At 46.2% G+C, this 71921-nt stretch overlaps 2 protein-coding genes and 1 non-coding gene across 4 annotated transcripts in view; 1 reads left to right on the top strand and 2 right to left on the bottom strand.

Annotated features, from left to right (window-relative positions):
- LOC144136461 (uncharacterized) overlaps window positions 1–9278 on the bottom strand; it is a 14424-nt gene extending 5146 nt beyond the window's left edge. The window contains exons 1-4 of one of the 2 annotated variants that reach the window (XM_077668806.1): window positions 9184–9278; window positions 4107–4264; window positions 3164–3322; window positions 1326–1373 (exon numbers count right to left, since the gene is read on the bottom strand). In XM_077668806.1, the coding sequence (XP_077524932.1) occupies window positions 1326–1373; window positions 3164–3322; window positions 4107–4163 (264 nt within the window). In that variant the 5' untranslated portion in view covers window positions 4164–4264; window positions 9184–9278. Of the gene's footprint in view, window positions 1–1325; window positions 1374–3163; window positions 3323–4106; window positions 4265–6781; window positions 7025–9183 lie in introns of those variants that run through there. The other variant, XM_077668805.1, reaches the window with a different exon arrangement.
- A 6260-nt stretch (window positions 9279–15538) lies between these two features.
- TRNAS-ACU (transfer RNA serine (anticodon ACU)) lies at window positions 15539–15610 on the top strand. Its single transcript has one exon. It is a non-coding gene; the product is annotated as a tRNA-Ser (tRNA).
- Window positions 15611–27448: 11838 nt separating this feature from the next.
- On the bottom strand, window positions 27449–58656 carry LOC144136464 (nose resistant to fluoxetine protein 6-like). The gene is made up of 15 exons (XM_077668807.1): window positions 57643–58656; window positions 49761–49972; window positions 38104–38215; window positions 37424–37508; window positions 36445–36527; window positions 35907–36086; window positions 35039–35132; window positions 34418–34504; window positions 33533–33698; window positions 32717–32799; window positions 31920–32042; window positions 31220–31340; window positions 30201–30390; window positions 29263–29405; window positions 27449–28479 (listed from the first exon to the last, which is right to left on the bottom strand). The coding sequence occupies exons 1-15, from the start codon at window positions 58034–58036 to the stop codon at window positions 28168–28170; spliced, it is 2385 nt and encodes a 794-aa protein (XP_077524933.1). The 5' UTR covers window positions 58037–58656; the 3' UTR covers window positions 27449–28167.
- Between the last annotated feature and the right edge of the window lie 13265 nt (window positions 58657–71921).

Consider the following 71921-nt stretch of genomic DNA (forward strand, 5'->3'; position numbering starts at 1 on the left):
GTTATGGCGCTCGGCTGCTGGCCCGAAAGACGCGGGTTCGATCCCGGCCGCGGCGGTCGAATTTCGATGGAGGCGAAATTCTAGAGGCCCGTGTGCTGTGCGATGTCAGTGCACGTTAAAGAACCCCAGGTGGTCGAAATTTCCGGAGCCCTCCACTACGGCGTCTCTCATAGCCTCAGTTGCTTTGGGACGCTAAACCCCCAAAAACCTAAACCAATAAAATCCGTCTATCCCATATTTTGAGGTCACGTAATCCATGTGGGCGCAGTGTGTGCGGGTTTCGGATCGAGTGCTGTCACGAGAGAGGAATAGCTTATTAATAATTTTCTTACTACTGTATATACTTATCATTATTACAGGCCCCTCTCGTTGAAACACTGCAGAGAGCAAACTGCCCAATTCTTTCTCCCATGTCCTCATGCCTGTCGTCTTTCTCGCCTCGGTCGTGGCTTCCTTCTCAAATAATACGTGCTGGCATACGCCTCTACCGCTCGCATCATGTGCCCCTGAAACTTGGTGAAGGCAGCCAGTACCTGGAGTGCAGCTCGAACGAACTACACTGAGCATCGACCAGTTTCCCCGTGCTGGACTCACTGCGGCGAGTTTCTTCACATTTCCCATCATTGCCGGCATTGTCCACATTTTGCGGGCCTCCGCACCTCCACCCTCTCCCCGTTCTCTCCTATCTTTTTTGTTTTTACCTGGAGGCGTGGCTGACGCTTCACTGGCACATGTGCCCAACACATTCACTTAGCACACGGGCCTTAGCGCACGGGCCACAGCCTGAAGTCTCTCTAACGAGGTTCCTTCTCCGTAAATTCCCACTTCCTTGCTACGAATTCGAAGCGTCTGGACAAGGAAGTTTTCTTCTGCTACTGCTACTACTACTAGTAGTAGTAATGAAATAAAAAGTGGTTGAACTATAAAGTAGCACTATGATAACACTACTCCTTCTGCTACCGCCGTATATGTAACTGAATAATGAATCTGTAATTGTGGTTTAGGATTTATGCTTTCTTTCTCTAGAGAAAATGTTCTCGGCGCTGAAAGAAACCTTAGCGACAGTCAGCCATGCAATTTCCAAGAAGCGTACAATTGTTTTGCCTGTCACAAAACCACATAATGTACCTACTAAAACTACAGAATGTACCTTCTACGGGCAGCGGTGTTAAACAATTGCGCTGCTGCATGTGAAATATGGGCGAAAAAGTGCAGTTACAATCACTGAAAAACGCAGCAGCGCCAGTGATCTAATTATGGTTACTGTCCCTATGACGCGCTGAGACTATACAAATGCGAAAGAAATTTTTTGCTGTTTTACTCACTTTTTTGTCTTCGGCCGCTTCCACCATGCGGCAAGATTTAGAGTGTTCCTGAAAAAAAAATGCAGCGTTTCATGCTTCTTACAGGACGTCAGATAGAGCAACGAGAGAGTCATATCTAACCAAGCTCGGCTTCCTAGTTTTGGTTAACTGCATTGAATGGACCGATAAAAATCTGCGATGACAAGTAACTCGTATTTTCTTGGTCGCTTTCTTTGTTATACTTTATAATAAGGTTCCTCGTATTGCAAAACTTAAAGCATCATTTCAGAAGTTTTCTGCTCCTTGTGGAACTTCACCCGCGAAGCTGGCCTCGTCGGCACAAATGTAACCTGCACATCCTAAGTCCTTTTACCTTGACCTTTTTTCTACGTAGGCAAGCGTAGCACCTAATTCTGATTAAATATAGTTCACCCCCCTGCCTTCTTTGCTTCCATATCCCATACAAAAACGTCCTATGGGCGTCTGTGGAAAAAGCTATGTCCGTCTATGGCCTTTTATGAATGTCTATAATCACACACAGAGGTGCTTATTGCCAGCTATTGAAAAATCTATGCCACTAAAGCTATAGCTTTGGAACCATACAACTGTCTTAACCTCTCTATAGAAAAATATATCAGCCTGTATCTACAGCTGTAGATAGAAATAGGAAAGGTTCATAGCTATTTGGGCCAAATTTCTATAGCCGGCCATAGGACATTTTTGTATGGGTAACACGAAATCTTTATGGATTTTTCTTTATTTTTGTTCGTTGGGGAACCTTAACATGACATGCGAGACCGCAGCCCTGTTTGTTTTTCCCTACTCTTCTCTTTTGCGCTACTCTTACAATCGGTTGTGGCTTATGCGATAGGTATGATTAATTTTGTTATTCGTTTTTGTACGTCATGGTTAATTTGCTTCTGAGTTCTGCATGTTACGTCAGCTCTTCAGGCGTCGTTTTATTTGCTTCCCGCTTTGTTCTGTTATCTTTGGTACGATTGTTCACCTCACTTGTTTCCCGCTTCTTTCCAACGTACGTGCCGAGGGGCGTGTCAGTCCGCACTTCGAGGCTTTTTTTTCCCTCGGCCCTCTTCACGTCAACATAGGAAAATAAACTGAAGTGAACAAAACTGCATCCCTGTATTTCGTCACCCAAGGCATGAGAACAAGTTTAATTAACGAAAAGCTCGCTTCGTGTAAAGGGGAACAAAAATGAAATGAGGCATGACTTTCTACAAGTGGGAGGTTCTCGCCAACAGGAAGGCGCTGCTAATGATTACAGCTTGTTGCCTTTTACCTTTTTTTGTTTAGGCATGATGGATGGTCGTGTCTAACCGCCTACTGAATACGTTTTTATCTATTAAAAAAAGTAATTTTACAGGTCTTCTTAATGTCTGCATATCGTTTCGTTGTTTTTTCTCGGCGACTAACTTCATAAAAAATTTGTTGTCAAAAACGCAGTAGAATTACTGCATTCCAGCATTACAGCATTGCTGACGACAACAAAGTTTTCAATAATGGCGCGAGCACGGCAAAGCAAGCGGCGACAAAAGAAAATGAACAACTGGCTTAAAGTAATGAGCACGTCGCATTCGTAGAACAGCCTCTTGGTTGCGCGCATAAATGTACAGGCGCGGACTTAAGTGAACGGAGCACTCCATTTCGTTCTTGTTGCAATCTCGCCTTTCCTATAGAAGATGAGGAAGCATTTTTGTTCATGCGAAAGCGAACTATTGTCTACTATATTCACGTGCACATACCACAGTTGCCAGTCTCAATTAGGAAGCGAGTGAAAAAAGTTAGAAGGCAATAGCGTGCTTCGTTTACTTTTGGTCGCACCTGCACATCCGCTACCGTACCTGCGTTTCCTCTGCAAAGAGAACAGCGGAGCAGATCCGGCATATGACGCTTCTCTTGGGACATGCCTTGGCGCAGTGCTCCAGCAGGAGGGACAGGCCGACCTCTGCCTGGCACAGACCGCAGCGAGTTGTTCGGAAGGCGCACCTTTCGAGGTGTTCCTAATATCGAATGACAAGAGAATCGCGAACTGCGGTCACTTTAGCTCCATCCACTCTCCCTTAGAATAATGACGCGTTAGCAATACGCGAACCCTTGTCGAGAAACGCTCTGAGAAGACCAAGATAGAGGACAAACTACGAAAACCTGGCTCCCACTGGTTCAATCATACCATGACCTCAAGTAAATGTTTACATAGGCGCTAAAACCGTTATCCTTTCTCTAGGAAAATGTAGCCACGCCATCTTTGTCTAACATTTATTGACATACATTCTAGCATACGAAATGAAATCAAGAAAGCTGTACAAATTAATATAACGTAGCATGTAACCATGAAACCACAATACAGATCTTCTGTGTGACAGTACTCATACAAATGGTAATTATGGTGTCAGGCTGAACCACTTGTTTCAAAAATTTTAATCAATGGCTTCATACTAGACTCAAACATGTTTTGTTTTTTGTTTTTTTCCTCGCATATTGACAATCAGCCCTGTTGGCGTTGGATGCGCCCCTTTTCACGAGTTGAACTACATAAATGAAAAGATCTCACATATAACAGATTAATATTCTGTCTACGAAACATTCTTCCACCTGCGGCAATATGAAAAATGTCCTCCCATTGCTGTGCGATGCAACTCGCTACTTTAACTTACAGGTTATTCCGCTTTTGCTTTCTCAACAATTCACCTTGTAGCAGCAAGCTACTGAGAGAAAACGGGACGTCCTTGAGCATGCCTTTACGATGCTGTCCGGGGGTTATAAGCTCATAAACGCTCAGAGTACCTGAAGTTCTTCGGAAGAGAGCTCCTTCCCGCAGCCTTCATTTGGACAATGATCCATGCTCGTTTTCTTTGACAGGCTAGCCAGCTTCGAGGTGTCCAGACGGAATGAACAGATGACACACCGTAAAGCGAAATGCCGTCTGCACAAGTATTATTTCGCTGAAAGCGTAAACAAGAACATCAGTGTCAGTGTGCCATCGGCGCCACCTCCCCACCAGCACGGCTAATCGGCCCGATATTGGAAATGTATTGGCAAAGGCCGCTCCTACCAAGGACCAGAGTGAACCCATCCATCTCCATTATTCGGCTGATTACCTGCACTCCTTGGGCCCCTTGTAGGACGGTGCAGGCAAGCATTTCATACACCAAGAACCCTGAGCGAAAATATGTGCCGTGCATTTCCTATTGATTCGAAAGCAAATTCGCCGCGGTGGCTGAGTGGTTATGGCGCTCGGCTGCTGGCCCGAAAGACGCGGGTTCGATCCCGGCCGCGGCGGTCGAATTTCAATGAAGGCGAAATTCTAGAGGCCCGTGTACTGTGCGATGTCAGTGTACGTTAAAGAGCCCCAGGTGGTCGAAATTCCCGGAGCCCTTCACTACGGCGTCTCTCATAGCCCGAGTCGCTTTGGGACGTTGAACCCCCATAAACCAAACCAAACAAAACCAATTCGAAAGCACTCTATAATTTATCGGTAAAGAAACCTGGTGTCGGCGTTGACCAGCTGCAATGGTCCCAAAAACCTGAGATGACGTCAGCATGGTGTCAAGGAAAAATAAAATTTATTCTCAAGGTTCGGAGAATTAAACCCAAAAATTTCAGAGTGCGAAGCGAGCACGCAACCCATAGGCCACAAAAAAGCGTTGGTTCTTGGCGAAAAAAGGTGAACATAGTATGTGCGTTGCCTTACGACTATATGCTAACGAGCAAGTGTGCAGTTGAAATGAAAGAGGAAATTAAAAAACAAATAAAAAGTAAAATAGAAATTTTACTGTAATGCTTTCTCTTTCAAAGCACGTAAGTAGCCTTATGTGTCTTCCGTAATTTCTGTACATATGCGAATAAACCTAAACTTCCGAATAACAGAAAAAAAGAGCATCTTGTTCTGTAAGGCCGACTCATTTCCGGCCGCTGTGAGCCCAATAGCCAATAGCTTTACCCTTCTGAAACTCATCGTGTCTCCATGCAGCGACTGGAAAGCCCGTAATCCTAAGAATCCCATAGATCGGGCAGCATGAAATCTCTCGTTCAGGCATAAAGCAACAGCAGCATTCAGGCTTATCGCAGCATATCAGGGAACTCCGAACCTTGACCGAAACAAAGGCTTCCGATCCACGCCGCACTGGAGTTGGCATATAAGCCACGTAGTCTGATCGCGCATCTGCATCGACTGCATGGAATTGTTTTTCATAGCCTTTTCAGGCTCATTTTGTCTTCACTGCTGCTACTGTTTGTCTTGCTATCGCGTATATTATATACGGATTCCAACAGAAGGCAACTGCAGCAAGTGGTGGCGTAAAGTAAGGTGGGCTGATGAGATTAAGAAGTTTGCGGGAATACAGTGGGCTCAGCTGATCATGATGATGAGACGACTGCCGCATTACTGTAATTGAATTAGATAAACTAAATCATGACGAGGCGGATGAACATGGCAGATAAACTGAACATGAGCCGCCGCGGTGGCTAAGTGGTTATGGCGCTCGGCTGCTGGCCCGAAAGACGCGGGTTCGATCCCGGCCGCGGCGGTAGAATTTCGATGGAGGCGAAATTCTAGAGGCCCGTGTGCTGTGCGATGTCAGTGCACGTTATGGCGCTCGGCTGCTGGCCCGAAAGACGCGGGTTCGATCCCGGCCGCGGCGGTAGAATTTCGATGGAGGCGAAATTCTAGAGGCCCGTGTGCTGTGCGATGTCAGTGCACGTTAAAGAACACCAGGTGGTCGAAATTTCCGGAGACCTTCACTACGGCGTCTCTCATAGCCTTAGTCGCTTTGGGACGTTAAACCCCCGTAAACCATAAACCAATAAACTGAACATGGCGCGGCAGGTAAGCCAAATCGGCCGTGCCATGTTAGCACGGCCATTATAGCTGTCAGCTCCTATGCCGCTGCGTGGTTCAGTTTACGGGCAGACGCTTCATGCTCGGCTGAAGCTCGTTTCATTGAAGCGTCATAGCGTGGAAAAGAGTGTTTGCTTGGCTATGCATGCAAATAAACAACCGGAGTTCTGAGTTTGCCCTGTATCCTTTTGGTTCGTCCCACTTATTTCGTCGTGGAGATCACCTAAACTGACCCCTAACAGCTACCTGCCTTGAGTGTGCTTCTTAAGAAGCAAAAGCAATAGGTAGGCTCTCTGAGGGACAACAAAGCTCTCTCGCCGGAACAGAAAATGGCAATTCTGTTGTTAAGTGCAACCGTATGCTTACAAATTATGCTGTATAACTGCCCTTGTAAAGGAATCACGCGACGGTCCCGCATGCTGCAAGCCAGTCATGAATGCAACAAAACCGAAACTATGTACTAAACGTACTGCTTTTGAAGCCGGCAAAGACTAGAAAATAAGGCTAGCTAAAGGCTTTTGCAGTTTTATTAGAAGAAAAAAGTGCATTAAAGTCGCCGGTAAAACTTTTATACACTCGCAAAACATGAAACAGGAGAAAATCTAGAAAGTAAGAAGCCTACCGTTCTGTCCCCGACGCACCACCACCCGTAAACATGGTCGCCACTCCCCGTCGGGGTCACTCATTGCAAGACCTTTCCTGCAGCACTAAGTGATCAAAAATGCGCCGCTTGAAGCCCCGATACCTGAGAGCCTTGGTTAGGCTGAAGAGTGACTCTTTAGAGTCTCAGTTCAGCGGCAGTCTCTCGTACGGGACGCGACGCTGCCTTGTTGCTCTGAAGGTCACACACGCCAATCTGTCGTTACCGCGTAGCAAAGAGCGGAGAAGGCAAAAACGATAACGAGGAGATAACCGCGCCCACGTCCAGTAAGCATTTCACTCGCTTGTTTCCGGTTCTCTGCTGGCCGCTGCGGCAGTGCGAGACACACTTCCCGCAGAGTAGTTGATACGAATTTCAGAAAACTGAGTAACCTTCCCGCAATGAGCGCCGCGGAAAACGCAACAAAAACTTCGGAGGAGTGAGAGTTTTACCAAACAGCTCCGATTTTAACGCCATGTCATGAATTAATCGCGGAGCATAAATATGAACTACTGCCAGTTTGAATTTGACCGTTGTGCAAAGTGTTGTTGCTTATTGTATGTCTATCTATGACCCAGTAATGCATTTCATCTGTATGCACAAAAAAATTTTCAAAATATTTTGCATCACTCTCAATTCATAACAGCCAAGCTGACAGCTCTCATACTTGAAAGATATTTCCTGCGCAATAGTTAGTCCCGGCTGTTAATCCTTTCCCCGCGAAGCATATAATTAAAGTTGTTGCATATCTGCGTGCGCCTTGATAATAACAGGATTTTTGACTCTGCAAAGCGGTTTTACTCGACTAGGAAGACCTATGTACTATCTCCGCAAACAACCCCAAAAGGACCGATGCGGTAATTTCTTTCTACCGATCATCAGCGCAGTCATGGCTTCTGTTTTTGAAAGTATCCCAAACGGGAGACGCAAATAACTATGTTTGGGTTTTTAGTTATTCAGCTAATGAGACGAGTTGTCGTGCCTAATCTATCGTTCAGAATTAACTCAACAGATGCAGACAAACCGCTTGAAAGAGCTCGGGGTGAACGTTTTTACATCGCGGTAGCTTTTGATTGGTAACGACAGTTGCGCCGCATGGCGGTGCCCCAAGAAACGTCCAACGCAACGTCGCCAAACGCCTGGTCGAGAGATGGCGCAGCACGTCCCGGAGAGGAGAAAAAAATGGCCTCTTAAAGTCGTTATTGGAGTGCCGTTTTCCGGTTTAGTTGGTGCAATAGCTGATCAGCAGGCCCTAAGCGTCGTAACCGTGCTGTACCTACGCTCATGCCAAAGTTACTGTGTTTTAGAGATACCAGAAAACAAGGGAAAAGACGGAAGAGTACGACAACTAGACGTCAAGAGTGACGTGGCGATGGCGTATTAGTATTGCGGACAAGGTTGGACGAAGACAAATTAGCAAATGGTCGCCAGTTGGGCACCTAGCTGAGGCATAGCCATCAACTTTTTTTTTCCTTATTGGTTGCGAGAAGTTTCTTGATCTCCTTTCGTTTCAAGGGAATACAGATGTATCCTAATATGAATGATTAGATAATATCCTGACGCGTTGTGGCTTCAATCACATGGTTGAGGACCGCACCCATCTGGTCGTTAAGTAACTCTCAAATTCTCAATAAAGCCTATCCTCTATCTCTCAGTCCAGCCGTTAGACCCCAGCTATGTAACATCAGAGACAAATGTTCGCTACAGGGCTCTAGGATATGAATTTTATGATGTGCACAATGATAATGGGTCTTCCAAACAAGAGCGAATGATTCTGACAGACAGCTTCTTCTTTCATATTAAACTTCTACAGTGTAATGTAGGTGCAACCAGTTTTTTTCTCTTAGAGCAGGATTCGTACCCGAAAACATGCGAAAAATAATTTCCTGCCTAAACCTTGCTGTAATAAGGGGAGGGGGGCATTTCAAGTGAGCTAATTGTAAAGCTCTTGGCAATAAACGAAGCTATCACAATGAATACTGAGCGCATACCCGAACGCCTTTTTCAATCATTAATCCCTCGTGGATAGCCACCGTCCAGGTGCTCTCGGTGTCTAACTCATTTGGCGAACACGAAGAGAAGTGATTGAAGAACTCATATTCCCTTTACGAAAACAATGCCACCAAAAGTTTTCCTAAAAGGGTGCCTTTGTTGGCATCATTAATCGAAGGCTGATAAATGTTGGACCATGCATCATTTTTGTCACACACATTCAGGGCTAAAACTCACTTTTTTTTTTTCTCTCAAACCCGTTTCGGCGTCTTCTTCCAGTATAGAATACCTAAATGTGTTCCTTTTGCGTTGCATCCGAGGCGAAACGGGAAAAACGCGAAAATTCCAAAAGATGTAGAATGACATGTGAGCAAAGTACTGTGCCCACCTACCTATGAACGTAGCGAGGGAACTCCGACGATCCTTCGTCCTCGTGTTCGGCCAAGCACGTACTGGTCTTTGTTCGCCTCCCCGCAAGCTTCTACCCTCGACCACGGAGCCTCTGCCGCGGCGCAGGCCGACTCAGGTTCCATGAATATGATCTGGCGTTCGCCTAGACGCGGCACTGTTGTTGTTTTAGCCCCCCAAGCCGCATGATGCGCACATCGCCCTCTACCGCTATCGACGGTTCGACGCTGCCAACTCTGTTGCGTATTTGAGCAGAGCTTGCGAGAAACGCGTTTAATTAAGATTAAAAGAACGTTGTCCGCATGCTATGGCCTTACTGGCTGATAATAATTAAATTATAAAAAATATGAATTATTGGTTATTTCATCTAAGACTGTAATTGGAATGGTGATTGTCGAATTTTCGCAAAAAAGCCGTGATTTGAATAGTAATTATTTCTCGTATTTTGAGCGGTCAAGCCCGCGCATGCAAAATTACCATTATCGACATGAGCATTCTCCTGATGAAACGACAAGCCACAAACTTTTCTACTGACATCAAATGTACGTGCAGACTCATTCCCTACAGTGTCTGTACAGGTAGCGCCGTTCGGTCAGAAAACAAAAATCGCTATCTTGTGATGTCCACAAATCTTCGTGGGTCACTTTTTTCTGTGGTGGATGTTAGCAAAAAGTCAGGTGGGCGGATGAGATTAAGAAGTTTGCGTGAATACGGTGGCCGCAGCTGGCAAAGGACACGCTTAATTGGAGAGACATGGGAGGGGCCTTTGCCCTGCAGTGGGTGTAGTCAGGCTGATGATGATGATGATGGTGGTGGTGGTGGTGGTGGCGGTGGTGATGATGATTATGATGATGATGATGATATTCTCCTTCACACAAAAATCGTTGCTTTAGGCTTACGCTTACTGGTATGACTGCAGACAGATACCGTGCTACATGCGTCAGAAATCACAAACTCACAACAACGACGAATGCGAGAACATTCTTTGCAACATTCCCGAATCTGATGACACGACAACGAAATGTTTCGAGTCATACGCACTCCAACAGCAGGAACATTTTCACAAACTGCGCTTAGCGGGCCTCAGTAGACATTCTTGACACGTTGTCCTCCCGTGTCCTCACTTCCCTTGTCTGTGCTTCCTTCAACCCATCTGTTTCTTTATGATCAGACAATGGTCTTTGCTTTGGCTTCTTAAGGCTTTTTACCTTACGGTCGCGCCTTTTTCGAGGAAAAGTTTTCACTTCAGCGTAACATTTAACCCAAGGAACCTTCCGTTTTCCATCGTAGTCCTCTCAGTTTTTTTTTTTTCTTCCTCTTCTGGAGCTGTAAAGCTCTTGATTTCCCCGCTACTTCCTTTTTCCTTTTCCATACACTGCAGAGTGCTGGGTGCAGCCCTGCAGGGCCCTGATTTCTCTCTGTCCTAATTAATCTTATTTTGGGTCCTTTGGAAATGTCTTTTTAATGTTGCCCAAGATGAGGTTCTAATTAGGGTGTTTCATACAGAGTGCAGTCAGTCTTCTGCTGCAGTACTGCTTCTGCGCATGCGCTCTGTCTTCCGGTAACCACTGAATTGAAGCATCGTCCAACCACACAGGGCTCTTCACTAAGATCATCTCGAGCCAAACTTCGGTTTGTAATAACAGCGCTTCTCACTGTGTCCCGCAACAGTGCAACTGATATCTCTCCCATTTTCCATTTCACGCCAGGCATGCTCTGCATTACAATTTCGGATCAGGTGTTCACTATGGCGTTGACCGCTGGAATTTTCTTGCCCCTCTCAAGCTGCACAAAGCCTTTGCTATCTTCGTCTTCAATGCGTTCACTCGAAGAAGCGTGGTGAAGGAGGAAAAACAGTTATTGACCAAAGAAAAGGTGTTAAGCATGATGCCCGGGGAACTGACTTGCCTGGACATGCCACAGTTCGCACCCTTTCTTTACGCGTTATAAATAGGCTGTTTTGCTCGAACCTCCCACAAGATTTCGGCAGCTAGACGTTTGGTTGCCCAGCGTCGCAAAGGTTTCATTTCCTCGGCGGCTTTGTGCTGGGACTGTCATCGCACGTGTAGATTTTTCCTGTGTTCTCAAAATTTGAATTTTTAATTTTGCTTAATTATGTTCCTCCTTGACCTTCCAGAAATTAGTCCGCAACTTCTAACATTTCCGCGTGGGTGTTCGCCCTTTTTTCTTTCTCACACTGTGACAGGCTCAGGTGACAGCTGCTCACGAATTGTTCCTTGACAAGTAGCTCACGAAGCGCACTGTACTCCTGTGTTATCTCTTGCAGCTCCTCCACCCATCAAAATAGGCAGTCATTCGCGCCAAATACAGAGTTGTCGTTTCGCCATCCACTGGCTGCCCTGTCCTGAACTTATCTTGGAAACCCTCGGCGGTGAATCTGAACAGCTTAAGCAGTCAAATATGATCGGTAACCAACAAGCCGAAATCGCAACACTTGTGCAGTTTAGGCAACGCAGCCATTTCCTTAGTGTATCTTGCTGGATCTTCAGGAGCCAGTCGCCCGAATACACGGCTTCACCGCTAATGCACATTCGCCGTCTCACCAAACCCGGTCAGTCTCTTTCCCGATATACAATGAATGATAAGATAATCTTTGGCGTCGAGATATATCTGGGAAAGCCTAATGTGCAAAGTTTATGTGTTGCGCATTCAGGACGAGAGCGAGTGAAAGCAGAACAGAGGTACCCTGTATGAACGGAAGTGTTCCGCGGGTCCCCTCATTGTCCATAGGCTCATCACGTGACGTAGCCGCGGACGAGAGTAAGGAGGCCCTTCCTGAGGCAAAGGTCACCTTGGCGTGGGGTTTGTTTAAGTCAGCCGTGTGTGAGAGAGAGACAAAAACCCTCAGTTCCAGTGGCGCTCGTCGGAAGTGGCAGTCGAGCCCCTGGAGCAGGACACAATTAACGCCGCTCGCATTCCTTTCTCGACTCGCCAGGAATATGACCCCAGAGTCTTGGCTCCCGCCTGAGCGGGAAAAAAAAAACAGGAGAGCTGTTGCCTAGTAGGCACTCAGTACATGTATGTGTGGCTAGAGGCCTGCAATTAATTGACCCGATTGCGCAAGAGGCTTCCTCCTCAGAAAACTGTTGTAGTGTTGGAGCGGCTTACCGTCGTTCTTGTAAGTCGTTGATAGTTGTTGGAATTTAACGCATTAAATCTATTCTATTCTAGGTCCAAAATTATTTTTTTTAAAACTGCTACACATTCGCAAGATTAGAGTGTTCGGTAAACTGGGTTTGTTGTTCGCCACCCAGAGTGCCACAGAAGCTCTCTAAAAGGCCAGACGCAACCATATCATCCGCGGCAACTTCGAGGCTCCGGATTGCGAGCTCTCAAAACTCTGTCACTCGGCTTCTCTCGGCACGCAAACCTGCACGCCGCAGGGCCGCTCAAATGCCAGTGCGAGCCCCGTATGGCCATTTCCCGGGGCAGGTACTTTTCGCAGGCCCCTTAGACCGATGAAATACGCAAAGTTCGCCACACGCGGCGGTCAGAACACACAAATGGGAAGCGCCCACCCTCGCCGGCGGTGTCGCGAAGTGACGACAGGAAACAATATCGACTAGACTTTCTGTCGAAATCGCCACCGAGGAACATCACTTATCGCCTCCTTCTTGCTTTTACTTTCGGATTAACATTCGTATGTTGTTCCAACCCAATCTGTGGCGTTTCTTCGCACTTTTAAGCACTCCTCTCCTGGTTTTTACCTGTGGTTTCCAATTCAACCATTTCTGCAGCTTTAGCTGCCGTTGTTGTTGTGGTTGTTGTTGCCTCAAAAACGATGGCACATACCCAACGTGAGGGATTGGCCATGGTTTGGTGCGGATCCTGTCTTAGCCCCGTTGCCATGGTTTCGCTGTGGCATAGCCCTCGTCGTTGTCGTTCTGTCCGCATAACCCCACCCCCTCTCTCTTCTCTTTGCTTGTCCAGGACGGGGAGGGGGAAGGAGAGGCGGCCAGACATACAAACATGCGACAGGACGCTTCCCGGAAGCGTGCTGCACGATAAGATCCTCAAGTCCGTGCTCACATATTGCGCACACAATATAGCACTTACTGCAACCCTCCCATAAGAAAACACCGACGCCGTGCCGTCGTGCGTGGAGTCATGATTGGATTAATGACTTCACGAACCAGCTGGCACTGGTGAGTCGTCGCACCTTTCGTGTAGTTTTTTTTCTTTTGTTTTTGTTTTTTACATATTTGCTCTCTTTGCGTCCACCAAAAAATAGCAGAGGCAACCTGCGCTGGTCTACACCGCTGGCATGCACGTGCGAGGAACGTGTGAAGAAGCAGAAGAAGAACATGGATCCTACGTCTCAGAGCTGCGGCTCCGATCTACAGGGCCACAATATCAACGGCAACGTTTCCGAAAGTCAAGAACACTCGAAGAGCCGGCTGAAGTCGTCGTCGAAGTCCAAGGGAAAGTCCAAGCGCCGCGCCGGCTCCAAGAGTCGCGGGTCGCGCAGACGCCTTTCCAACGTCTCCGGCGAAGAGAATGCCCGGCCGTCGGAGACCATTGCGCCGTCAGAGCGCCGTTCTTCCATGCAGACCCTGTCGTCCACACAGACCCAGTCGTCGACGCAGTCTGGCGAAGAGCAGACGCAGCTTCCGCAGACTACCAGCGAGCAGCAGCCAACCATTGCGCTGCCCGGCGTTGCTTCAGAAGGCGGCGTTGACAGCATTGCAGGTATTACTTAGACTCGAGGAGCTCTAAATCAAAGCATACCATCTCTATATTAACGCGATAGTGTTGACGGCCTTGTTAGCCGGAAAACTGGGCGGAGGCGTTATCGGCGTTATCGGTGTTGTTGGGCGTTGTGAGCAAAAAATAGGGTGGTGTAAGGTGGCCCAGGTGGTCACCGACCGGAGAAGCAACCTAGGTGCGCCACCTAAGTTTCTTCTCCGGCGGGTGACCACCTGGGCCACCTAGGTCACGTGACCTCGTCGCGTCACCAGAACCTGCTCACCAGATTGAGAGCAAACTCACCGCCGTGGCAGGAGGCTGCTAAATTATTAATTGAGTGCGAGAGGTTGCTCGAGAAGAGCAACTTGGGTCGCACAAGCTCCACTGGTGGCAGCGCCTGCTGTCTCAGGGTAGTGGCGCAACCCTTAACCGCTGCATAATTTCGGAATGACTCCCAGATATCTATGAATTTAAAATTGAGAATTACCTATTCCGCATATATGAGCATTGGCCAATTAAATCTATCACGTAATATCCTCGATTCGGTGCTTAAGTGCCCCTTCGATCTTTTTTTTTTTCGGTGATGCTTAATGCGCGGCCGTTTCCATCGCAACGGCTCGGCACCTGACTATCAAATATCATATTGGCATTGTCTTTAAATCCGAGTGGTGTCGAGTAAATTAAAGTAGGTGTTTTTATTTCTCATTTCTTTGTACCTTCGTTTTTGTAATGCTTCTTTACTATTGTAACACAATTTTTTGTGTTCCAAGCTATACTACTTTGACTTCTTTGATAGTTGCTGCAGGCTTTGCATTCTGATTTTACGCCACAAGTACAATATTCGTTCCTTGCTCGCCTCTATTGCTCATGTAATAAGGCTCACTGCGCAAGCTCTCTGCTGCTTAGAGATTATTTGAGTTCCACGATACTACTTTGAAAAGCAGGGGCGCTATTTGCACACCGTTGTCAGCCCCCGAGGTGGAGAACTGGATGAGATCTAGGCGGTGCTGCCCCTTCTGTGAATATTTGCCCGTTTGGTGAATTGGCGCTTTCAATGGGCTCTGATGAAGGGATGACTAGAGCTGGCGCGTGAAATGCGCAAGCCCTGAGATTGCTGCAGCTAGTAATAGCGCCCCTAGAAGCCTTCACGTTTCAGCGCTCCTGCGGCATCACTGAAAGCATCTAATATCGGGCGGCATTCAAATCATGTCGTTGGAAACGAACCCTCGTAACCGCGGTTCTCGGCTGCCTGCTTGGATGGTACTGAAAGCTATGTCCACCGCTGATAGTATTTATCCGATTTCATGCCGACTCAAGTCCAGGCAATCTGGACAAACGCTTCTAGTTCGTACGGCTGCCACCACGTGCCACGTGGCGCTGAACGTCAGAATCACTTTTCCAGTGACTCTAGATTCACTGCGGGAATGTCGAATGTTCGGTACATCCCGCTGAGTTTCTGTGGCCGTCGGAAATAGATGGTGCGAGCACAGGAAGAATTTTATAGGTCAGACATTGCAGCGAGGAGGAAATGTCTGAGATTACCATCAACATATTCGAGCGGAATCTCTCGGGACTCTCTAGTTATCTAAAAATTACAACTTTAAAATACCCTCTTTGAGTTTTACGGAGTTCGCCGCGGTGGCTCAGTGGTTAGGGCGCTCGACTACTGATCCGGAGTTCCCGGGTTCGAACCCGGCCGCGGCGGCTGCGTTTTTATGGAGGAAAAACGCTAAGGCGCCCGTGTGCTGTGCGATGTCAGTGCACGTTAAAGATCCCCAGGTGGTCGAAAGTATTCCGGAGCCCTCCACTACGGACCTATTTGTTCCTCTCTTCTTTCACTCCCTCCTTTATCCCTTCCCTTACGGCGCGGTTCAGGTGTCCAACGATATATGAGACAGATACTGCGCCATTTCCTTTCCACCAAAAACCTATTATTATTATTATTATTATTATTATTATTATTATTATTATTATTATTATTATTATTATTATTATTATTATTATTATTATTATTATTATTACGGAGTTCGCTACTTGCGTCCAACAGATGGCGCTACTTGTTGAATGTTTAGGAAAGCTGGACATGGTACTCGTACCCATCGCTGTGGCTCAGTGGCTATGGCATGCCGCTGCTTACCCATAAATTGCAGTTTCGATCTCAGCCGCAGGGGCTGCATTCGGATGAAGGTGAAATGCTAGTATTCCAGCGTGTTGAGATTTTTGCGAACTTAAGACCACAATAAGTGGTCAAAATTAGTACTTCCTTCCCATAACCATTAGGGAGATGCTACGATCGTATTCATTTGCATTCAGGCATGATGCACGGCCTCTTTTCTCTCAAAAAATTAGGCCCTCGTCTAACATGCATGGTAATTCTGTTCTTAGTTATCACTCTGAACAAACTTTCTCTTGGGCCAATGGCACTGTTATTCGCACACAAAACACTGAACGATTACGATCCTACATTTCTGCGTTATTAGTGCGCAGCAATTACGATTGGTTACCACAAATTAATCATCTACGTCAATACTAATTGATGACTTCAAGAGATTTTATTCAGATATTGCACAAAACTTCTGCAAATATATTTTATATCTCTTTCAAGATTTTTTCAGAAATGTTTAGTGACGAAGGTTGCCTTGTGGTCTGAAATGAACACTTACACACTATATCTCACCATATTTTTAGTTTTCAACGGGAGGTCTATGCAGCTCGAACTGTCTCGTATTTGCGATTGCATTTTGAGGCAGTTACCTTTTGTAAGGCAGCGGCGAAGGCTATCTTGTTTACCGTTGGTGATGGCGTCAAGATTTCTGAGACAGTCAGAATCTTCAGAGGGTTACTTGATTGATGATGTCCTGATTATGAATGCCAGTGAGCAGTGTTGTGTGAGGCACGTGACTTTTTCACATGCTATGTTGGTGATGACATCAAAAATTCTGAGACCCAATCATAATCTTCGAAGTGGTCTCGTGGGTGTTGTCACGATTCTTGAAACCAGTGAGAAGCGTTGTTTGAATCCCATGACAGGTCCGTGCTCGCTTGATCTGCTACACCGCAGACAGAGCTGCGCTGTAAAAAGAAATTAAGAGATTGTAACCCGAACGATCTAGCAATAGCTGGTTTATAATCGCGAAAAAACGTAGACACGTTACAGTTGTCAGAAAATCGGCCTTGTGTTAAGGAAGAAGTGGACTCTTATATTAGAGCTGCACTCTTAAACGTCGGTTCCCGCCGGTGCGCTTACGGCGGGCTTGAAGAAAGAGCTAGGAAAAGTTAAACGCTGTAAAATAAACACACTTCCTTTCCGCCAGGTGCCTTGGTGCAGCAGACCATTACTTCAGCGGCCAGCCTTGAGCCTCCAAAGATGCCTACTTTGTTGCCGGAAACAGAACTGCCTGGGAGAGACGTTGCCCATGAGCTGGAACAGACCTCGACGCCTTTAACACCTCAGGACGTGCCTGAGTGTCAAGCTCTGTTTGCTCAACACAAAGACAGAACCGACTCCCTTCAGCAGCCGGAGTCAGCTGCAACATTTCACGAATGCATTGTTTCCGTGTCCCTCGGCACCATCACCGAACCCCATGTCCTGGACCACATACAAGCTCATCCCAGCACTGCCGACGTAAGCACGGCGTTCGCGTGCTAATTTTCTCTACTAGTGTCGCGAAAATGATATTATGCGGAAAAGCTCTTATATCCCTGGCCGCCATCTAGAGCGTAAAATCATAAGTTAAGAAAATAATTCTGAAATATAGAGAGACCCACATCTATGGATCACATGTAAAACGCCTTTCAACCTGCGCACTTAATTCCCTTGGCTGCCACAAGGCCTATCCTAAAGCAGAAGACGGTGCATATTAAGCAGACGAAAACCTTCGCAGAATAACAAAATTGGCTTGAAAAATAGAACTGACACAGAATGGTGGAACTAATATAGAATAAGGATACAGCCTTTGTCAAAATTTTGGACCCCAAGGTGTTTGCTTCTGAGCAACACCATGTGGCTTGTAATGCATCCTTAGTGATCAAAATCTCCTAAAAGAAAGATTTCTTTTCCTGCCCCCTCCAATCGGTAGGCCTTCTACTAATACTACACGAGCTTTACTACACGGCTTAGAAGCAAACCTTCTGGGCTCTACACTTATGAAAAAGTCTGTACGTCAGAAGGACTTGCTACTCGGAAAAAGAGACGAGGAGAGTACGTCGTCTTTCCCACCAGAATCTTCTTCCTAGGCATGCATCAAACCTTCCCGGCAGCAATTAAATCCTTGACAGAGGTTACTGCCATAGAGTAGTGGACGTCTACTCCAAGGCCAAAATGACCAAAGTTAAGTCGGATCATGCAACCAGACAGGAGACATTCTCAGGAGCGCCCGCTGCCAAGTTTACCCAGACAGCGTCAATGTCCAGCAAGTGAATGCGGCATCACTCAGTTGCACCCGCCACAGTAACGCCGAGTAGACGCCAAAGCGTTGTTTTCAAGTCTGGGCATCTAAGGCTACGACGACGACACAACGAGACCCGTAGTCCACTTTGTTTTCCTATTCCGCCTGTTGTGTTCAACATAGCATATTTTTCATCTATGGCTCCATGGTGCTTGTTCTCCTTGTTAATGTTGGCGCCGCTATCGCCGTGGTAAATGCAAGGGCAGTTTAGCACGTGTAATGTTCTTCTCATACCTATAGTGATTTCTATGCAAACCGCTTTCAGTCGCAACATACCGCTGTGCAGAAATAGAGAGCTCTAAGAGAGGTGCAATCTGCGCTCTCGTAATCCGGATAGGTCTGAAATTGGAAGTTCTTGTTAGGGAGGGGGGGGGGGGGCGGGAAGAGGAGGATTATGTACAGGTGTCACTATCACCTCTCATTTGGAGGTATAGAAACTATTATGGCTTCTTTTTTCTTCCTCTTATGGCACACGCGTACATACCGACGGCTTATTGCATGTGCTTATGTACCTTCCGAGCATTCTAATGCCGTAGTGTACCCGCAGTGGAAGACCATCTGTCCTGTCTCTCTCTATACATAGAATCATTATTCGCAAGATGATCATCCAAACCTTAGCCAGAAATGGCGATTCTTTTCCTCGGCCTCATGGACAGCCGCTCACATTTCGAGTGGTAACATAGCACTTTCTTATAGTGGCACTGAAAGAACATAGATGATTTTCCCAGCCATAGAAGAAATTTCTTCAACCTTAGCGTTAAAATAGTTCGATCATGCAGTTTCAGTTAAATCTGCCAAAAATATTTTGTCTTCCATCAAGTTAAAAGTTCCGATGAAAGTTAAAAGTTTGTAATGATGCTTTATGTAGTTTCTGCATATTTCCATAGCATATGGTGTCCCGCATACTGAGAATCTTCTCTAACGCAGGTCACCGACATGAAGACTGGATTATTAAGACCTCTGGTCATGGCTTTTTTCGCAACGGTTCCCATCTCTGTTGTCCTTCTATCCCTTATTCTGGCTAAGATCATGTTGCCAGACCCCAGTGGTGTTCCATGCCAGACGCACGAGTGTCGTGAGTACGGCCGCCGCCTGGCGTCCTCACTGAACGCGTCTGTGAATCCGTGCCACAGCTTCACCCACTTTGTCTGCGATGGCTGGCAGCGCGACAATGTTCTCTCGGTGCAACACGACCTTATATGGCAGACACTGGACCGAGTCGGGCGCCTAGTACGTCATATCGACATTCCCAGGACCGAGCAGAACGACGTGCAAAGAGCCGCTGCCGTTTACAAGAGTTGCGACGACGTCCTCCACGGCAGACGGGACGAACTTCCCGCAGTGAAGGGGGCCTTAGCAGAAGCTGGTGTCACGTGGCCGCACCGTCCCGTAAACATCGACGTATTGCACGTGCTGTTGTACTCAAGCCTTAGGCTAGGCTGGGACGTCTTCTTGCGCGTAGTTCTGTCACGGGTCGAAGGTCGCGATATGGTTATTGTCGATGAAGGCGCATCATTCCCGCAGCTATCTGAACGCTACATGATGCAGAAATCGACCCGAGAGAAAGAAGACTACTTCAACGCGTTCAAAAGGGCCTTCGCAAATGCAGACAACGAGAACGCAAGTGAAGCAGCTAGCTTCAAGCAAACTACGTCCCTGGAGGCACACGGCATAAGTAGCTTGTTAAAGAGCTATGGTTTTGAGAAGACACCCACGGACCAATCTCTAAGCTGGCTCGATAAACTAAGGATTTCTAGTCTTTCTAAAAGCTCCTGGCTTCGCGTTTTCGACGAACTCGGATTCAACGTAACCGGCGACTTTTCCTTGCGTGTGCTGACGTCGGCATACTTGAAAGCCTTCGTCGAACTTTGGCGCTTGCTCGGCGAGTTGAACCTCTACTGGCTGGTCTCCTGGGGCATGGTGCAGGTGGCAGCGCTGTACTCGAACCGGGATCTGATCCTCAAGCTATACGGAGGACCTCCAGTTCAGGTATCGGTTCGCCACGGTGCCTTCTGTTTGAGCAGGGCCTACAAGTTCTCGAGGCACGCACTGTTCACCAAGTACGCCAGTGATTTACTGCCCGAATACACGATTTACGGTGCTGAGCAGCTCACTCTGAAGATCCGCGAGAGTGTACGCCAACTTCTATCTTCCTGGATTCATTACAGCAACAGCATCGCCGTCGTCGCGAATTGGAGCTCGCTTGAGAGAAACTTCGGCGCGTTCCGCGGCAGCATTGACCAGAACAGGAACCACAATGCCAACGCTTCAGGTTCGTTGCCTTCTCTCCAAATGGCCGAATCGTTTGTCGAGAATTGGCGTAAGTCCGTGTTGGTGTCCGAGTGGGACGGCTGGGATGCGGACATCATAAGCGCCATGGTGTCGCTACAATTCGCTGCGCTTCGGCTGAGGGACGACTTCCAAGTGGTTCCTTTCTCGATGTCCTTCCTGCACTACGACGCTGACCTCGCCAACATGCTCAACTTCGGCGGCCTCGGTTTCCTTGTTGCACTGGCTCTGGGGCGGCTTTTCCTCGGAGCCTACCAGCAGGACGAGTTCAAGAGCCAGTACGTTAACGCACTGCTTGACTGCATCAAGGCCGGAGCTTTCTCACGCGGCCCAAATCACGAAAATTCCATGGCTGAAATAATCACCGGAAGAGCTGTGGTTGACACTTATGTGAAAGGAGCAAAACAGTATTACGACCAGCTCGAGGAACTGAAAGGATATGAAGGCACACAGCTCCTCTTTATTGCGTCCTGCTACTTGAAATGCGAAGGTAGCTACGTCGGAAACTCAGACGGACTGTGCGACATGAGCTTCCAGTACTTACCCGAGTTCGCAGAAGCATTTCAGTGTTCTCCGGGAACACCGATGAACCCCATGAAACTCTGTTCTTTACCGGAATTCAATTGATGCCGCCTTTCTTTTAAACTGCAATTTTCTTTTTAATTTTTAAATTCTTTACTCATTTTTGTTGAGTAACTTTAATCACCTCGTAGTTACATGGTATAATTCTTACGGATGATTGCATTGAGAGTGTTCATGTTGTGCTTAGAAGATTGCCTAGCGTGCCAAAATCAGGAATGATTCAACTATAGACTAGAACGTGGAATTTCACAGATTGCACTTGGTTAAGTAATGAACGATAATTGGCCGAACAGCACCCCTGCTCGGCAGCTTTAACCTTGAACTTGAGTCGGACGCTGGCTTTTTAAAATAAGAGAGCGCCTTACGCTCTATGTGCCTTAAGCTTTTCTACTTGAACCGCCAATTGGCAGTCGTTCTACGCCAGTTGAACGTTGTGCCTTAGCTTAATTCTTGCTCGGCGCGGATCGCGGCGACATGTATATTTCAACTGCTTCGACTGACTTGCCTTTCTCAACGCACCAACTCCTGTCAACCTCTCATGTCTAACGCTTTGAATGTTGCCAGCTGAGTCTTGCCTGCGACTTTGTTCACCTTTTTTTTCTATGAACGCTCATCGCACATGTGTATGTTGAGTGTACAGCCAATCTCGTCACGAAGTATTTGTGCACCGAACAGACATATACGCTGCGCAAGTTGCGTTTATAATTTGCCCAAATTTACTTGCTCTGTTGTGCAGGGAACTGTAATCATTTTCGTCCCTCAACAGTGCGGCTAATTCTTATAATCCGAAAATATTCTACCTTTTACAGGTTCTAAAGGCTGTGAGAAACGTACAACATATTTCAGGATGTTAGTGGCGAAGCTGGCTGATGTGTGTCTGAAAGTAAAGCAAATAAGTGAAATGGAGAGAGAGTAAACTTTATTGTTCCAATTGAGAGGTTTGGTTGCGTGCCCGGAGACTGCCGATGTCTTCCACGCTGAGCGTGGTTGGCGCCCCTAGTCCAAGGCACCACTGTCCCTGGCCATCCGGCATGCGTGGCGTCACTAAGGTGGTGCTGGGGCGGCGGTCCACACCGGGCGCAGAGTTGAAGGGGGCGCGGCTGCCGCATAGGAGAAGGGTGGGGGGAGGCGCACTGACAGTGATGGTGACTCTGCTCTTGCGGAGTCTTATGAATGAGTTCAATGTTTCGGTGGCGGCACTCATAGCCTTAATAACTAATTGTCTGAGAACGCAGAGGGGTGGGATCTATACATTGAAACCTCTCAAGAACTGCTAAGCTTCAAGGATGGGACTGGGACATCTACGTTATCAGACCTTGCAATGTTTTCTTTGAAAGTGAACTGACAAAATGCATCCACATAGAAGAAACTATCTGTAGATTTGCACCTTTCAGAGCCAAAAAAAAATCAATTTTGATTTCCATTTTTTTTCCTTGTTCAATGCACACTTCGATTCATTGAATGCGTTCACTAAGTGCCTCCACTGCTCGTATATCCGGTAGTTGCTGACCCGGTTAAAACGAGAGGTGCTCAGTTAGTTGTCATCAATACCAATACAAAATTTTCGCAGCAAACTGAACTCGCTACACATCAGTGCAATCCCCTTGGCTTGAAGGAAAGAAGGAAGGAAGGAAGGCCTCAGACTTTGCTGGCACATACCCACTACGGGGGAGTGGCCAAGACACAGGCGGTTAATTGCTGGATACAGGAAAGTTTTGACGGGAAAAGGAGTGGTCATAGTATGTAGTCTGATAGGTTGGAAGACGGAAGGTCCTGTTAACTTGGAGATCGAGGACGGGACAATGGCTTAATGTGCATAATAGTATACAATGCCTGTAATGTTTCAATTTCGTACTGACTGATAGCGGGAAAAAGAAATTAGAATGAGAGTCGCTGCGTTTCTTGGAGAAAATTTTACACAGCAGAGCGCACACTCCTGTCGCTTCGTCCAAGCAAAGAAGCGCCAATGGAAAGAACCACCGTGGAGGACACAGGCAAGCCCAGTTGATGAAATGGAATTTGCAAAAGACGTTTCCTCAGATGAGGAATGAATACACTGATGGCACGAATACACTGATTCCGCTATGCTTTCTTTGTCTCTTTCACAACAGAGGGAGACTTCTTGCTGCTGCAGGAAGTCTGTTGCCGCTGCTTTCAATGAAGTTTCGTCGGGAAATTGTTTCCCATGCAGAAAGTTGTTCAGGTTATGAAATAGAAAGTCATCTCCGGGACCCGCGTCTGAACTGCAGGTTGAATGCTTAAGCTCCATAAAGCCGCATTCTCAGATTGCAGGTCGTGATTTGCGAGACGGGTGAGTTTTCGTGTTCTCCTGAAGCACAAACACGCTTGTCAGCAATTTCCTACGGCACTTCTCTTTGATTGCTTCATTATTGCAAAATAGGTGATCCTGCCATCGCCTTGTGTGGCGCCAATTTTAGTTGTCAAACACCACATGTATACCATCATCATCACTTAGGCTGATGATGATGATGATGGATCTTTGCAGTGGACATTTGCACACGAATTTCTTTTGAGTGAATGATTTTTGTGGTTCCATTGTATGGATTCTTGTTCGTGGTGGTGGATCGTGGTGGTGGACCAATGTTTCATCACTCGCAAAATTTTGAGGAGAGAAATCTCCTGGATTTTTTCTAAGAATATCTAAGTTATCTTTGTTATATTGCTCCCGACATGCTGTTTTCTATCCAGCGTTAATATTCGCGGCAGCTGTAGGGTGCGGACCTTTGGTACCATCAACACATCAAGAATGATACTAGAAACCGTGCCTGCCACAAAGCCTAATTCATGAGCTATAACAACAACGTTCTTCCAAAATCATGGCCTCCACATTACGCCAATCATCATCAATTTATTAACCACCTCTTTTAAATTTCTTGATTTACTGGTGGTAAGAAAACTTATTAAGATCATGTACAGCAATTACCCTTTCTTTCATCTGTGTAGGTTCCTTTTTTTTTCGACAGTTTAATCACGAAGCAATTTTCCAAGCATCTTGCTTTTTCTAGCCCGCACTAAACTGCACTTGCATACCCAGTCTTCCAATTCTTTAATCGGACTGAACTGCTACTGGACTTGCCTTCTTGCCTGCTACTGGAACTGTCCGGACTTGCTGCAATCTTACGCACAAGCTCGGCTCCGTAACTGGCGGAACATTCGGGGGTGGACAACTTACTTAACACCGCACATTTGCGTTAAAGCGACTTTCTGAAAGTGTTTGTTTCGCATAAATAAATATATTGCCTTGTCATTCTTGCAAATTTAGTTTAGCTGTATTGCGATGTGTGCGTAATCTGCCTTCATTCGATGCTTATTTCTTCTTGGTAATTCCTACGCCGACAAGTTCAGTTGTTTTAGGTGTGTTTGAGTGGGCCTTGCGCGCAGTTAATACATGCGTTTTCGCATGCTGGTACGCTGTTTGCATCTGTTGATTTTTGTTGTATTTCTAGTCATTTCTTCTGATTTTTTTAGCTATTCCGTATATGTTCAAGTACTTTGCTGGTTGCCGTTTTAACTGTTCCTAAACATGCCTTCTCTCGGTCTAAACTTCTTAAATGCTCAAATAATGTTTGCATATCTTGACTATTCATTTATTTATTCTCGGCTCTGTTAACTGTCACAGTCATTCAGCGCATCCACCTTTGTCATAAACCATTGTTTCGTTTATCTATTCATTACTCTTCTCTTGTTCACAAAGAAAATTTCACGTGTTTGTTTTCCTGCTTCTTTTCATAGGAGCATGGAAATATATCCGCTTAACAGGCTTTTCATGTCGCTTTTTCGAGAATTATCTGCATTGTGGCATGTAATGAGCTCCACTCTCATGCGGAGCATGAATATTAAGCAGTGCACTGGAAGGGTAGGAGGAAGGGGGAGGAGAGATTGTGTACTATTCACGGCAGAAGTTACCGCTGACTGTAGAGACGCCGTGGTGGAATGTCGACGTATAAGATATACTGAATAAAAGGTTTTATGGGAGTCTTCTTTTGTCTGGGCATTCTGCGGAATAAAAAGCTCTGTATAGCAGCGTGTAGCAACCTGTATAGCAGTGCTGTCGATCTGTGGTCACTGTCATGCATCCAAAATATTACCTTCAGCCGTCACTGAGGAGAAGCAGCGTGTGTGGCCTCTAGTAGGTTAACCGCTTGCCAGCACAGGCACAAAATATCAATTGAGGCAGAAAGTAATGTTTGGCTGATAAGGTGATTTTATCAAGATGCAATAGTCCACGCATGCTAGGTGCTGTGCTTCTCATGCTGTGCTTCTCAGTGTCCCTTTAGGTGATTTAAAATTGTCGATGTTTGTGTGAATGCATACCAGATTCGCAAGCTTTATCCAAGTAGCAAAAATCTGTCTTTTAAGTTGATTGATCGTGGGCAATATTATGCGACTGCGCAAGCAATGTAAATGATTGCATAGAACGTCCAGGGTGCTCTGACCATCTACTTGCACTTTCTTCAGGGTGGCAGTGACAAAAACAAAGATCAGTAATATATACAAGTTTATTTCACTATGAAGTTGGAGCAAAAGCTCTGTACAAAGTGGGAAAAAAAACTCATGCTCATCAAGCTGGCGTAGATGTTGAAAACCGAAAATTTGTTTCTAATTTTGCATCCTAAAAAAAAAAAAGGTGACCTCGACATGCGCATTACCTTTTCCCTTAGAAAACATGCTATATATCGCTTCGCATCTGCAATAATACGTGCGTTTTCAACAAATGATATGAAATGAAATTTCAGAAGCGGAGTGTTCCGATGTGCATTGTTTTCATGCTCGGACTAGTAAATATTCGGAACACATTCAGAACTTGTCTCAGTCGCCACCCATATGCAAAGTAGATACAATATGCTTACTACGGGTGATATATATGAACTGCAAATGGTAATTAAGTCTGCTGTGAATACCCTGTACGCACCCCTAATTTCGCAACAAGTCAAAGGTCAGCATTTTCGTTCTTTTTTTTTTTTCCTCATCTAAGCACAACAAAACGCGACAAGCAAACTAAGTGCAGCCTGATCCAAAGAAGAAGAATGGTGACTTTTTCTTATATGTTCAATGCTTAGGAGCGCTCCAAGTGCTCTCCTGCGTATGAAGGCCTTTTAGATGCCGCCGCTTTGTCACTTACACAGCCCCTTAGAGACGATTCAGCGGCAAAAGTTACTTGTGCAAGACAGGACATAACAAACGGCAGAACAGCAACAAGATTGCTGTATTCGTCCTAAAGAACACGCTTCGCAGTCATAGGGTGTTACATGGGGACATTATATCAGCTGTAAGGTTTAACGCATGTTACGGGAAATACTTCTGCCTTAAATTAGATTTTGGCCAGAAAGCCTGGTCAAAACTGTATCCAGTCTTTCTTCCCACAGTTTAAAGATTGCTGACAGTTAACAGAGATGTTATCATGCGAATGAGTCCTATGTGTAAAACGCCTATGTGTAACTATGTGTAACTGACTTTTAGAAGTATCTTATTCCTGTTCACTATTAGGGTAAGCACATAAATAGACAGAACTACGACATAATAGTCCTTTGTAATGGCATATTTCGTCATCTGCAGGTCTATTTTCCAAGCTTACATAAACACATTTAACTTCTCTACACTCCTGAATTTATCACCACCTTTTTGCCGGGTGGTCGCGATTTAGACTGTTTTCCGCGCACCTTCCGTACTCAAGATATGACCGATACGAACTGTGCAAAACAAATGAATAGCCACTACTTGCAAGCCACGTATCATTTAAGTTCAAGAAATTCTTTGAGTTTGTTACGCCAGCAGTGAAAACATCTTACATGCACATGAAAAGCTATAGGTGACATGAAAAGGTGCCCATAAAGCAGCAAACCTATGAAAATCATTGCAGAAATTGCGCACACGTCTCTGCTCTTAAGTGGTTTAGAGTGCAAGATAGTATGTGAAGTCCTCTGTTAAATGCTAATAAAAGCATTAAATTTAACTTCCAACTGCTGTTTCTTTTTGTTGCTTCCATTAGTTCAAACATTTAGCACGAATAGCTTCACATGTTACACCAAAAATAATTAGCGTGAGTAAGAAAATTGCGGTTCGACATGAAGTTAACAAAACTGAAAACAAGTATCACATGGCACCCGAATGCACTTCAGCTTCGGGGAAGTATTACCCGCTTTCGTACCAACTGGTCAAGCCTGACTTAAATACCTTAAATATACAACAAAACAACTCTACATTGTCTTCTATGCCCAGATGGCAAAACTCATACTCGCGCTTCAACCGAGGCATAAATGTGCGAGTACATGAATCAGCATCGCATGCATTCTTCCTCACGCTCTTGAAATCCGTTCTCCATCCAGTCACACAAAAATTTCACATACACGCAAAACACATCGCCAGCAACGAAAAACGCATTGTCCGCAGCACGCAGAACACAGTGAGCTTTCCAATACGCGCTCCACTAGGCTATTGTCGCTGCCTTAACTCGTAATAAACATCATTTCAACATTGTTGAAGATATCGAGACATGACAGCAGCTATTTTCATCGGAGCATTCAACTGAGAGGGCTCGCTTTGATTGTTAATACCGCACAGCCGTGCATCTCCGAACGCGGTGCACTGTGCTACCGCACAGACATTCACCAGAGGCCAGTGTAATCTCACATTCCATGTGAGCCACTTTAGGGCCTGTCAACGGCCATTCTTTGGCTTTGAATTTCACACATCTGTGCTTACGTACGCAATCCACTCACACTACAACGCACCGCACTGCAATGTAAAGCGTCGCCATGAAACTGGCGGATTGCGTGAAGTTCACGGGTGCCGTAAACATGTGTACACAGGAAGGAACGGCCGTGAACAGCGGTCGACTCCTCCCACTTCTCGACCACCAAAATGAATGGAAACAGTTTCTGTCGGTGATGGGTGATGGGGTGCAATTAAGTCCTAGTGGCCTCACAACCGGCACGATTGATGATTGGCCTCGTGAGGAACACAGCCGTTGGCGGGCTGCGGCGAACACGACGGTTCTTCTCCCACGACGACCGTCGGCACGATAGGGTGCGGCTTCCTGCCGTTGGTGTAGGGCAAGCCGACGCCGGCCGCGCCGGCAGCGTGCTTTGACAGACGGCGCCCGTGAACGGTCTTCTCCAGTCCGTTGAAGGCCAGGAAGGTTTTTTCGATGACGCCCGTCGGACACTCGCACATGATGAACAAGACGAAGCTCATCAGGCAGCTCCACACGAAGATGGAGAATGTCGTCGATATCTGCGAGCGGAGAGATCAAATTTATTTCCCAAAGTTTACTCATAGCGGGGGAATGGTAGTAGCGACGTTTCTGTTTTCCCCAGCCCTCCAAGACAAGGTATGCCTGACAGCAGACTGACCCAATTTGTATCTATAGACGCGCCTTCTTGTACACAATTCATGAGCGCCTATTATTCTTCGAGACCTCTTATGAGAGTAAACTTCGCTGCACACGATCAGTCGCAAGAAGGATAAAATCATTGCCATCCACTGACATCACCTTCCTCACTGTCCCTGCAAGTTATTTAGTTTAGTGCCTATAACTGCTCGCAAATGACTTCACTTAGGTGCAGTGCGGCAGAATATGTGGCATACAGCACGAGCGGCAGTTTTTGCTTCTTTATTGTGGCCACCGCTTCCGCAAAGCCGTCAGCTGGAACACTCAGCCACGAAGCTTTTCAGGCACGTGGAAAACCAGTGGAAAGGACGCGTTGACAAGCGGGAGAAGTGACCAGGACAACGCCGGTTTTCCACGTACCATGCACCAGCTGGACCAATGAGCTAGGCTTTTCAGACAAAGCGCGGGGTTTCGTTTTGTCTTATCGTCTTATGCTGCTCGTCCGTCGCACCGAACATGTACATTGGAAACACGAAGTGATATTTGGCGCCTGGAAGTCGTATAAAGAACATGCGAGGGAACTCTAAATGTATTTTTGTGGCAATCCAGGGGCGTTTTACAGCTGACGGCGCGTAGAGAATACGAATGAGTACGTGCAGGCCGAGGACTGTACCCATTGCACTCACCACTCCGAGCATGGAGTAGTAGATTCGCTCCCTGGAGACGAAGCACATGACTACGAAGTAGGGGAGGTGCACCAAGTACACGCCGAACGACAGCCGGCTGAGTGGCACGAACGCACCCCACGACAGGAAGGTTCCGATGAAGCCTGCGCCATTTTGGAAGAAGCGCTCGCGTTAAAGATTGCATGCTTCAAGCAAACTCATCTCTGGGAAATATTTTTTAACTTGGGTTATCATCTTTGACAGTCTTGCGCGTTTAGTGCGAGAGCAGTGAAGTGAATATGACTGAGGAGAATATGTGACTGTGCGGATAACCTCGTACAGCACTTGTGCGGCAGAAGCAGTGACGTGAAATTGATTTGAAGCAGCACACTGGCAAAATCAGCGCTGACAATATAATCGCTTGTGTGGTGGAAGTATATACTCTACATAACAATACTTTACGGTATGAAAGTATGCAAGAAAAAAGAATATTTCCCCGTACTGTCACATACGGCCATTGCCTGAAATCTCTTGAGATACGAGAGGACGTGAATACTTAATCGACTGGGGACTGGGGACTGGGGACTGGGGAATCACCAGGCGACTAGATTGTCTGCTGAGCCAACGCTGCAATAATTTTTCCCCGAAAACATGCATTCCGTAGACTTTTAGTTTATTCGAGATGTTTCCCATTAGGCATATCCCCTCTCCATTTCTCAATCCTAAAGTTGAATGGCGCAAGGGAACGAACACAGGAAGACACAGAGACAGAGACCTGTGTTCGTTCCCTTGCGCCATTAACTTTATGATGAACCAACTAGCCCAACAGCAAGTACTTCTCAATCCGTAGACTGCAGCAGCCGATACTGCATGAAAATGGCCGCATAAAGTTGTTTTGCAGTTACACAGTGACAGTTGCGTAGTCCAGCACGGCTTTGAGAGGAATGAGGTTAACTCACCTCCTCGACCTCTCGCACAGGCGATGACGAGCCAGCAAAGGAATCCCGACCAGAGCAGCCGGTCGAAGAAGGCGAAGGCCACGTCCTCCCATGCGCCCGGGTTCACCATGCCCGCGTTCCAGCGGCGACGAGCCAGGATGCAGGTGAGCGCGCAGGCAGCGCTGGCGCACCAAAGCACAATCTCCATCGCCTGTTAAAGGAATTCCAGCTCATGATGTAACTCTTTCATTCAAGTAAGACTCCACCCTCTCGAGCTATCAGACCGACCACTCTGAAAATACAGAAAATGTCTAATTCACAATTCAAGTTACGTTTCCAGATTTATATCGCATAACTAAACATATGACGTAGTCACTGAAAAGTTAGGTTCATGTCGACTGGCATTGAACACTACTTCACACCGCGAGAAACTGGTGCAAAGGGGAATAATTCGCTAGAATTTTGTTACTGCAGGCCTACAGGTCAAATGCGTTTGTGAAACATGACGGCCACCTTAAGTGAGCATAAATTTGGTTGGAGAAGTACGTCTGCTTCTTTATTTTCAATTTTTCAGTGTTTTCCCCGATTTTAGTTCTTTACCTGTGTGAGCGCAGTGCTTGTATTGCCTAATCTTATCTCTATCAAAGCAAGTTAGATATTACGGCAAATCGCACTGAAAACTGAGAACAAAAACTACTTTTTGACTTAAATCACATGCGTATGGAAATGTTTTCAGGCTCTAGAATAAGCATGCACACATTTATAGCATGTAGTGACGGTGTCCGAGCTCGAACTGTTCATGAAAGGTGAAGGTGTCTAATATACTGTGACAAAGAAACCAGTGAATCAAAATAAGTGCGATATAAGTCACGGTTTCTGCGAAAAATGATGGTTTGCGTCAATGCAGGCGGCAAGGAATTTAAGCTTTCTCGAGCAAACTCCCAAACAAGCACTGCAATGTGCTTCACGTTCGGCCAGTCACTGTTTTCTGCTGATTAGTGAGCGGTTACTGCGACACTGTTAGGTCCTTGAGTACTTACCCGCGACATCTCAGCCTTCTTGTACTTTTGGAGAAGGAGCACAGTGACGCATCCAAGAAAGTAGCTGGCTCCATGGAACGTTGGTGTCATGTACACTTCGTTAAACGTGTCTGCCATGGTCCTGTGCGCGTTACCGAGAGTCATAGATTAATGAACAATTCATTTCACAACAAACCGAGTTCAACATTAGCATGCGGTTTTTTCACTACATTGGGGTAAAGGGAATTCTGATTCCAGGGCTATTCGTCACGTCAACCGAAGTAAAAAAAGGCGAAGAAATTTCGTGTGGAATCTACGGGATGACTTCTGTGCCATTTGATAGAATGAAAAGCTAGGAAGGATGAGGAAAAGATTGCTTAGAAGATCATTAATCAAACTCAGAAGCGAAGACTTGCAACGTTGTTAATCCACAACTGCACGTGCTGACACTTTGAGCAGTAACGTTACCTCCTCAAAAAAATTACCGCTTCGTTTCGAAGCCCTAAATCCGCTGTAAGCAACTTAGCTACCAAAACAGGCGCACAAATTTATGAAAGTATAGGCAAAGGAAGGTCGGCCTAAAGTGTACGGAGTGGCTTTAAAGTGCATGCTTGGCGTGCTTCTGAATGGACAAAAGCGGGGGCTTTCTTGATCAGCTAATGCATATTAGGCTAACGTTAATACATTGCTCTCATCTGTTTCGGATAGTTTTAACACTCACGTGAGATCACCGACGACCGACGGGATGACAGGCAGGTACTTTCCAGTCTGCATCTGCCAGGCAGAGAAGGCGCAGCAAAACAACGACAGGGCCAGGAAAGTCCACATCATCAAAGTCTGCCGCCTGCGAGAACCGTGTGGAAATCATTAGCTTAAGACTTCGTAGCCTAAATTCATTTCAAATGTTTGCTTATTTTTCAATTAACTTGCGCCGTATAGAGAAACTGAGGCTGTGAATGACTTTGTTGACCTAAGGAAAATGTGATACAGCGCAAAGCAAAGGCATTAGGAAGGGAACTGTACTGCTGCCTTTACACTTCAATTAGCCCTTACATATTTCTGCTGATCTTGTCTACTATTGAAGCGGTATTAGTTTTCAGTTTCGACGTATGGCGCATGCTGGCCTGACTACTTTTCGGAACTGTCAACATTTTCTTCGTGCATGCAGCGAGTCCTGTACAAGGCGTATAGAACTGCATTAAGTCCTTCACGGCGGCTTTCACTGTGACCACTCACTTGCACTTTTTTTAGCTTTTGCGCTGAGAACAATTCTGCAGCAATACAGTGCCAAAGCTTGCTAACGTATGAAAGAGGGAGCGTGCAATCGACGTCGTCGTCTAAAATAATTATCAGTAATTCATGCGGATTCCCAAATTCGGTACGAACTGTCAGCCGTTTCGGACAAAAGCTTGGAACAAGCGGAAAGACTCTTCAACACAAGCTGTGCCCTGTATTGCGGCCAAATTATGACTAACAGCCCTTTTATGAATACAAATTTTAATCAAAACAATAAATTACTTTCTCAGAAGCGCCAGGACGAAAATGCAGACAACGAACAGCTGGAAGTCTGTAGACAGGTACCAGAGATGGGCGAAGCATTCCTGTAAAAAAAAAAATTAAGATAAGTGTCATGACTATGAGGAGCTCTCTGACATCGATCCTGCAGTAGATCGTTTCCGGTTACAAACCGTATCGCAAGTGATGTCACAACGTATATTCAGTAAGAAATCATGGAATCATGACTTGAAACTCGACAAGCTAAGTTGATGGGCGAGTTGGTTTCGATATTCCATGACTACAGCGCAACGAACGAGACATAGAAGAAGGACATAGGCAGGTACAGAACACAGCGCTGTGTTGTGTCCCTGCCTGTGTCCTTCTATGTCCCGTTTGTTGCGCTGTAGTCATGGAATGACTTGAAAACTTTACTCCGAATTCCACCCGGTGTCAAAAACGTTAAATATTCAGCTGAAGTTTTTCCGGTCGTTGATTTCCACGACCATTTTTCAAGTGCAAACGAAACCTTCCAGTCGATGCAGAAATTTTATCCTTTCCAAAGTGTTTCTTTTTTTGAAAATGCACACCAACCGATATCTGTTTGGCGGCTCTTTTTTTATGGCAATAAAAAATAGTTCTTTTTAGGCGTACACACAGTGGTTCACTCGCAATTTTTCAATTGATGGACGAAAAGGCGGATAAATTAGCTTAGTACTTAACTTATCCGTAGTTAATGGGATCAACAGGATATCTGTCTATTCAATATGTTTTAACCAGCAAGACCTAGACATAGATAGCGCTTAATAGTCAGCCGATGAAATGCTAAATTATACCAACCATGTCACTAGAGCTGTAGAAGTTGCGCACTTGAAGAAGCAGCTGCCACCAGCGTTGGTGCACCTCTTCGTAGTAGCTGTCGAAGAGCATCTTCGAGTTCGGGCCGTAGAAGAACAGTGGCGCCAGGAAGAAGGCGAGGATCACGTAGCCCATTGGAATCATTACCCTGCGAGACGCGCAACCGAAAAGCGTAAAGTTTCACAGAAAGGCCACCGCACTGCCAAAGGTAATTTCTTGTTTATAGCCTTAGTGCAATAAATTAATTTTGCGCCAGCGAATACAAATATCTCAGTGTTTACTTAACCAGTGATTTGTCTTGGCACAGACATGTCAAACACATTACTGCTAAAGCGGTCATGCTTTAGGCTTCCAATGTAGGAATACTAAGCGTTTCCCAGTAAAAGAGTAAACGATTTTCATCTTTTCTATGTGAGGCCTATACTAGAGTATGCTTCTACAGTGTGGGACCGTAAACCGAAATTTGATACAGATAATTTTTTAAAAATCTAGAACTGACCTATTTGATTTTGTTTGCAATATTTATCAAAGAAATTTCAGTATATCATCAGCGAAGAGTTCTTTATGATCGGACACACTCCACAGACTCAGGTGGAGGGTTAGTTTATAATAATCAAATGTGGTATGTACGTGAAATAAATTGTAGTAAACAAAATAATAAATGCTAGGTGTAAAAACTGCGGACAATTACACAAAAATGTCCCGCTTAGCACATCTCTACCGAAAATTTACTACAATGATTGTTCCCTTCGTTAATATTAAGTTTTTCTTGTGAGAATTTTTACGCTACGAAAGAAGTATTAGCGCCATCGTGAAGCATACGTAGCATGCGTAAGAATCTGAGTGACGATAGTTCGACCCACATACCTGATGATTCGCCGAGTCAAGGCAACCGCAATAATTATCCACGCGCTCAAGTCGACCTTGATCACGTTGAAAGCCAAGAGGAATCCGCTGAAAAGTGGGGAAACAAGAGCAGGCTCAGTCGCTACGAACGTCCATTCCACGCACAACGTAAGAACATTCATCTACACCGTACACGCTGCATCAGCAGTCGTCGACCTAACACTGCCACTCAGCAAAAAGGCCGCTGAATAGCAGCGCGGATTTTTTCGAAGGTCTTTTTTTTTTCGTTTTGGCACATGGAACTACTCAAGGCGATGCTTAGCTTACTTTCAACCTCTTACTCATTTCTCTTCACACTGATTTTGCTATATATGTGTAGACGCCGCACTTTCAATTTACAGTACTTATTCAGTTTCTAACAAAACATTTCTTGCTTTGATAACCAATAAAGGCATTCGATCGATAGGCGTCTCACAGAAATGAAGTCATTCGTAAATTTGTGACATAACCTTCTTTGTCTTCTACCTTATCTTTTAATCGCTGCTTAGGCTGCAAGTTGCGTCATGCCCATTAACAGGTTGTGTTTGACCAGATAACCTTGTGGTTATCCTAGAAGCACTAAAGCCCTTGGCTCTGACATACCTAAGGAAGAAAAAGGTATCAACGCTGAGGAAGGCGGTGGAAAAGGTGCAGAAAAACCAGCTTCCCGTGGCCTCCAGAACGTTGGCGAATCTCGCTGTAACAAAACAAGAACAATTTATGAGGCATATAAACTTAGCACTTAAAAAAAGTATGCCTGATTACTTCTATATAAGCAAACGAAACACTTAATTGGTTAAATGAAATATACCGTCTTCGTTGTGCTGATATTCTTGTTTCAGAAAACAAATTACTTATTAGATATTGTTTGAAGTATCGTGGTGCCAAAACTTTCACCAAGAGGGAAGCAGTTGCGCAAACATATTCAGAACTTCCGTGTACTTAATGGTTAACTAATGAATATAAAACAAGCCGCCGTGGTTGCTCAGTGGTTATGGCGCTTGGCTGCTGTCCCGAAAGACGCGGGTTTGATCATGGCCGCGGCGGTCGAATTTCCATGGAGTCGAAATTCTAGAGGCCCGTGTATTGTGCGATGTAAGTGCACGTTAAAGAACCCTATGTGGTCGAAATTTCCAGAGCCCTTCACTACGGCCTTTCTCATAGTCTGAGTCGCTTTGGGACGTTAAACCCCCATAAACCAAACCGAATATAAAACAGCGTTTTTCTGTCACAGTCCAGAGAACAGCAGGAATAAGAAAAGGAACAGCCAGTCTAACCGCACTTCACTGTTAAAAAAACTGCAACTTGAGTATGGTGCTTGCACTTGCTATCGTGTAAGAAAGCCAGATTGACGTGCTACCACTCGCTCACGAAAACCACATGAGTGAAAGGACTTGCGCGTTTGTAACGTGGAGGGTTAGCTGCTAGCTGGTACGACAGAAATGGGGGAGTTGTAAATTGTGCTGCTCACATATGATGGGATCGAAGGCCATGGACGTGTGCCCGAGGACAATCCAAAACAAGCTGAAAAACCGCAGGCCATGCAGGAAACGGTAGTTGTAAGCTTCGGACTGGGTGTTTCTCGACACGTAGAGCAGGATGTTCGTATTCCGAGGCACCGAAAAGGCACACAGAATCTTCACCAGGTTATCTGTACGGGAGGAAAGGTTTCGGGAGGTAAAGAAGAACAGAAAAAAAAGACACTTCGTGAGTGACCGCCTTGGGAATATACATGCAAACAAGTCACACAGCTAAAGCTTCGGCTGTATAATGAGTGAGCATGCCTGGGCCAGAAATATTTCGAGATAATATACATGAGCAAAAACACAAAACTCGTTCAATGTGAAGAAAAGAAATTATACAGAGCTTATTCCATGCTCCTGCAAGGAAGGCGGGTGCTGCATGTTCATGAGACTGACAACTTCTCAAAGCAAAATTATCGCTTTAAAAACGGTCGCTAGTGAGCTGACAGACGTCGCAGTAACGAATGTTAACGATGCAGTACTTACTTCTCTTAATGTTCTTCTTCTTGGCGTAATGGTCGAACGTAGTGCTGAGGATCACTAGGAGAACATTAACTCCGACCAGGGCTCTGAGGAAGAAACAAAAGAAACATTACTCGTAAGTACGGCGGGAGGCGTGGTTTCATGGCGAGCAACGCGTGCTAACGATTGCCGAACGCATTCCTAAATGGGTTAGCTACTACAGAAACATTTCACGGTTGCCATGCTACTCTGATTGGCACGCGTTACGATGTTCAGCGAATTGGTACAGATTGCATCTAAACAATCCATGAGCGTTGCTTCACGCTGCTGGACGCTTAACGTTGCGTTCGTTACCTTCGGTTAAAAACAGAAGCAATGAACAGAAGTGCTTACAGGAGGACTAAAAGAAAACTACAAGAGCCTTAGAAAAAAAAAAGAGTGGGCCATAAACACACATTCAAGGTAAGACAGAGGCGCTTATGAATATAGAAGTGCTTACTGGCGTAACCAAAAGCTTCGTTGAACCATCACGTCGTCGTTATGTAATACACGCGCCTACACCTCAAGCGACCTTCATGTGGAACATATCAAAAAGATGCTTCTGCGAAATGACAGTGGCAGAAGTGAATAAAAGCTATGAGGCTTCGCTTAATTCGGCAAGCCTTATTCAGCTGCCTTGAATATCAACGCTGGTCCCGACTGCACTCTTGCCATTAGGACATGAAAGCCTAAAGAACGCCCAGTACCGGTTCGCGTGCGCATTTTTTTTTCTTCTCTAAACGCCAGTACTTGAACACCATGCCACAAAAGCTTGCCGGTATGCATTTAGAATCGTAGAAGGGAATCTTTTTTGTGGATCTAGACTCAGGCCGCGACAGCACAGGACCTTGTGCGCAGGACATTGCCATTGCAGTGTCCTGTGCGTGTTTGCGAGGGGTAAGGAGTTTAAGTTCAACACTTTGCTTGCTTATTAGCACGAATTAAATGATAGTCGCATACTTACATGAGTACAATTTGGAAAGTCGTGATTTGCTGAGCCTCCCCCGTGACGCAGTCGCTGACCGTGATCTTGGCAATTCCTTCTCCGACTGCACCAATAAAACAAATTGTTGTGCGTTAGCCACAGTAACCAGTGGTTGCTATCTATTCTTTCACAAAAATAATAATAATAATTGAGGAGCGTTTATAAATGCTAACTAGCGGAGTCAAGAGCGCAGCATGAAGCAGAAGGATCGGCATTTTTTTTTATATATATAGAACAGACATATTCCAACACACATCGAAATCTTGCTGTTGCGATTCACACTCGCGGCATCTTTTCCGAAACATGCTGCGATTTTCTTCCTTCCATTCAGTCCCCGCCTTTGCACAGTGCAAGCGCAGCATTCGCTTAGATGGGCGACATTCACAGGCTTGTGCTTTAAGTAACCTTCGAAGCGGCCTCTTAAGAAGGGCCTAACGTTTCCGAACCGGAACTTTCCCACAATGTGAATCAAGCCACGTTGATGTTCCCACCGCATACGTTTCTCTTCCATATATACATATATTGCAGTTTCGTTCAGGTGTCTCGATTTTTCAGAAGCTCGTAATTTTTCTGCGCAGTTAATGCCGGAGAAGTTTGTTTTGGTGCGTCAGAAAGTTTTCCGCTGCTTCACATTTGCGGTAACCACAAACAAGTCTCACTTGTGCTTGCGATGGCCTGGATGTCGTCTCTGGAGCAGTCGGACATGGTGCAGATGCCTACCCGAAGGCCCCTGACTCGTTCATCGTCTAGAAGCTGGAACAGCTCGGTGGTCTGCGTGCAAACAAAGCGACACATTAGAGAACAGCCAAGAGGTGAAACCTCCATGTCAGTACGAGGTCTGTTATGTTCTTGTAGGCAGTGCGCCACGTGATACGATGTTGAAACACCATACCATGATTTGCGTCCATTCGGGTTATTATTGCTGCAGATCAGTTCCTTCCATGTAGAGTGTACTGATACATACGAAATACAATATTATTATACCTGTGCATTTCTGCGAGAATCTCCCCGTAACGTCTCCGTAAAAAAAACACTGCTCCTTTCTACCCACTTCGTTATATTTTCGTGCATATTCTTAAGTTTCTTTCGTTCGCATTGTTCATGATCTTCCACCTCATAAAATGGTATTCAATGGGTCTGGAGGACCCCATTATACAAACATCTCCTTTAAGCAACTTAACACGTTGCTGAAGACCCAACAATTAGCAACGACTTTGTTGATTCACACCTTAATGCTGTCTTTTACGGTGATAATATCTATAGTTCAGTGATTGCCCAAGAATCCGCACTGCAAAATCAACCAGAAATTTTCCCTGCGTGTGTACCAGCAGTTCTTATCAATTTCAGTGTCGTAAGACGCTCAGAACCATCGCATAAATGAAACTACTCAGCCGTGGAGCCTTGGTAGCCTACCAAATGATTATTAGTAGCTTTAAACATCATTATAGATTCATTGCAACGGTCTATTTCCCGCATCGTCTGTAATTATACAAAACATGTTATCCACTCCGCGCAGTTCGCGTCTTTTGTTTTAGTATCGCGCATTAGTTTTTATCAGCGCCTATGAAAAAATAACCCGCGAATTACCCCCAGATTTATCTTCCCTGAGCCCACCGATGGAGGGATGACAATGATTTAGCTAAGGGCCGTAATGGTTAACATCGCATGTAATCGCAAATGTAAGGTGTTTGACGAAAGCAATACCTTATAATTTGTTTCACTGCTTACCAGCATTTCACCTTCATTGCGCAATCCCCTCTTATCGTGCTTGACTCAGTGTTTCCTTGTAACAGACGCCCACGTCAGGAGAAGTGACGCACAAAAGAGGTGGGGAAGTCCCGGGCGCTATGTCGCACGCCGGGAACTGTTGTGTGTTCAGAACTCGCGAACTGTATTGCGTAAGTTCTCATAATGAGCTCAGCTGTATTTTCTTTTCCTGGTGTGCCCATTCTTGCTTTCATGTCAACATAAAAGCAAACCATCGAAATGGCCAATCCAAGAACACTGATTCGCGGTGTCGGTAACTTATTTTACTGAAGTCATGTTTCAATAGCACAACAAAGTGATCAAAGTTTTTGTAAGCATTACTGCGGCATTAAACAGGAGGAGATGCTTTGGGAATAATGACCTCCCTGTACTAGACCGTGGACGAGCCCTTACATCGTAGCTGTGTCATAGGTCATTGAGGGAATTTATTTATTTTGTTCACACCGGTGGTAGACGTGGTAGCAGTACAGATGCAACGGGCAGTTTGTAGCGACATCGCCCCGTGTGCGAGTGAACAACGCTTTCAGTCCGCTCACTTTAGCCTTTGTTCTCTTTATTTCATGTTACCAACCTTTAGTATAGTCGACTCTCGAAGTAAACTCGTTCGAAATATGCGAAGCTTGTACTAAGAGAAGCCTTTTCAAACACACGTCAAGTTTACGCGAACAAAGCGCCAAACCGTATAAACCGGGAGTTCAAATTATACGAGATTTAGTTAAAGCGAGTAGGCTTTGTTTCGTACTAGTGCGGCACCCCAAACTCTTTAAAAGAACTTCATTCTTCCACCTCCTCTCTTCGTAGCTTCTACGACACCTTTTAAGAACTGTGCCAAATTTGCCAACCTGGTACAACTTTTCCTTCGCGAACTTTTCCACGAGGAAGGTGGGGTAAGGGGAGGGGAGGGGGAAGCTTACACAACGCTTATGGCAAATCTCACTGTGTAAAAGAAATTCATGAGGTTTGTAAAGCTCCTGCGTCAATGCCTTTACCAGAGTGGAAATACCACACGAGTAGTTGCTTCATTTCTCTATACTGAACATCGCGTGCAAAACAGGAAACGGGTCTGATCACGAAGGGGAAGGCTTACCGAGAGCAGGCGCCAGTCACGCGCCCCTTCGTAGGCGTGGCGATGAACTGATCGCGCTCCTTACGATGCTCCTGACTCTCCGGCGTGGCCATCTACCACGCGCCTCGCTTGCGACGCACGACCTCGGCGTTTTGAAATCGCGCGGCGTACCGGCGGTCTCTAATGTCGAATGGCTAATTGAGATTTCTCACTTGGCTTCCCTGCGTCACCGGATGAGGGCAGCCGATTAGTTACGAAGAGGTGCACTGGCTTCCCCCACTTTACGACGCTTTCTACTGAATAGCCTAGAGGCCCCAGTTCAAACCGGCAAAGGTCAATACCGGTTTGATTATAATTGCATTGGAGAAATACCCAGTGGATCGTGCCAAGATGCAATGCGTCAGTGTCGCTGGGATTGTGAAGGTCTCCAGGCCGCCTCAAAGGGCGTCATAGCCTTTATCAAAACGGTTTTCTGTACAATGCTTCGGTAGTACGCCTTGCTGTACAGGGCTTCAATCAAGTTGTTCATACTCCTTTCATTCAGAGTTTTCTCCCGACGTTTGAATTTTTTATTTAATTCTCTAAAAATGGGAAAAGGTTATTGAAATCGGCCCTGCAGCACACTATTGATTCCATGTAGCTTTCTCCCGAGAAAGGAAAACAGTAGCGCCGAAACACACACACACACACACAGCAGAAGAACGACGTAGTACAAGCGCTTACTTCATCTGACTTCCTTCTTTGAAAAGCGAGCAAATATACAGAAAATCTAGGCATGCTCAGAAAGAAATCTCATGCGCGATCAACAAAACCGTTCAAGATATGTAATTTAGGCTTTAAACAGGTTCACAGATGTATCGCTGACACAACCTGTTCCTCTTTTTCTTATGTGGTATGCCTCTAAAACCTCCCGTGCCTTACTATCACCGCTCCTGCCCAGAATCTTTATCTCATCAAGTTTCATCAAGCTTTCTCATCAAGCTTTTTCCTTGGTTTAAGTCAAGCTGCTCGATTAGGTTTCAGTACAAAATTTTGGGGAAATAAAACTGAATCGCATTGCTCAAAGCCGTCATGAAGCAAAAAAGCGGGCAGTAATGGCCTTTCTGCCAATGCGAATTTGATACGCGCTCTATCATAACCTCGAGAGCATAATGAAAAGCTCTAAATATACATTCCCACAGTAAAATGCGCGAAAAAGTACATGAAGCAGTAAAGACGAGAATACGACAGTGATTATAACGCATCCCCAACTGGCTCAGCTAAGTATCAGCTAAGGACAAAACAAGAATAGCTCGTGTCCATATTCTGTGTTGTGTTGTGCAGCGCTTTTGAGATTATCAGTATCGCATTGTTCAAGACGCCAATACATAATTCATAATATTTGCATCAGCAATATTTATACCTTACCGCGTTTTAAAATTAATGTCTAACATCAGACACAGCACGGTGCATCAGGGATGGCTTTTGCTTGGTGATTACGACGCTAAAATATTTGAAGAAAAAACAAAAAGTACATTTCGGCGTCGACGCAATCAGAAACGACTCGTTTGTATCAGCACCTAATTTTGTTATTGTAGGAATAAGTTACTGCCCACGATCGAAGGGCGTTATATTTTTATTTTCCGCGAGAACAACAGATGTGCATCAGAGAAACCGAGAGAGGCTTCGCTGCTAAAACGACTTCATCGCCCGACACGGAACGTAGAAAGGACAAGCGCGGGAGCTTGCCGTCTGCCCTTGGGCACACTTCTGCGACAATTAAGTAGCTGCAAGGTTACATCCTCCTGCGTTGATGAAGCACAAAGGCACGTGCACGCGCTCTGCACTTGTCTTGGTGTGATTCTTTGATTTGCAATTTTCGTTGTTTCTTACCTTTCCATCGCGTGTCCTCCACCCTTGCTTCGCGAATATCGGCCATCATTAAGCCGCACAATTTACGTGACACTGTATGGACTCTGTGCTACACGCGCCTTACAATCAAGGAACTCTATATAGCAGGCACGTCCGATGCCTCAAGGCGAGGAAGGTATACCGTCGCGTAATCCTACTCATTCGCAGCGAGCTCATAAGGAAACCAGAGAGCGATTGCTACAAATCACCGACTTGTTTGTAATAAAAAGCAACCTTCAGAAGACTGTGGTTTGTGCCGGCTGCGTTTTCATTTGTTGACGTGAATAGCTTTATGGCTGGACATTCTCGCTGCTGCAATTGTGAAGCGTCAATGCCCCCTCGCGGCTTGCGTGGCGTCGCCGCACAGCACAGATGCTCTGCATGGTCTTTCTTAGCTCAGCTCAATTAAAAAAAACACTGATGGCCCATTGATTAGCACATAGAGGCAGGACGATTAGAGTTTAAAAGATACAGCAGAGGAACATGCAACCACGATGGTCATGGACCTCGTTCCTTGTAGTTTTGACGCGGCTTCAGCGCACCGATACATCGATGGAGACCGCCTGCACGACTGCGCAGCACTACATCTGAAAAAAAATAATCAAAGCTACCGCTGCGTCTACGTAATGTCTCGCGCCGAAGATTTTCTAGTATCCTCTATAACTTAACTGTTCCCTGTGTAACAAGTGGCAGTGCTAATGTCCTACTGTGTTCTTCTGTGATACCACAGTTTCTCATGTCTTCTAGCCCTAAAGTACAGTAGAGAGATTGCGGGTGGTGCTTAATCGAAGACGGAGCGGACAACGTCATTTCCTAGCGAAAATCTCATTTGATCACAACCTGCATTTTAAATATGCCACTCACTCCTCAAGACCCCTTTTATAAATGAGCTAGTGACCTGATAAAGGTCCACTCGCTAAAGCCCGCAAAGTGAATTATAAACTCCACATACCTCGGGCTGCACTCACTTCATCGCGGTATCTAAGTTACTCCGTAAGCGAGGCAGCGGCTAAGAGAAAAGAAAAAGAAAAAACACGCGACCCTACCACGAGACATACGTGTCCGGTGAACCGTACACTCCAAGTTACCGACGGTGGGCGCAATGCAAAATGCTTTTCTGTGTGTACAACTTCTTGCGAACGGCACGTGGCGGCGCAAATAAATGTGCCGCATCCGAACCCACTCCACAAACGCCACATCAACCGAAGTCGAGATTTGACCGATCTCGGAGGCCGCCACAGTTGCGCGCATGCAGTACCGGAGAAACTTACACTTTCCGTGAAGCTCAAGCCCTTTTACTGCTCTTAGGAAGTCATTGCGCTTATAAAGTCCTCTCAGGTGCCTATGCAAAGAATGATCATGCTATTCTTATGGGCAAATATAGCGAATTTTCATTTACACAACCTCGTGACTGCTCATTTTGAAACACTGCCTCTGAGGACTTGTTACCGCAATTAATTTAACGGGCCGCCAAAGGAGACGCCGTCGAGGAAGAGTATCACAAATCTCAGATATTTGCTAAGTTATTTCAGTGACAAGAATGTCACAGATGAGAACCGAATGCCGGCTTTCGAATAGTCACCAAGTGAGGTAGAGGTAGGCAATCGACATCACTGGGTTGTAGAATGCTGCACCCAATTTTAAAGAAGGAAGCCGAAGTAACCCTCTCACCCCCCTCCCCAACCCATGCCTTTCCCCTCTTCTCACCACATCGCCAAATTTATTTTCTTTGCAGTATGCCTGGCGTTTCCTTCGTTGTGCGATAAGGCCCCCTACTTCTCTGCGACGGTCGTCGTGAACTCAGGGGGGGATACTCGTTTCGCAGTCCCTCCGCGTACGCCTGCAGACGACGATAGCGAATCCAATCACTTACATGGCTGACACGCGTCACTGTTTCCTTTTCGCAGCATATATACGGTAAACTCTCTTTTTCTATGTGTCCGTGCACCGACCGCAAGTTTTTTGGTGCGTACCTGACCGCTGGCTCTCACGCGGCCACCCACCCGGCGAGAGAGCGCGCATGCCACAGGGCGACGGCTCGCAAGAACAGGCCGTCTTCTCGCAGTCCCCGACTCGCCCCGAACGCTTTCTATCTCTAGACGCACGTGTTGACTAAGCGTGCCTTCCGGCACGCTCGGCATTCCACAGAGTTCACTTGGAAGCTTGTACACATGCCGGCGCCTTTGCACGGGCAGGTCGGGTACACCAGGGGGAGGGAGACGTTGCCCAATGGCTTGGAAATGAGTCTTTAAACGGCATAATTCGAGTACAGTTTCCTTCGCACATTTCGCAATAGCGATACATTTGCTACTTAAACTCGCGTAAGAGAGTTAAGAGAGCGCAAAGGGCTCCAGATCGTTTACATTCGTACAGTGCAGCTGGCATATATGTAAAGAAGTTCCCACGTTCCAGTTGTGTAATTCGCAGGTAACTTGCCCGCAGCGCAGTAGCCGTGGGAAGAAAGATAATAATCCAACTATCTTAAGTATGCGCACAAAGTGGAATCAGACGCGCGAAACTTTCCTTGTTTTCTTCTCGCTTGGCCGTTTCGACCACGTAACAAGCCCTCTGGAGCTTTCTACTCCTCCTTGATATCATTTACAACAAATGCGGAACTTCAAGGCGTTATCTTTAAAACTGGCTTGCTTCCAGAAAAGAATCGAAAACGATCCCGTGAGAAAATTGTCACCGTTCTCTTTGTTTTTCTTTCTTTGAAATCACGCCAAGATCGCAAGCCTATTTTTTTATCGTAGTTTTTCTTTCTCTTTGTCATTGATAATCATTATCAGCTTAAAGACTGCAAATTTTAGGAGTATTACGTAACGGATGGGTACAGAAATAAAAATACACTGATATGCAAAACATTATCGGTTAAACGTTATACAATTCGACAACGTGGATGACAGCTGGTTGCAGTGACGTCAGATCGAAGGCTGCTACTGTCCACGGCTGAGCGAAAGAAGAATTACGCAGAAAACTTTGCAGTACCAGCATGCGGATGGGCAACTAACAGGGGGATGACCAGTGCGAAGGGAAATGCGTGCCGAAGGGCTCACGTAGGCAGCAATACAAAGTGAACTGTAAAAAAAAAAATCTTACGAAATTAGCACGTGCTTGAGATTCGACGATGGAAACCAAGGTTGTTGTTTTTTTTCCCTTTAAAGGTGATATGCTAACGCTGCATGAATAGCATGAATGAATGAATCAAGTTTCTCGGTTCTGTAGTGATACTAGCGAATTCATCAATTAGGTTTGGTTAGGGCTTCAGATGCAGGATGCGTATTCTAGCTTTGTTCGAACCAGGGATCTGTAAGCAAGAAATTTTACGTTTGGCGGCACGTGGCGCAAGTCACGTTTCAAGAAACCAAGGGTTCTGTTAGCGTCTGATAAATTATTAATGACATGCGCATCCCAGGCTAGATTACTGCACAAGCTTGCGCCCAGCTACTTATACAATTGGTTAATTCTACTGCGACGCCTCATACTACACAAGGGAATAAAAGGAGGTTTCGTGCACGGTTAAATGGAAGGTGTTTGCGTTTATCGAGGTTCAGTTCCACGCGGCTTTGGCTACACCAGTTTTGTACACAGATTAGGTCATGATCGTGTGGGTTAGTAACTGCGGGGTGGAAAACGCACTTATCGACAAACATACCGGTGTTAGAGAAAATATGCGGCGGTAAGTCGTTCATATACTATATCAAAAACAGGAAGATACCAAGCACTGACCCATGAGGGACGACTGACGTTACTGGGAGAGAACACAATTACTCGCGCCGTGCAAGGACTCTCAAATGCACACCTCGTACTAATCACATTTCTTACATGGTTACTGATAAGCAGTTTAGTTTAAGCGACCACTTCTAGGAGAGCAGTGTGAAGTTCACAGAAGATAAGTATGTGGTCAATATCCCGAAAGGACAGATCGGCTATAAGAGACGCAGGAGTGAAGAACTCCGGTGCAGTTATACCTGCACTAATGTCACACATCACACGAGCTTCTTTCGTCGGCATACTTCATCTGCGTAAAAATGCGGGCGTCGCGGCCGGCATAACAAACTACGAAGTTAATGTCCAGACGTACTCGGTGCAGTTGTCTTAGAGGGCGGGTAAAAAAGAAAAAAGATGCCTGACAAAAGCTTCTCTTGTTTGTTTGTTGTTTTTTTACTTCTAACTAAATACTCTTTGTTTGCACAACTTAGTCACAAATAGTGCAACACTTCTCGCATGTAGCACCTGTTGGCACATTAGTGATGGTTATCTTGATGGTGGTGTAGGCGTGCGCAGCGCGTACGTGCGACTGATATATCGGTTTTTCGAAGCTGCCACCTTTGTAGTTCCTTCACTAAGTTGCGAATAAAATCAATGTCAGTGGCGAATTCCCGCATAATTAAGTAGGCATCATAGTAGAAAGGCTTCCACGATACGGTACAGTTCCTATTATTAATACAGTAGCGTATCAAACCACATAAATTTGATGGATTGGACTGGATTGGATTTTGGGGCTAATCCCTTTATAACGGGTGGACCTGAGCTAAAGAGCGGGGGGGGGGGGGGGGGGGATTAGTCGCGCATGACGAGTATCTTCAGAAATGCATAAACAATTCCTACACTCGGAGCCGAGATCGGCGATGCATTACTATTCGTTTTCTTTCCTTTTCTTCGATAAAGGTCAAATAAAGGAGCATTAATTTTCTCCCCAGTCACAATTTTTTTTTCCGTAGCCGAATGTTGGGTACTAAGCTACATCAATTATAAGCGCTTAGCTAAAGTCTACAACGTTATGTCCTGCTCGTAAGCGCGTTAAACTATCGTATATAGAGTTCTATCGATATTAAGCGCTATCTTCCACTAGTAATGCTTCCTCTTCCCTCTAATGGTTCCTCTTCCCTCGCTAAGACTAAGACCCTAAAACAGTACGGCCTCAATTTTCAAAGGCAAAGGAGGTCACCGTAGAACTACCGCGGCATTCGAACACGGCTGACTCAACCAAGCGGGAAATTTTGTTAGTCCCGATGGAACCACCACCATAGCCACTACCGTTGTACACAACGGGCGCAACATTACTTATCTCGCTCTTTATTTCACCCCTCTTTCTTCCTTTATTTAGAGTTTCTCTCTCTTCTTCTAGGGTGATTGTTGGGAAGGTTGCTTTCATAACCTGGCAATGCTATTCGATAGGACTTCGATACTAAGAACACTCGTCGAACCAAGTTCAGCAAGAGAAAGCAATCGCAGTATTTTTTTTTTTTGCCCTCCGTGTAGAGCATACGCGGTTGCCTCCGAGCCCTTGAGGGGAATAGGTTCCTTTTTTCTTAGAAATGTGTGCGTAAATCTATATATATTATCTGCGCTGATCTCTATGAATGCATGGAAAAAAGTAGCAAGCTGTTTTCGTGCTTTGTGTAGAGGGCATTGGGTTAGAAAAAGGCCGCGCCAATTGTATGGGGCCGAAAAGACGTATTAGTAGTTTCAGACCATTCAGCGAGCCATTATCCAGTGCTCTGACCAGCAGTTCCGCTCGCTCTTATGCAACGGCTGCTATGGGCCTTCATTAGACGCATTGTCTGCGGCAAGTTCCTGCATAGCGTATATCGTAAAGTACCGTACTTTAGGGTATATAGGGCTTCCAGCACTAACCGCGCAAATATTAATTTTTTCACCGTCCTGCTGGGAAGTGCGTAGTTGGAGCTTAAAAGGCGCAGCTTAGCGAATTAAGTTTTGCGTTTCTTCTCGCGTCATTAAGGGTGTGTGGCATTGAAATCACGTTGCTTGACCTATACGTGGGTAGCATAAACATCCAGTACTCTTTAACTCGAAGTCCTTCGAGGCTTACAATTCCCTTTCAAGGCACAACCATGGTCTAGCTCACCTCCATTTTATGTATGTTTTATCGGTTTTAAGGTCAGGAAATCTTTCTCTAAGTTCGGGTGCGTTCAACTTCCGGCTCTTTTTTATATTACATGGTGCGGGTCTCACACCAGCCGACAGTCGCTACGTAGAGACATCTTCCAGCGACCTTTTTCATGTTTTTTGTTGTTGTTGTTGTTCTTTGCTGAATGAGGTCAGGCTCATAAGCTGCAGCCTAAGCAAAAGATATACTTTCGCATTAATTCATTTCTCCAATAAATAAGCCACTGACCATACCCGCGCAATTTCGGGCAAATTTGTGTTAACAAGCCAAACGCTAGGCGAGACAGCAACAAGGGCATTCGCACGGAAGCGAACGGAAGCCCCCGAGCGGGAAGCATATATATTTGCCGCCCATCAAAGGTCAGCGAAAGTGTTTATTTACCATGCAGTTGGCAAGGACAACAGCCAAGGAGCACGCTTTTTGCTCTTACCCCATACTCTACAAGGAAGTTCTGAGATCGTATCGCAGTCTGCCTTGCAGGCCATTGCGCCGGCTAGACGGATCCGAGCGCTGATAGTGTTTCGAAATAAAGCAAGGCACCGCCGCGTCTGCGCCTGGATTCAGTGCCGCATGCCGTTACCGCATAACGTCACATAAGGTTTACAAACGCGGAATTCAAAGGCTGATCAGGGTCTCTTATTTTTATTCTTGTGAATATATAGCGCTTTCAGGGGGCAATAAATTGCTTCGAAAGAAGATGCAGTCTAGAAGGTTTCGTGTTGCTCAAAACCGCATCAAAGAGCCTCAGATTTGTTCACAAGTTCACGCTACTTAAATTTGCTTGAAAAACAAGTGCTCTTGGCAGTTGTCGTGAAGTAAAACTAGCACGACGTAAGTTCAAGTGATGGCAGTAGTCGAACAGGTCCAAAATTTGAGAGCGATCAGTGTGCCGTTTCTGTCTGTTCTAAATTTTTTCTTTTGGCGCAACCTATCCCGCACGGGCTTCCCTCTCTAGTTGTTTGGTAGTTGCGGCACTGAAACCATTGCGCGTACCCGTCGTAGCTCGCTGCGCTTCGGAAAAAAGTGTACTCGGCGACAAGAACGAATCAGAGATAACGCGTAATAGAACCGCCACAAATGATTGGTGGTTCTATAATGCAAGCGAGGCTCTTTTATTGCTTAGATTGTGTGCTGCTCTTGGAATGAGCTTTTCCATACCAAGGATGTATACATTTCTGGCCGTATAGTCAAGACATGAACAAGGATCCACTGTGTTGGCTGCGACAACCGATATTTTGGAAAGTATCGCACTCTCTCTACTCTTACCAAATATTCTGCCACCTGTTCTGGACTAACCAGAACATCGGCAGCATTCTTCATTCAAATAAAGGGCCCCACAAAACAGTTTCTTCTCTCATTTAGAGCGAGCAGTCACTTTATTGTTAAGATTAATTATTTCCCGTTCATTCTTTTTAGATCATGGACGAGACTAGCTGTTATGAAAGCGGCTACTTTCTGCTCAAAAGAGTGCTCATTCCCAACGTTATTCATACACTGATCAGCAGCGCGCCGCCGCAAAATGCCTGAGCCAACTACTCCTCCTAAAGCCCTGCATTCTTTAAAGCATTGTTGTGGACACCCAAGTTCATTCTCGTTCAGCAGTACATTATACGACAGGCTGAGAAACTTCGCTTGACGCCTGCAGTGAAAACAATAATCAAACGCCTTGTTGAACTCACCCGCTTGTTGGTCATGAGGAATGCTGGCAGCATGTGGTCGAAGAGGGAGGTGTCGTTGACCAGCTTGACGTACATGTTGCAGTATTGACCACTCACTTGCACGTGACCAAACTGGTCGTGCACCACCGTCTCGACGCACTCGTCGTACGCGCCGATGTCCGAGATGGTGCCCTGGAACAAGCCCGTCGGGTACTTGCCGCTTGCGTCAATCACTGCGCACCAACGGCGAAGGGGAAGAATGGGGAACGTTCAGTCACTAGGAAACTGAGATCTTCCTCTCGCGGCGGGAGAAAGTGTTCGAAATGGCAAACACCAGAGCTCTAAAACGATTGTGCAACAGCAGCGCTAGGGGCGTGCCTTAGGAATGCACTGCAGCGCGCAATTAGTTGTATAAACTTATACTGTATTTTCTAACTGCCAGATTTTGTAATTTAACCTCAATATTTACTCAGTTAATTTAAATTGGCTACTACGTAGCAGGATACTTCTGAATGCTCAGCTGCAAGAGGGTGTACTCGTCAATAAATTTTAACTAAAATTCTAACAAGAGAGCGGCACAGAAAATACATAAGGAAGGATGCCGATTACAGTTATAATGGCCAATCTAGAGAGCACGCACATTGAAGCCTCACGTGTTGCAGTGTCCAGTTAATGCGTACAGCAAACATGAAAGTATGGTTAGCGTGAACATGTTTCGAACACGCTTTGTGCCCGCAAAATTATAACCAAGAATACCAAGTTACCAAAAAATGCCAAGAAATATAACAAAAATACTGTCCTGGATTTTATTTTTATTTTTTACAGACATGGCCATAAAAATGATCGATATACCCAAGGGCTATTACGCAACGCCTTCAGCGTTAGTTGATATCGCAGATCTTGAGGTTTGCAGCATTCGCTGTTATAGTTATTTGCCCGCGGGAGAGTTACACAAGCGCTCGAAAGCAAGGTCAAGCGCAAGAGCCCGAAGCATCCGGTCACCATTATTCATGCATGGCAACCAACTAAACGGAATGTAATAGCGAAACCTAGGGTCTGGCCTTCGGATCCAAGAGGCATGTGCCATGCACGGCGAGCCCTGCAGATCGGTAGATATAAGAGTAAGGCAGCCAGGGCTCTCCGTAATAAATATATCTACGTTTCTTGTCAGGGGCCAAATCTCGCTTTGCAACGCCTCCTCAGTACGAGACTGTATAGAAGCACTAGCCCACATCAATACTATGCTGCCTATTTCTTGTCTTCGTCGTTAAAAATCGCCCAGCCGCAACAATATTCGATCCGATCCTTCACCTTGCAGCAAATAGTTTCGGTTCCGGTCGCTTTCCGTCACCTCCGCATATATCAGGATAAACCACATCGCAGCGGTAAAAACCAGATTCTATTTCCAACGCCCACGCTTGTCACGTGTACTGCAGGACCGATGTCCTTCTCTTCCTGGCCGCTATTACGCGGCCGTTTTCAATCAAGGAGCTTCCGTCACTAGGCCCGACCGTTTGTTTACATGCCCCACAGATACGGCAGTTGAGCGTCCTTCGCTGCTCAACGACTATCGCAGACTTCGCAGTCGTACGCGGAAACGGCAGCAACAAAGACCACACAGCTGCGAGGGGTGGGCATTTCGCGTTTTCCTTTTACTGTCACAACGCACGGGCTGCCTGGCCCCACAACAGAACGGCACAGCGCGTGCGTGACTTTGGGTGCGCGTTCGAGGAAACGCGAATTACGATGTTCACGCACCGCAGAGCAACTCGTCCCAGACGCCGGAGACGCAGCTATGGAAAGCTTCCGATGCGCTCGTGTCTCCGGCGGAGTCGTTTAGGGCGCACATTTGCGGAGACGACTGTCCACATTTTGGCATCATGTAAGCGCCAGTAGCCATCCGTTCTTCGTGGCCTCTTCTAATGTTCCTTTCCTCTTTGGCCTCAGCTCGGTACCCGAAAGCTTCGAAAGCACTCTTTCTTCTCCAAAGTGGCAGCGCAAAAAATAAAAATAAAAATGCCAGATTTCACATCCTGGAGCAGTGCTTCACATGGTGCCGTTGCGCTGTGCAGCGTTCCGGACATCGGTCATGAGCCCATATAGCGAATAAGCTTTTGCACTAAAACGTGGCAGCCTTTTTGGATGTCACAATTGGCGCAAGCACAGTTCTCAGTGGCCGAATCTTCAAAACTGTTCGGTCGTTGGAACTACCTGACTTTCACTGGCGCCTTGGCCATCCTACACTTGGCTATCATGATTGCCGGCATCGCACGGGTGACCCAGCGATGGACCCCTTTTCAGTACAGTGAAAATAGCGAACTTCCAATGCTTCTGAGAAGCGCTTCTGTTTCCTCTGGAACCAGCGAAAACGAGTTTCTTTTCTAGCGAACAAAGGCCCTAGGTACATAACCCCGACTTCATAAAGAAACAGTGTTTCATAATACGTCGCACTCATAGAAGGTATCAGCGCCAAGCATTTAGTGACCTTGCCTAATTAATCTCAGTACGCTTTGGGTATTTAAAGCCTCAGTGAAAGTGCCCAGGGCATACTGCTCAAGACTAAGATGTTCCAGATAATAGTGACGGCATTGGCTACCTATAGCAGCAGCAAAAGCGAGAAAAGATCCCGGCTCTTGTTGCCTGCAGGCGTGTTTATATAAGGTTAAAGAAATAGAACTCAGAAACCTCTGTATCTGTTAATACAGACGATGAAAACATCATACGTAAGAAAGACGAAACAAAGACTCCTTGGTCGAAACTTGATTGACTTTGAGGAAAGGACTGATCGCCTGCCTGCCTTGCTTGAATCTACAACGGAAGTGGACAGAAGCAATGCTTCAATAATGTTCTCTTTCACACTACTCGCGGCCAGCTGCCAGGCTTCTCATTTTGCGTAGCGATGATATATCAAGAAATCAATTGATGAATATTCGAGGATAATCGCTGAGCGTATACCATGACTTTTCTCCCTTTGGAAACAACGACTAATCAGCTACCCACTGGAAAAATTTTCAGGAGTTTGCAGCTGCGGTTTATCGCTCTTAGTATGTGAGGCGGAAGGAACTGTTCCTGTTGTTTATTTTTGTTCTTGATGATGCTGTTGTTTTTGTTTTGTGCAGATATGGGACAGTCTTCGGGAAAAATTTTCGTCTTTAACTTCATACATGGTGGGTTGCTCCCATTCATGTTACTTTTTTTTTCGTTTTATGGCAAGACACCACACCTATCGCGCGCTGTTCACCTCATGACCTTTGAAGAACCGTTGTCCCAAAGTGGTTATTGAGTGTATGTGATATCCTGGTTTATTTTGCTGTGAGAAGGTGGGCTGTTGCTTTACACAACCGGCATGGAAAGAAAAAATAAATAAACGACTTCTGACCGCGGGCCTCTATTGCAAGTCAAGTGCGCTTAATGCTCCTCCACTCTATGTAAAAATTGTTCAAGCCACTTCGCTACCAACAAACGCAGCCACCGGAGTACCCGCTTGTCTCTCTTCGCAGCCTCTCCTCCAATCATTAAGTTTGGAGATGACCGATTTTGTAGCCCTGTGACATCGCCGACACAGGGCAGTACAGCTTTCGTACTATCGGCGAAGACTCCACATATGCACATTTTGGTGTGTTCTTTTTTTTGTTTTCTTGTTGCGTGCTGGTGTAATTCAACACTGCGAAAATGCTCACAACTGTTCGCACCGAACGCTGCACAGCCGTTTCCCAAAGAAACAATTATCGAATTTAATCTAATCTAGCAACACTCATGACCTCATGAGGAATGTTCGTTGATGAACCTTTGCAAGAAATTGTAAGCAGGCCTTATTGAAATATGGCTCGCATTTTGACGGAATAACATGCGACGACGCGTTGCTTTCTTTCCGCTACAGCCTTCGAACCCCGACCAGATTCAAGGAGCGCAATGTAACAGCCTTGCTCGTATGACGTAACACTAATTACGAACGTTACCGCTACGTTTTACGGAAACAAGGTCGCTACGTCCGTGTCGCGCAGGCAGCGTCGTTATCGGTGCTTTAGAAATGGAAAGGCTATATTTAAATGCGCACCTCTTCGAGGAGGTGAACGGGTATTAAGGCTTACCTTACCACTGGCTTAGCCAGAAGCAATATGACATGGAGAAAACTGCAGGAACGGAAGTAAACATAGAAATGCGCGTGAAAGAGAGAGAGAAAAAAAGAAAGAACAGCTTGAACGATTGATATCTCGATTTCCTTGAGTACGAAAACGAGGGCGTGTGGAGCTCCGAACATTTCTACCGGGGCTGGCCGAGCCGTGAGGTAAAGGCCTCTTGTTATCTGCTGCACGTTATCTTACCGAATGCCAGCTCATTTCGATATCTGGCGATACATCTCGCAGCACTTTCTACGGCGCCCGCTAGTCGCGGTTCTCGTGTCGACGCATATGCGATGCGATCACGCGTTCACGCTCGAGGAGCTAGCTCGAGGTGGCGTAGCGGCTAAAGACCGCCGTCGCTTCTGGCGTAGCGCAAGCCTGCGTAAGGAGCAACGTTGGTTCGGTTAACAACTGTCAGCACGCTTCAGCTGCCTTTAGCCCGTCAAGCCTACAGCGCTGCTGAATTTTCAGCTCGGTATTTGCTCCGTTCGCAGAAACTGCAGAGACCACTCGAGACGCTCGAAACGGCTCACCGGCGCCATAGCTGCTGGACACCGTATTTGGATGCGAGTAACGCTCAATCGGTGGCGCCTTAGTCGAAATGCCCGACCATGTCAGATACGCAAAGAACACGACATGCGAGTTGTTCTAATGACGTGGCAAGCGTGCTTTCTCTGTTAAAGTCCGGACTACGAGAAAGCCAAAATAAAGTCACAGCCGAGTCGAATGCCTTGAGGTATTTTTTTCCTTGCTGGCGCTGACGCGCGTCGCTTATGCATAGTAGGTGTAGGCCAGCATTCGTTTCACCCGAGTGCCGCTATGTGCAGCCATTTTTTCGAAGTGGACGACTCCGCGCCAGCATTCGCTTATGCAGGCCCTGTTTTCCCGAAGAAAGCGGGAGAAAAAAAAAACAGCTCCGCATCCGTCTCGTTTAGTGGCAGTGAAAACACGCGAAGTGGTACGCTTTCTACGGGAGGGGTCCCCTTCCGTTCCAAGCATTTGAAAAGCTGCTGTCGTTCCACTTGGCAAGCAGCGGAGCTTGGGCGAGATGAATGGCCAGCGTCTGTATGCGACAATAAGCGCATAAGCGCGAAATGACTTCTGCGGTGCTACGCAGTTGCCGGTGCGCTCGTGGGCTGAAGAGATGTAGCAGGTTAAGACTACGCAGAGCAGCTAGCTAGAAGAGGCAGTTTGTCAACAAGCTGGCGGAGGCGTGACATGTCCTTCAACCATCCCCATTCCCCCTCCTGTGTCAGGACAGGTACATGCCGAAATACGAAATGCCAGAAGGACTAACGCTACTTTAAGCCGTGTGGTTCGTATAATGAAGATCCCGCTTAGTTTTATATATAGGCTTACTTAGAACACAACGGAATAGGGATGCTGCTATTTCACGAATCGGCATTTGAATGCAGACAATGGATACAACATAAATCGACCGGCCGTATGGCACCTAGTTCCCGAAGAAACAAATACTCTCGCATTCACAGCTTACATTGGAGTTACCTATGCGGCATAACAAGCACCTGAATTGCTAAGCGACACGTTACGATGGAGCTAGCGGCAAGGTCTGTGGGGGATGCTTTAATGCCCAACGCCTGTACCAAAGGTATTTTTCACTACTTTTCTGCCTCGTAAGCCCCGCGTGAAGGTGAAAACACACTTGTCATGAATAACAGACGCGCAATTTGTATAACGACCCCGCCGCGGTGGCTCAGTGGTTAGGGCGCTCGACTACTGATCCAGAGTTCCCGGGTTCGAACCCGACCGCGGCGGCTGCGTTTTTATGGAGGAAAAACGCTAAGGCACCCGTGTGCTGTGCGATGTCAGTGCACGTTAAAGATCCCCAGGTGGTCTAAATTATTCCGGAGCCCTCCACTACGGCACCTATTCTTCCTTTCTTTCACTCCCTCCTTTATCCCTTCCCTTACGGCGCGGTTCAGGTGTCCAAAGATATATGAGACAGATACTGCGCCATTTCCTTTCCCCCAAAACCAATTATTATTATTATTATTATTATTATTATTGTATAACGGTATGCCATGAGTACTGGTATGCACGTGCCTTTATCTCGCGAGCATGGCCACTTTTAACCGAGTGTGGGAGCTAGACCCTGACTTTCTCTTTCCACAGCTACACGTTTTACGGTAGCGTCTAGCGGCTATTCTGATCGTTTGGCAAGCGTTGCGGCATCGCGGAAGAATGCAGACAAGCATTCAAAAAACCGAATCACGCGTTGCCGCCAATTTCTGTACACATTCTTACAATCCCGAGAGCATGTGAAAACTACTATTCTTCGTGGTGACTATTATCTTCTTTGTTGGCGTCATTCGAGACTGTATTTCTGTTTTCGTTTTCGACTTCTGTAGATTGCACGCACTTCGGTTCACAATCTTTCAATTCACATTCTTTCACTTTCTTTGAAAGGACGTAGGACGTCAATTCAACATAGCGTGGTGTTTCGTGAATCGCTGACACAATAAATTTCCTAAACTTATGTCGTAGGTCAAACTTTGGTATTGAAATAGCGCATATCCAAGACAGGAAACGGAATGACAATTAGCGAACTCGGGAGGACAGAGCTCACTCAGACAGGGCAACAAGCCGACGATTTCGACCTGGGGTATTGCGCAGATTGAAATGCTTAACATTTGTTTATCTTCATTGCATGTTAATTTTTGTTTTGTGTTTTTTCTGAACGAGCAACTAAAATCCTCTCAGCAGTTAGATACGTTAATGAAACAAGACATCAAGGCCTGTGGCACTCTTGTGTTTATATTTTTCACTATGCCTGATTAATAATTTATTTATTATTTACTTGCATCCATCCGTAGTGCCCGACAACATTAGCAGCACAGAAAGGCAGGCGCTCAAATAAAAAGGAAAAGCTGCCGGCAAACACAAACGCGTAGAGAGACGTAAACTGTCATTGCGTGTCTTGTAAGTACTTTGTTCGGCCTGTGTTTTTCTTGCGCTTTCGGTAAACCGTGAAAACAGCCTGTGTCCCACTGCTGACCTCCGAATGCGAGGAAATCTTGCACACCTTGAAAAGCCTCAGAAATGAAAACTCGGGTCATTCGCCGCATCACCTAGATCTGCACGGAATTGTGCAATGAAGCCATGCCTGTGCACTTGGATATTTCATCGCTCGTTCTATAGTCCTAGCAATAATTATACCCATACTTTCGTTCTTTACGGATCACCGCGGGTGCTCCCAAGAGCAGCTACAAAAAGTTCAAATTCCGAAATGCAAGCTCTTACGTTCAAATGCACATATTATTCATAGCGCCCTTCCTTCGAACAGGCTGCTTCTGCGCCGGGCGCTTTACGTTGTATCCTAAGGGCCATGTGGCTGCGATGCTTCTAACATGACCGTCACCGCCGGCTCACTAACCGACAAAATGCGCCAAAGATGCCTTACCTAGCGCTCATATGTGTCCTAATACTCGTTTCCAGTCATTTACATGGAATATTCGAGACGCTAGCTATACGGACTGCCGCGAACACAGGTAACACGCTGCTTCTCCTTCAAGCTTCTACTAAACTGCCTATCATTGGTTATGGCAACACGTTGGAAATTGCTCTCAAGATAATTAGTGTTCAGCCGGGTTGATGTGCTTTAGAGTGCTTTCATAAAGATGCATGTGCCAGTGACATCCACAGATCTGAGTCTGAAGGTTTCTAGACACGCCTTGGCGGATTAGCACGGACCTCCGATCACCCATTGCCCGCACGCACCCTCCACCCGCAATAAGCATACCATGCTGTAAAGTACTCACGTCTCACGGCCCATGGCTCCAGGTTTCTTACGTCCCGCATGAAGCGCAGCATGCCAATGGTGCAATCTGGCGATATCTCTGTCCTCATGAGGCGACGCATCAGCGGCGAGCCTTCCGCGGACCGCATGGCTTCGGCGATCAGCTTCCGGGCACGATCCATCATATTGGGCGCACGGGTCGTCGTGGTCGTCGTTGTGCTTGGTGTCGTCGAGACCCAAGCTTCCGTACCTGAGCCGATGTCGGCTCCCGCTGTGACCGCGCGGCCGATCTCTTCAGCTGCTGGCACATCCGTGTCGATGTTGGCCGCCCGTGCCATGTGTCCGCACAAGGCCAGCATCGCAGCGATCACGATGGCCGAGAAACGACAACCGCAGCTCTGACGTGGTACGCCCATCTTAGCAGGCTGTGTTTGCGCTCTCGACGTAGTACACACACTCTGCTCCGATGCCGCCGTGCGGCTAGACTTCTTGAGTATCTTAAAGATCTTTCTGACGTTTGTCCGTAGCCTGCGAAACTAACGGCAAATCCGGCGGCTTTCGGATGGTGCGGGATGAAATTCGCACCGCTTCGAAACTGCGGTTCTCCGGGAGCGTTTGCGAAGAAGAGAGCACACTAGTGATGGGGGAAGAGCGGTAGCACGTGTTCGCGTACTCTTCAGCAGTCTGGCAACGATTGAGGTCTCGTCCTCGCTACGAGCAAGGTGAATACGCCACTGCACAAGCGCGGCGCTCACCGCTCACAAACTGTTTCAAATTCCGAAAGCTCGAGGCCAGGGAATCTCCGCAGGGACACAGGTTGTGCGAAGCGGCACGTTCTTGAATATAACTTCCTGCGTTCCGTCTTTCTTCCTTTGTGGCTTCTTAGCTTCTTGCGTCTTCAGGCTCACCTGGCCCCCGCCAGCGTCTGTCTCGACATTCACTCCTCACTAGAAAAACGGGCCGCCGCCTCCACTCGCCAAAAAGCGCCCACTGAATACTCTTGTCAAATGCGCGTGCGTTTTAAGCCAATTCCCTCTTCCCTGAAAACTTTTACTCGCCATCTAAAAGCGGAGGGACACAGTCTCCCTTACACACACTGACTCGCTCTCTCTCCCTCTCTTCAGTTTGGTTTTGTTGTATGTGTTTTCTTTCACAATAATAGGGGCTCCACCTCCTCCCTCATCTAACCTTCTAGCCTTCCCAAAACCCTCAACTCTATTTTTGTACAACGCGTCCTCCGCTTCGCTCCGTTATGGTCCGGATTACCCATCTACTTGCGTCATAGCTGCGAGAGAATCTTCAAAAAGCCAACGCCTCTCCATCTACCAAGGCGACCAAGGCAGCCGGTGCGAGGGTCGCAGAGCGATGACGGAAAGAGATAGGAGAGGGCGAGCGGTGATAAAGAAGGAGGAGGGTATTCGTGCGGACGCTACTGGCGCGATGACGAACGCTCGGTCTATAGACGGCGCGCCCTCTAAACGATCGACGCCGGCCACTGCTGGCCTTGGCGCGATTTCAGTTGCCTCCCAGAACGCCTCGCGTGCTACCGGGACAGCAGTTGGAAAAGCAAACAAAACAAACAGAACGGGAGAACAAGAGGCAGAGTCTAATTGAAAAGAAAAAGCGCAATTTGGAGGAAAATTTGACAGCACAGTGCAGCGCCCTTTATAGAAAATGTGATGTTCCGAAGAAAGCATAAAAACCATGGTGCTGGCAGAGGAAAAGGAGTAATAAAAAAAAAATAGCACGTACCGAGCTAGTTGGTTGTTCATCGTGAAGCAAAACAGCGGAAACTTCACATAGCACACAGAAATACAGAGCCAGTGTCTCGTCTTCCCTTTCTGTGTCCTTTTGGAAGTTTGCGCTGTTTTTCTTCAGAATGAGAAGACTCTAACTGAAAGAAAAACGGCAATAAAGAACCAGTGCAGCAGTGGAAGGACGGATAATTATGCACATCAGTATGTGCATGTTTATTTTGTTAATTCTTTAGTAGCATCGCATAACCTACCACCAGTCCTGCACATCACATTGCGAGTAACGATGCAAAGAAAGAAAGAAAGAAACAAAGAAAGAAACAAAGAAACAAAGGAAGAAAGGAAGGAAGAAATAAAGACAGAAAGAAAGAAAGAAAGAAAGAAAAGAAAGAAAGAAAGAAAGAAAGAAAAAAAGAAAGAAAGAAAGAAACAAACAAACAAAGAAACAAAGGAAGGAAGGAAGGAAGGAAGGAAGGAAGGAAGGAAGGAAGGAAGGAAGGAAGGAAGGAAGGAAGGAAGGAAGGAAGGAAGGAAGGAAGGGTTTTTCCACATTAGCATGCAACTTATCATTATGTGCATGTTCACTTTGTTAACTTTTTAGTATCATTGCATGACCTGCCACTAGTCCAGAGCATTACATTGCAAGTAACAATAGAAAGAAAGAAAGAGAGAAAAAGAAAGGAACAAACAAACAAATAAAAGAAAAGGAGAAAGAAAGAAAGAAAGAAAGAAGGAAAGAAAGAGAGAAAGAAAGAAAGAAAGAACGGAACAAAGAAAGAAAGAAAGAAAGAAAGAAAGAAAGAAAGAAAGAAAGAAAGAAAGAAAGAAAGAAAGCTCGTCATGCGGCGGCTGTGCGCTCGGCGCCGACATACGCGGAACCGATTGCACCGGCTGGAATGTCCGACGCGGCAGCTCCCTCTCAAGCAGCGCCTGCGTCACTAGCCCCTCAGCTCCTACCCCGCCCTCCCTCTCTCCCTGGAATCTGGAGGCTGACCTCGGTAGTTTTCGTCCGGCCGTTTACCGGTGCCCGCCCGTCCGCACGTGCCCTTCCCTTCCGCCCGGAGGGCTCGTGTTTACCTCATGGGCAATGCCGCTCACGGGTGAGGCAGCCGGTCGGGACCGCTATGATGTGGCGACCTGGCCAGGCATCTCCCTTCGCAGGGTACACATCGCTTAAAGTTGTTTTCTCGTGAACTCTTAAAGGGGTGTAGTGAACCTGACAGCAACCGAGTGGGCCGATCTCACGTAGCGCGGAGACGGAGAATTATGATGTCTCTGCAGCACAACGCATCGTAGGAGCCGTTAACTGCGTAAGCGAAGCTGCGTTGATATTTTTGATCTAGATAACAGCAGTGAGCCCAGTACCAGCCTTGGGAAAAGTCAATCCTTTTATATTAAGCCAGATGCGCGAGATAACTGCAAGCGGCATCGTGATTATCTAGGCTGAAAAAAAGCGCATCAACAGTCTTTTAATAGGACTAGTCCTCCCATGTAATGATTTCTTGCTGTAAGCAAGTCTGTTGCAGCTATTAATAATTCAATAAACAATACGAATCTTTGAGGGAGTGCTTTGTGCAATATGAGTGTAGCGGAGAGCATGTTTTCTCGGAAAATTGCCCCCGTTGCTACTGCAATAGAGGCCATACGCAACAATTCTGGACAAAGGCATTTTTCAACAGGAAATAGGTTATGAACGAAGTTTTTTCATTTATTCTAAGGTTTCACTATAACAATCGATGTAACTGCAGATCTCCCTTCGGCAGACTTGCATTTTTTTTTGCTATTAATGCTTTTGCTATGGTCAAAAGCGTTCCTCATTGGTTTCCTCTGCCAGTCTTAACGGCTAGTTGCGAGCAATCATTCATCTTCGAGACTGCGAGAATAAACCCAGGAGAGAGAAAGGGCCAGAACTTTCATTGAAAGATTTACCATCACGTTAAATTTTTGCCTAGCATCACATTGCAATAATCCATTATTCAAAATTTCCAAGAATGTTGGGCATCCTTGGACGCTTTAAAGACTGCGTTGTCATTCTCGAGGTGTTATACCGTTCTCTAAATTAGCCAACGCACTTACAGCCTTAACTGAATAAGAGCAAAAGCTCTGTGACGAGCCTTCGCGCGCTATCTGTCATCAGTGCACCACACTTCATCATTTCAGACTACGTACTTAACCAGGTCTGAATCACGTGTCGCTGCTTCAAAAATGACGTGCATAGTGCACTTAAACTCCATATTAGAACTAGCGCACTGACCGTGGGTTTTGTTGTTGTTTTTTGTTTTTATTACTGCGACTGAAGCCTTTCGATGTAAAGAAGGAAACTAAAAATACAAGTAAACGTCGTGTTCCGGAAGGAAGCCAAGTAACGTTTACGGTGGGGTTCCCAGATCCAGCCTTCTTGATACCGGGGTCGACTGCGAGGCTATCCACATCGAAGCCAACTTGGCTGCAAGGCGCGCCGAAGCGGGGAAATCCAGAGTTGATGATCCGCGTCTACGCTCAAAGCCATGAGCAGTGCAAAAGGTGCAGGAGTGGCTAAGGGCCCGTGCCAATATGCCAGCCACGACCAGGTTGCCTGCCGTAATTTACGCGTAGCTCCTGTTGTTTCGAATTAGATGAACGGACGTTTCTAATCTCCGACAGCACCAACTTACATCTGAGCGACACAGCAGCGACAGGCCTCAATTTGACTTCGCGCACCACTGGTTCTTCGACATTCCCTCTGCTTTCCAGCGGAGCACTACAGGCACCGCTTCGCAGGGGCGGTCTCATCTGGCTCCCAAAAAAGCCCAGACACGTAGAACGATGCGTTAGGTTTCTGCGAACAAGTGCGTCATTGCAGCAGCCAGCAATTTTTCATGACAGAGGGAGCACGGTAAGGGAGAGCACTGACGTTTGCCTGGCTATTGAGCTGGGGATGTGGGGCTAAAACTGTGCCATTATATGGGACGTAAACACACTTCTGGGAGCTTTGTAGGGCAGTTTTACGCCCGCCTCATTGTAGCTGTGAGGGCAGTGTGCTCAGTGACCTGGGTTTCCCGGAGAGCTGCATGTTTCGTGCGCGCGTGAGCTGGTGTCTACGATACGTGAGCCATGTTCGCTGGCACTTGCGCCTGTATAATGAAGGAGGTCAATAAAACATACGAGTCCTCCGGGATACGCTTTGCGGCATACTGACGATTATGGCCGGGAGAACTTCGGTCACCTCACAATAAGACATAAAGTATATGGTATTAGGTTATGGTGGGCTTATTATCAAGTATATAATTTGTGTCACTGCTCTGATGCAAGCGATACCACAAATAAATAAAAAGAAAAATGCCAGAGACGTGCGGAACAGACAGGGGGAGCAGGTAACAGACAGTTTGCGTTCTGTTTCAGAGAACAATGCCTACCTACCGCAGCACTTTACCCGGTACTGACATTTTAAGGGAGTGCCTGGAAATCCTGGAAGCGGTTTTTCACTCGGAGGTTTGTTACTGGTGTACACTATGCAGTTTCCAGAAGAGGGGTATCTTTCCTAGAACATTACATCTGGGAGAAGGTGGCTGTCGGGCTGCACCTCGGGATGTTTTTTTTTAGAAGTATTAATATAATGAGCACAAAGTCGAGTGCAATGTGCATAAGGCCGGGAAAACTTGTCGCTATGCAATTTATGAAAATTGATTCACACACAAATTGAGCATGTGTAATATATTTACGTGGTTCTTTCATATGTTTTTAAATGGCAACAAGCAGTATATAAATAGGTCACAGCTACCTATCAGCATTCGATGTAATTAAACCTGCGCCTTGACTCTCATTTTTATTATTTAAAGGCATCCAGTGGTTCTCCTTCTACTATATACTTTAGCAAGGAATTCTTGAATGCGCTTCAAGGCTCTGGTAATATCCATATAATCAACTCTGACAGGCAACCCCCGCATGGGAATAGCGTTATCCGGAATTTGGGGCAGCTCCTAGCAAGCGCCGCTAAGCCTTGCGGTCTATGACGCGTGAATGGGAAAAGTCCGGTTTTTTGGTATAACTAATCCTACAGATCACGGGCTGAGTTTTTCTACTTGATTTAGCTCCTAGGTGATCTCTTACACATTTAGACGGGGCTCAGTGACTTTCCTAAAGTGTTTTTCAAAACATTCAAAGTTTAAATACTGAGCGTCTATAAACGGCAAAAATTCGGAGGCATTTGTTGGCAAAAACACGATTGATGAAGAATCTACAGCTGCAATCGCTGCAGCGGCTTCAAGTATACCGGGAACTGGGTTCTCTACTGATGAATGTCGTTTTTGTTGAAGCACAGCGGAAATTGTAAAAATTGTCATTTTCACAAAACGGTTACACCAATCTCACACTTTGGAGCTATAAGTAGAGGCTGCACTTTCCGGCAGAAAAAAAAAACTATACAATTATATATGCCGATTTAAATTTTCGAAATTTGATACGTTCAATATCCTTGGCATGCACGCCGGAGCAAGATGGCTGTAGAGCAGCAGTGACACTAAGTCAAAGAAGAAAATTAAAAGATTACGAAAGCCAGGCCCGTGGTAAGGCGGTGGCCCCTTATAAAATAGTCTATAGACTCTCTATAGACTTCTTATAGACTATGTTGCTTTTTTATAGATATTTCTTCTTGTCTATTCATAGTCTATAGAGTGTCTAGATAAATGCCTACTATAAGTGCATGGCCATAAGTCTATAGGCTGTCTACAGGGTTTGTACTGTCTTCATACTAGTCTATAGGAGTTATCTATAGACAGTCTATATTCATTATAGACAGAGAGAGAAAGAAAGATGGACGGAAAGGCAGGGAGGTTAACTAGGGGACGCTCAGCATGCTACCCTACACGTGGGAAGGGGACGGAGGGAGCGATATAAAAGGGGGAGGGGATAGGGAGATCACTTTTCCATGTGTCCCTAGGCCATTACGAACAGAGTGCACAGGACACACGCTGAAAGTTTATAACATTGACCTTCAAGAACTTTAGAAGCGCATTCATAGCTGTCCTCTGCGATGAAGGTTTAGTCCAAGACCCCGGAATCTTGGCTTCTGTAAGCGGACGAGGATCTAAGTGGCGGAGAGTTGCACCGAGGAGGACACGCTCACAGAAGTCTATGGACAGCCTATAGGCTGCGTAAAGAAATTTTTGCAAGGGGCGCCGTCTAATTAGCGCAGTTTCGCGTTTTCTGGCATTGCTTCGCTACCTTACACGCCTCCCAAGACCGGGAAGCTCCATCTCTTGGCCGTCTTATAGCGAAGCACTGTTTGTTCGCTGCCATCGTCCACTCATGGCAGTTACTTGGTTGGGTAGGTTGCTCCACTGCATGGAAGTACACCGATGAAAGCCAAGCATAATCGTCAGGACAACGTGTCGTGTTTTGGGTGTCGCGTCGGTTCAGCGCCAGCTTCAAACGCTGCCGTGAACAAGCCGACCACGTGCTTCCCCGTTCCCTAGCCCAATCTAGCGCAGCAACCCAACGATGGCATGAAACCCAGCTTTTAGAAGTAAACCTGAAGCTGCATTTTAGCATGACTATTTCATCATTTAAGCTCGATTTTTTTTTTACCTGCGGAAGCACTTCTTTCTACAAGCCCAGCCCAACCAACTTGCCCAATCCTTTACGCCCAGCCCTAAGTTTTACCATTTATGATTTAATTACTGACAAATGGACAGCTCGGGCTGACAAAAACGGCAACATAAACTATAACTGACTTTAGACACCACAGGAACACAACGTTATATCAGAAAAAAGTAAGCAATACTCACCGAAAAAAAATTAGAGAAAAGAGAAACTGCGTTCAGAAATAAATATTTAAAAGGACGGCTGATTTTTAAAAAAACATAAAAACCGAGAGCTCCAACCCCTTGCTATAAGCCATTGAGAACACGCGCAAGTATGCATTGCGTATACGTGCGCATACGTGATTGTTTATCTCATGCCAGTCGTGATGCTATTTTCCTCAGGGACATACTTCAGCAGACTCATAAAAGAACATTGAGGTCACGCCCAGCACTATAAGATGTCTGCCTGTAATACAGGGCTCAATGATGCCGTGTGACATTTTTGCGCTCATAGGACTGTTTAACCCGCAGAAGAGCCTCATAATAAATAGACGTATGCTAGAGTGGGCGCCCAGAAGAAATAAAAATAAAATTGCATGCCCAGCCCGCATCGCCTAAGGCACAACGATCTGATGAATAGACGCACAGAACCACCGCGTTTAGGCGCGTCGTTCTTGAGGTAGAAGTGCACTTCGGTGCGGGCGGTATATGCTGCGAAATGCCTCCCGCATGCGTGCGTCTCAATGATACGTGCGTCTCCCGGAATTTTGATGTGCGGGTGGAGTGATAGCCTTATGATGGGCTGAGGATGTATGGCGGTTCGCAGAATTCGAACCGGGTAAACAAGTCTTGTGGGGAGTCATTGTCGTCCTTTCGTGCAATCAAGATAAAGAAAGTCGCACCGTAGCCGAGTGGTCGGACGTTGCACCGCACTTTGATAAAGATGGTCTCAGATTGAACTTGGATACCACCACAGATTATTTTTTTCTTTAGAACGAAAAATATAGCCGTTAGCTTTTTGTCAAGTGCTGCGTGATGTGCAAGACAAGAGAACAAGACAGCCCTATTCCTATTTCTTCTTTCATCGTTTCGCCTGGATAGCTTAACTGTAAAATTTCGAATACGTCTAAAACCATGCTTGTCACCACATTTATCGTCATTTACATAGCTTTTTGATATGGACATGCCTCAAGCACAGGTGAATAAAAAGAAAATAGAATAAACGGCTGTCCATAGCTGCATATTCGACACGGCACAAGCGCCCTACATTGCTAGCTACCGTAGCAAGAACTAGAGCGGGGGTGTTACGAGAAGACCCTGCAGAGAAACTCAGCTCCAGGAGATGGTCTCCTGGCGAGTCCCAGCATATTACATTTTTTACTTGCAACTTTTTATTTAAAATTTGGTCTATTAGAGACATAGGTTGTCCTTCCCTGGTAGGGTTTACTCGAATTTCAATATCCGGATATGGACTCTAAATAACACCGCTGAGACAGCTATAGCTCACGACATTCTATACAAGAATGCGTTAAAGTCTATTGGTAAATCTGATATTGGCTGGCATCCTGCGCTTCCCAGTTAAGTATCGCAACCACTTCGCAAACATGGCTGCTCGGTTTCCATCTGAGCACGCCGTCTCTTGATTCTTATTCTTCCTTTTCTAAAAATTGCGGGACATTTACCTATCAATCCGGTATGGCTAAAAGTTTCCAATTTTAGTGGACAGAGAGTTCGGTTCAGTGCACCGATGAGCAACTGTGTCGCAACAATCTGCGCAAGCTGCAGATGTCTGGTTGATTCTTGCTTTGTGAAAAGAGCGAAAGCAAGGTTCACACCTGTCGTTCTTTATTCCCCATTATAAAAGATCGGTAACCGTGGCGCATATAAACGCTGACCGCTGACGTAACGTGTTCTTCTCGTTCAACTGGTTCCGATGCCACACTCGCTCAGCATGCCACGGCATCTGCGAAGACGCGCTGACCGGTACGTACGCTCAGAAACTTGGCGCACGTCCATGACAGAGAGGTGTGCACGTGCCATCTTGACGTCACTGTACACCAACCACGTCACTGAGATATGCATTGACGCGGTTGGTAGACAGTACTACCTCGATGGAAAGAAACGCGAACAACCCGGCGCCAACACGCCCCGCTGTTGGAATTTATTTTCATCGCGCTTTTACTTGTCTGGTACGAAAAAGACGTTAGAGTCGTCCTATAATGTATCCTGGACGAGACTAGGGTCTTTTTGCTATCACCGAATTAAAAGCGCAGTGAAAAGAAATTGAAACAACGGAGCGTGTTGGCTCCGGGTTACTCGCGTTTCTTTCCATCGAGGTAGTACACAGGCAGTCATTTGGTACAAGCGTCAAATTGTTAAAGTTGTTAACGCTGACCAGTTTCAGAGGCGGCCAGTAATTGTCGTCGAACTTCGGAGTGGATGGTTTAAATAAAACAGCCGAGACATCGAGGACGTGACGCGAAGCAGGGATAGCTGAGAAACAGCACGAACATCAGCCGATGGTTATTCACTAGCGCAAAAGGAAACAAAACAGTAGCTGAAAAAGTATGAAGTAAAGAGTATATTTCAAAAATCTGCGCTGATCTAGAAATTGAATCGTACATCTCCTGCAATATCCAGAGCAGTTACTGTCAGGTGCCGGTTCCTAAGTGACCCGAAGTCGCCTTTCTTGCTTTTATTCTTTTTTGGTGGGGGAAAGAGGGGGGGGGCGCTTTGGCTGAATCATGCTTTTATGCGCCTGGTTCAACGTTTACTTCGAAGCATTGTCACTACTGCTATGAGCTTAGAGTAGAAAAACCGGACTTCTGCATGCAAAATTCGGGTTCGTCATTCTGCTACCTAGTCTATGAAGTGCACCGAACTGCTGGCTCAGCCACCGGGCAATGGCTGTCTGGTCGGTAACTGAGGCCCTCTGAAATGGTTACTGCGGCATTGAGAAATGCTATAGGCCTACACTTAGGCAACATTAAGGCATTCGTAGTGAGGTTTCTATCCGTTTCGTCATTTATGACACGAGGTGCGTGATGTTAAGATGATGCAAGACAGCGCGCGGTACTGCATCTATATAGCTACCGAGATGCGACCACGACCCATGATTGCTGGTAGCTGTGCAATCTTGACGCGCGTATTGCTGTAACAACTAAACCTTCCGCACAAAGTGAGCTGTTGTACCCCTGCCGGACATAAGCATCGACGAAATCAGTTGCAATTTGTATGGCCTTGAACTTATGCAAGTAACAAGAGGATTATTAGCAGTATTAGAGGAAAGAAAAAATGCGGGTTATTTTATAAATCTGTACAGGAAATAAACTTGCATGTATACTAGACATATTCATTTTTCATCGCTGCCCACCGCTTTAGTCAAGCGCACCATTAATGGTGCACAGAGGACAACTACATTCATCTTTCGTTCTCAGTAAAAATGAATTGCATGCCTCTTCCTGGGTACGTTGATCTTTTTCCAGCACCAAAAGACGCATTTATTGCTGACAAACTTGCAGTAAATAAGTTTGCCATAACTCGTTTCGAAGTTGTGTGAAAGTTAATGGTGGTGCAGCCGGTGTCAATGAGATTGGTGTCAAAATACAATGCCCAAACATGCAGTTTACTTGCAGAGTGAAAATAGCGCATTTGTCGACGGAATGCGATAATTTATCGATAACAGCCAACTTAAATTTGTCCTCAGTGTCTCTTTTTAGTTTAAAGATGCCACGATTATCAGCACAATAAAATAAAATTGTTTTATCGAGCTTATAAAACAAATTGCCGTAAAAAAAGAGCACTCACATTGTCTCCAGCTCTCAGCCGAACCCGATGCCTTCTTTTAAACATAGCGTCGCCTTATCAGGTAGTCAAAAGAATTCAGTTTATCAGGTGCCCCAGTGAGGTCTAATATTATGTGAACAGGGCTTCAACCAAGTTGAGCAGTTTTGAGCTTGCATGTCCGCATAAGTAATGATCCAGGAAGTCAGAGGTGAGTAAAGAAAAAGATTGTACCTCCTTTATATTCCTGTTCTTTGTTCTCCAGTGCTCCCTCACCTAACGTTTCAACAAAGGTAAGTACACGGAAATAAGCCTTCATTTAAACTACTTATCAATCAACAAAAGTTATCTAGAAGGCACGTGGGAGGTCAGATAGCTCAATTCCCTCTCGGATAACGTTATGGAAGGGCTGCTGATACATTTTGCGCCGTTGTGGTAAATATAAAAAGCTTCCATTACCTTGCGTGTTAATTTATTGTTATGTCGGAACAGGATGCGCGTGTTCTTGTAATCGGGAACACATTGGCACTTTTTGCACTGGAAAAACGCATGGGCAAGGGGGTCCCCTTTACCTCTCCTTTCTGCATGATCCTTTTCATGCCTGCATTGGCATTGCCTGCTGTGGGAGCCTGTGTGAGACAGGGGGTCATTTCTCCTAGTGTTTTCATGCTCTATCAAGCGTTTGTTAACGCACCTGCCAGTCTGGCCAATGTACATGGCACCACAGGAGAAGGGGACCTGGTATACCACCCCTACCTCGCAAGGTATAGATGGCGAAATATGACGCACCTGACAAGCATCCCTCTTCCTCTTGCCGTAGTGCCTCTGATTGACCTGTTTGCACATTGCGCTATGTTTTCTAAGTGCAGAAAAGACGACATCAACGTCGTATCTGCCCGCAACTTTTTTCAGCCCATGTGACATGCAGTGTGCATACGGGACCACAGCCGGCTTTTTCTTCTTTATGGCTTCTTTCGGCTGAGCCCCATTCTTGAGCTGCCTAAGACGTTTCTCCGCTGCCCTGGAAATGAGTTGATCTGGGTACCCGTTCACACGCAACCTGCCTGTTTTCGCAAAAAAAAAAAAATCATCATTTTGCCCTTGTTTGGGTCCCAAGAGTCGAGCGCTCCAACAACGATTGCCTCGATGCTGCCCCGCTGGAATTTTCGCAGCAGGTACTGGCGCACGGGTTCATACTTGACGACCTTATTCTCCCGTGCCGCATCGAAAACAGTTTTGCGATTGTCAAACGGGCATGTGACGTCAATGACAATCGCCGACTCCCCTCGCACCAGAACGAGGTCTGGCTTGAGGTTAGTCGTTCCCACGGGACGATTCTCATGGGTGATTGTGAATCGCTTCTTCGCGGCCGCTTTCAGCCGGTTCACGATCTTGTTGTGCCGGGTGGTGTAGGTGGCACTCTGACGCATGCATGTGGCAGAGCACGTGGGGGAGGGTTTGCTTACTGTGCCCGCACGCTCTGTGCCGCTGGTCGCTTGCACGCACCCACGGCCTAGCCCCGTTGAGTGGCAGGAGGTTCGTCTGTATTCCTAACGTCACTTAGCCCTCTGACATCCCACAAAACTTACTGCTTCCTCGAACAGCACTGCCAGGCTAGCTTCACTGGGTAGGGTTCTAGCATTACACGTTGACAGGTTCAGTTTCTAATGGCGCTTTTGTCCGAGTCCAGAGATTCTCAGCCCCCTGCCCCGAAAAGAGTGGGTTGTCAGATCTAGTCGGATGCTAGCTTGGTTATTAAATTCCATCAACACTCGGATTTTTATTTAATGCAATGTCAGTAGAGTTCCCGTCAGGAGCAAAATTCGGTGTTGATGTCACGAAATTTGTTGATTGGTCGAGAGGACATGTTATCTTGTCATGTCATCGCAACCCGCCCACCGTGGCAGGCGGAAACCTGGCCACTGGTTTGTGAGTGACCTGCCTGCTGTGGCAGGTGGCAATTAAATTTTTTATTGGTTGAGAGAGGTCACGTGACCTTTTGACGACATCACAACCTGCCTCGGGGTATGATCAACCCAGTTTCTAGACAGCTACCTAGATAGCATCAGAGTTGACGTCAGGAACAACCCACGCCCGTTTATGGTCATAGCACACTGCTGCAGCTAGCAATCCCAATGTGGCGGTTCACTGACCCAAAATTGCAAAAACACTGTCGCAAACAAACGCAGAATTCGCAGCAGAAGCTGAGACGAACATGAAATCTAATGTTATCGCATTCCGCTTTTAAGCGGACTTAAGCGACCCAGTAGTTTTCTTTCTTTTTTTTCGGTGGAGAAATGCGCGGCACCGGAATTCAAACCGCAGTACTCTTGCGCGTGAGGTGAGTGCTCTCCCTCAGCGCCATTGCTGGAGCTATACTAGTCCTAGGCTATTATCGTAGTCGAGAAGAATAATAGTAAGACTACCGATGGCCATTAAGGTCAACAGAGTAGATTGCAAGAAAGGGCAAGCGTAGTAGGGGGCTGCGGAGGATCAGGCGGGCGATGAGATCACGAAGTCTGCGGGGATTAAATGGCCGCAGTTGACAAAGAACAGGTTTAACTGGAGGGATAAGGAAGAGGCCATTGTCCTGCAGTGCACGCCGTTAGGCTGCTTCTGATGATTATGTTGAGGAAGATTTATTTTTCTTATATAAGCCTCCACAGCTTACAAAACATGTCCTCTTCTCTGTAATCAGCAAATTCTCCACATCTAAACAACCCTATCTCAATCTCTCGTAGTGGCGCAGTGATAACACCATAGGAAAAGAGTGACATATAAAATTGCAAGAGCGTTGCGCATAGTGCTGTTGTTGTAACACAGAACATGGACACCCATCCTATTCCCTATGTCACTTGGAAGGTAATCACTCGCAGAGAATGAAAGGGAAGAGATGATGATACTCATCATGCACTATGCAGCAGGCGCGTGCCACAAGAGCATGACTCATCTTGTTGTCCTTGGGTGCCGCGTTGTAATTTCTTTGTCTTCCTGTAAGCGAGCTCTCGCAGCTGTTAATAATGCGGTCAGCGACTGCTTAAGCATGCCCAAGGATGTAATCGTGCGGGTCAAAAGCATGCCAATGCCTATATGTTATCCTTATTGGTACAGTAACGACGCCAAACTCACTGACGACAGAAAAGTCTAGTGCGAAGTTACGTACACTGTGAGGAAGGGTGATGCCCGCGGCACAGCTTCTGAGT

The sequence above is a fragment of the Amblyomma americanum genome, chromosome 6, assembly GCF_052857255.1.
Source record: "Amblyomma americanum isolate KBUSLIRL-KWMA chromosome 6, ASM5285725v1, whole genome shotgun sequence".
In the NCBI taxonomy this organism is placed as follows: Eukaryota; Metazoa; Arthropoda; class Arachnida; order Ixodida; family Ixodidae; genus Amblyomma; species Amblyomma americanum.

Excerpts from the sequence above, each read along its gene's own strand:
- LOC144136464 (XM_077668807.1), bottom strand. The coding sequence starts at position 58,036 with ATGGGCGTACCACGTCAGAGCTGCGGTTGTCGTTTCTCGGCCATCGTG. Across the intron at positions 32,800-33,532 it reads TCTACAGCTCTAGTGACATG|GAATGCTTCGCCCATCTCTG; the intron begins GTTGGTATAATT and ends TTTTTTTTACAG. Across the intron at positions 31,341-31,919 it reads TCGGTCGTCGGTGATCTCAC|GACCATGGCAGACACGTTTA; the intron begins GTGAGTGTTAAA and ends TAACGCGCACAG.